Raw genomic sequence first — 72089 nt, forward strand, 5'->3', positions numbered from 1 at the left:
GGAGCATTGGTTAGTCCAAACGACATAACCAAAAACTCATAGTGTCCATATCGGGTTCTGAATGCAGTCTTCTCTATATCCTGCTCTCTTACTTTTAGCTGATGATATCCTGACCTCAAGTCAATCTTTGAGAAATAACTTGAACCTTGTAGCTGATCGAATAGGTCATCAATCCTCGGCAACGGATATCTATTCTTTATTGTTGCCTTATTCAGCTCTCGGTAATCAATGCACATCCTCATGCTTCCATCTTTCTTCTTTACGAATAACACCGGAGCTCCCCAGGGTGATGAACTAGGTCTAATGAAACCTTTGTCCAATAATTCCTGAAGTTGCATCATTAGCTCCTTCATCTCCGTCGGTGCTAATCGATAAGGTGTTTTTGCAATTGGCGTTGTTCCGGGCAACAAGTCAATACGAAATTCTACTTGTCGATCGGGCGGTAATCCAGGAAGATCTTCGGGAAATACTTCCGGATAATCACACACAACAGGAATATTTTGCATCACCTTCTTTTCCTTCTTAGCATCGATCACAAATGCTAAATATGATGTACATACCTTGGTCAAACATTTTCTGGCTTTCATTAGAGAAATGATTCCAGAATTTACTCTGCATTTATCTCCATACACCATAAACGATTCCTTTCCAGGCGGATTCACTTTCACTATTTTCTTCTTGCATAAAATTTCGGCATCATTGGCACTAAGCCAATCCATTCCCAAAACGATGTCGAAATCATTAAGTTCTATAGGTAATAATTCCTCGTGGAACTTATTCCCATTCAAATCGATTAAAATGTTTTTCATATGATGGCTAACAGGTACAATCTTGCCACTAGCAACTTCGACTAATAAAGCATTATCTAGTCTCACAATAGGCAAAGCTGGTTTTCTACCAAATTCATGCGATATAAAGGAGTAGTTGGCTCCAGAATCAAATAAAATTTGGGCAGGCAATTTGTTAACGAGAAAGGTACCTGAAGCGACATCAGCTTCATCTTTAGCAGCTTCCAGTGTCATCTGGAATGCTCTCGCCTTTGGCTTTGGCGGAATGTTGGGTCTTGCTGCCTCTTTCTTCTTCGGACAATCCCTTGAGATGTGCCCCTCCTCACCGCAACCATAACAAACATTCTTGGTGAAGGTGCATTCGTTGCCATAATGCCCTGGCTTTCCACATTTGTAGCATGTGGTTTCCCCGCCGCACTTCCCATGATGCTTCTTCTTGCACTTGTCGCACCATTTCGCCTCTACCTTTCCTCCACTTCCTCTCGAACTAGACTTCGAGAATTTACTTTTCTTGCTGGACCCTGAAAATCCATCGATTTTCCTTTTCTCACCAACCTCTGACCTTTCTAGACCTTTTTCCCTGATCTGGGTCTCAACATTTCTAGCAGTCCAGATGGCGGCTTTCAATGTGGTTGCTTGCTTAACCATTGGACCATAGTCCGCTGGTAGTCCAAGGGCAAACTTGTTGACCTTAGAGAGTTCTGTAGGCACCAAATATGGGATAAACTTCATCTTTTCCGTGAAACTTGTAGCGTATTCAGTAACGCTCAATTTCCCTTTCTTCAAATTCTGAAACTCATTACTGATTTCCAGAAGGTCCTGCTCGGAGCAGTATTGCAGTTTTAGTTGTTCCAGAAAGTCTTCCCAAGACATTTTGCTTGCTTCTCCCTTGGGCATAGAGTCAGCTAACAGCTTCCACCAACTTAACACGCCAGATTTTAGCAGAGGGATCGCAAGATCGGTCTTCTGCCTGTTGCTGCATTCGCAACTTTCAAACATAGTCTCCATTTCAGAGACCCAGTCCATAACTTGTACCGGCGTCGGGCTTCCGGATAGGCATGGTGGTTTGGATGCCATGAAATCCTTATACTTGCACCCACGACCATCATTTCCTCCATACTGGTTATTGCGTCTAACCACTGGTTGTTCGTCTTGACCAATGATCCCACTAAAGTTTTCTCCTTCAGACTGCCCTCCATTTTCCTCGGGCTCTTCCGCTTGAATTGACGGTTCTTCACAATTCTGCCTAAGCAGGCGTCTTGTTTCTTCCATCTGACGATCCAACATCATTTGAATCATCATTTGTACACCAACCATTGTTATCGGCTCAGGTGGAGTAGCTACGACAGGTACTTGCTCGATTACAGGCGGTTGATTCCTGTTTTCATTAGCATTTCCAACTCCGCTTCTTGTTCTCACCATTTTGATCTATACACCGAATAATTTCACCTTATTACTCCAAACGATTACATGCTAGTTCTAATATCGTATACATACGGTTAGAATCCTAAACACATAAACCTTCAGATCCGGTTGGCAACAAACCATAGATCCGAACAAATAATATTATATATGGCAACATATAACATTTAGCACATAAAAGCATTTTAGGCAACTTTCCTAAAATAAACTAGTGCTTGTGTCTAAGATCCAACAGACACACACCTCACAATCTCCACTTAGCATGCTAAGTTTAAGTTTAGAACTCCTACAAATTCCTAATTCGCTTAAACTAATGCTCTGATACCAACTGTGACATCCCCAAAATCTCGGCCAGAAAAGTCCGATTTCATTTATGCTTTTTAAAATAATTTTCATAGTAAATCCTTTTAATTTTAAAAGAGATGCGGAATTTGTTCCCAAAAACAAAACATGATAAAATAGATATTTATCAAAACATTTCATAAAGAAATATGATTTCTTTTCATAATCAAAAGTCGGGATGTCATGTTCCGATACAGGTCATAAAGCATAAACGATAACATTACAAGTCGTTCAACAAATATATACATATACAGACTTGTAAACAAAAACAACTTGATGTTCGCCCATCTTAAGCTCTTGCGCCACTTCCTGTAAAATAAATCAACTGAGTGGGTCAGGCTTGGGAGCCTGGTGAGCATATAGGGTTTTCAACCCACAATAATTATATTTAATTTCAACAATCAACAATAAACCCGATTACCCATTCCCGTTATCCTCACCTTACGTTCCTAAAAATAACGTCTATTATAAGGAACCTATTTCAGGATTTTTCATCGGGATGGACATTACTGCAGAGGGGCTTCCTCAACAATAAGTATCCTATAGGCAACCATGTGGGGGATAGAGTACACCGGTGAACACATCGTTCACAATACCTACAGGTAATGAGCCTGCTAGTGTTCCACAGGACAGTCTAGAATAGTCCGTGGTCGTCATCCATACTCTGCTGAATGACTAGAATAACACCAATAACACCGAGGCCTCTCATCTGTTTATTACACACCAATTATCTACCCATGTTCTACCCAACATATTAGTAGATAAAAATATACGTTTTTATACATAGTTTAAAAAACCTGTATAACATGCTTTAAGCAATACATATTCCACATAACAGATGAGGCATACACACATAACACGTATTGCATAGAGAATACATCAGATCTGTAAGATAAAAAAGAGTGAATATACACTCACACGTATAACAACCAAATATATACACATAACACGTATTTTATAGAAAATACTTCATAATATTGCGTTGGAATGAAAATAACTACACACTCACTTGATCAGAAGATGATCGGGCAGCACTACGGCTTGCAGAAGAGGTGTTTCTCCATAGATCTGGAAGATCTTCACAAAACCGGGCTCCTCGCGGGCAGTGTTTCGGCTCGAGAATAACGCTCTTCGGGATCCTCGGGGCTTCGGATCTTACTTCGGGGCTCGGGAATATTACCGGGGCTTTAGGGTATAAACGGCACACAAATCGAGGCAAAACTTAGAGAGAGGGAAGAGTTTGAACAAGAGAAAATGGCTGAATTCGAGTTCTATTTATAGGCTGCTGGGTCTGGGATTACGCGGGGCGTACTCAAATTACGCGGGGAGTACTCAGTACGCGGGGCGTACTCGGGTTACGCGGGGCGTACTTTGACGTCACTGAGTGCGTCGACTGGTGGCACTCGAGTATTGGTCAGACAAGTTGCATCCGACTGAGTACGCGGGGCGTACACAAATTACGCGGGGCGTAATTGACTTGTCAAACTTCTAAATTGCGTAACTTTCGCATACGAGCTCCGTTTTCGACGTTCTTTATATCCACGCGAAGGTCAGACCATACTCTACAACTTTCATTTAGACTCCGTCGGCTAATTTTGAATTTTATTTTTATTATTTATTTTTAGAAGGCCGAGACAGAAAAACTTCGTTATAAATTCATAACTTCTTCGTCTGACGTCCGTTCTCACCTAACTTTTCATCGTTTCGCTACTAACAACAAGATCTTCGATTCTCATTTAGATTGTTTCGGCTAAAAACCGCTCGATCTCAAATCGAGTATTCGGGCTGTATACTGCTAAGTCGAAACTTCATAAAATCATAAGTTCCTCATACGAAGTCAGATTTGGGCGTTCCTTTTATGCACGCTCTCGGTTTAACGAAATCTACGACTTTCGTTTAGATCGCTAAGGCTAAATATCGCTCTATCTTAAATTCATATTTTACGTCACTCGGCGTCATGTTGGTTCTGTCGCGAAACTTCGACAGGTCATAACTTCTTCGTTATAACTCGGATTTTGGCATTCCTTATATCTCCGGAATCCTTGTTTCGACCACTACAACTTTATGCAAAGATGTCGGGCTTATCTCACACTTAAATTTTGACGCTTATTTTATTCTTAATTTATTAAATTATAAAATTAAGAAAATACACACATAAATCACATAATTCAAATAATTCACAAATAATACATTCTTATTATTTCAAGTTGAGTTACAAGGTTAACCTAGACTATTACATTGCTAAAAATGGCAAGCCTAGAAACACGGGCGTTACAATTTGGCATATAGAAATAAGTTTGATAAAGAGTTTAACGTGTAAAAGAGTTTGATAAACATTCTGAAGTAGTTTGTTTGATAAAACAACTAAAAGTATAGCAAATCCATTTGTTTGATAGTTATTAATCACATTTGATTGATATAATAAGTATAATGATTCAACTTGTATCCCCCCCATAAAAGCATTTAAAAACATTTAAAAGGTTGATTAAGGGGTATGAACTCACCTGTAGTGAGTGGTTTGGATGAACGAGTGGTATAGGATGCTAAGTGTCAAGTGAAGACTTGAGCACACATACGAATCCTATTTATCATATAATGACACCTATATGTATCTAATTAGTTTTTATAACATTTAATCATGAAATTGAACAACCTTAGGGACTAGGTAACACTTATTATGAAGTGTTAAACCACATAGGATTGCGTATAAGGGAAGTATGGCCTCACAAAGGAGTTTACGGCCAACATGGAAGTCTCACATGAGTTTACGGTCCTATGAGTTTACGACCGTAAACTCATGATATTTTGTACCAAATTGTGTTTTAAGGTCTTACAAGTCATTATGAAGTGTACTAGGTTCAAGTCTAAGCCTTAGGAAGGAGTGGTGGCACAAATGCACCACAACTTAGGGTTTACGGACCAAAGTGATTGCCTTGGCCGTAAACACCTTATGTTCTTGAGTTTCTTGATGTTTTCTAGCTGTTTAACAAGTGATTTAATCATATAACAAGCTAAGAGTAGTGTACTTACTTACAAGAAGCTTGTAAGGGTGTTTAAGGTCCAAGAACACTAGTGAGTGTTCTTGGTGAAACGAAGAACACTTGAAGATCTAAAAAATGAAAGGATTTCATGGAGCAAATCATGTACAATCACTAGATAAAGAGATGTAACAACTAATCAAGAGAAAGAATTCTTACATTTTTGGAAGATCGGGATGAAGATCTTATGATACTTGAGAGAGAAATGGGGTTTCTAGCCTTGAAATGGAAGAGAAATGAGGCAAATGATGTAAACTCATGTATTTAACATGAGTTCATGGCCAAACTCATGAGTTTAAGGCCCAAACATGAAGGTTTGGCTATAAACTCCATTTAATGGATTTAAGGCTTGATTAAGGTACACTGGACTCAATCAGATACTTCCTAACACCCGATTCTTGAATATACTAGGCTTAGAACACTCAAACAGACTCTAAACAGTGCTAAAAGATAGCAGAAACAAGTCTGTGTTTGATTGAATATACAAGATATAAATTTCGTGTTGTCACAATTAAGCTCCTATTTGGAGACTCTTAATACATGATGTGATAAGATTACATATTGATGTTTTCAAGGATCGAAGAAAAGAAAGGAAGGTTAAAAGAAGGAGCGAGCTGAGTCTGATCACGAAGAAATGGATTACGATCGCATGGATTCAATGATCGGATTTTTGAGCTGCTGCTTAGAGTTATGATAAATTGCTTAGGAATATATAATAGCATAGTTTTCATTTGAATTATAAGGATATATTTTTCCGCAATAAAATAAAATTTGGTTTTGTCGTATTTATATTTCCTTGCAATGGCAATCGTGAAAATTGTTGTCTGTAAGCAATATTAAATGGATGTGATCCTTTATTCTGTTATTTATGGTAATGTCGTAAGTTTCTAAGTAAGGAAAGATTCCCATCGCCTAAGTTTTAATTGGATAGAATCTTGGAATCATATGATTTCAATCATGTGATGTATGGAAATCTTGGTACTTAGAAATTTTAAGAGTCAAGTGAAGGACTAGGAGATCGAGTTCACAATGTTGTGCACCGGTCAAGTCCACCATAAATAACAATAACATTATTCATCATGATTTACTAAAATTTTAGTAAATGTGGTTATAATTAAAAGATTAAGTGTAAATTTGAATCATTGAAAAGTTTCAATGAATTGCAGAACGAATAAGTAGAATCAATGAAGGCAGAAAGATAAAAAGTTTCTCCAATCTAAGAAGAAGGGATAGTACTTTTGTATCGTGTTTTATAATCATCTTGGTTATCATAGGAACCATATTACAATTCATCCTATAAGGACACCTTAGTGTACTAGTTTGGCTAAGAAGAGGAATCGAGAATTGTTGTAGTGGTTAAGTCAATAAGATGTATCGTACTTTTTTCCAAAATCAAGTCTTAGAGTCATACTCCAAGATTGCCACTTGAGTGACATAATCTTAAGTAGGAATGTTCTTACACTTGCACATTTTGGTAAGTTGTGATGTCTTGAATAAGACAAAGACCAACTAGTACCGAATTGCATGTAGGTTTTTGTCTTAATATAGACACACACTAACTCTTGAATATTTGTTTTGTCAAGAAATGTTTCTTGATAAGAGAATCTACTATGTTAAGAGGACAGTGGGAGTCTAAAGATCTTAAAAATTTTCAAAAACTAATCGAGAGTAAACCTGCTGTTAATTACTAGCACACGATGTGACAACCCTAAATTTTCATTCGGACAAACTCTAAAGTCAATAAATTCAATTAAAAGTCAATTACCTTTCTAATAACTGTTAGCCAATTTAAAAGTCCGTTTGAGCATTTTTAGTGTTTATTCTTTAAACGAACGAAAGAAAGGAAGTATCGTCTCGGGCCATGAAGTAGTAAACCCACCCATTCCACCCTAACCAAGATTTCACGGCCAAACTTTTGGATATTGGGCCGTAAACTCTCCCTAGACCATAAACTCATGCCTTAAGCATGAATTTACTCCCCAAACTCTTCATTTCCAACTTCCATTCCAAGAACACCCTCCATTCTCTCTCAACTATCATCCAGTCTTTCACCTGATCTCCCGAAAATGTAAGTGTTTCTTGACTTGATTTGTAGTTATAAAATAAAACCTAGTGTTTATAAATCATTTTATCCATGCAATTTCGTGTTTTGCTTAGATCTTCAAAACACCAAGAACACCAAGAACACACACTAGTGTTCTTGGGCCCTTAGCACCTTTTCAAGCTTCTACCTAGTAATTACTTCTATCCTAGAGTCTTATAGAGATTGTTACACTTCTATACATCAAGAAAACGTCCAAGAATCACATGTGTTTACGGTCCAAGATGTTCTTGGACCGTAAACCCTAAATAAGGATGCCAAAGTGTGCCTTAGTCCTTCATAAGCCTTGGAAACTTGCTTAGATCCCTTCCACGCTGAGTTAAGGACTTGAAAACATCAAAGACATAAACCATATGGGTTTACGGTAGTGAACCCAAAGGAAAATGGTCTAAGGACCGTAAATTCCATTTAGGAGTGAAATCGTGCCCTAATCTCTTCCATAGACATATACTTCAAGTGGAAATGTTTCTAAAGGACTTGTAAAGCTTCAAAACAACAAATGGTCAAGGAAACATGAGTTTATGGCCGTAAACTCATGATTTTACGACCGTAAACTCATTGGGTGATGGTCATAAAACCGTAAACTCCAATATGGGGTTTTCCTTGAACCCCAAACTCAATAGCAATGCCCTACAACACTTAGATGCAACCCTTGTGACTTATAACATTTATAAAAGGTGTTTTACATGTCCTAGGAGGTCTTAACTTTGTTAATTAGTGGTTAATTGACTAATTAGATACATATATGTTTATTATATGTTAACGAGGATCATTGTGTGTGTTCAAGTCCTTACTTGACACCTAGCACCTTGTCTGACACTTCCAACACTTCCGAACAAACCACTCACTGTAGGTGAGTTCATACCCCTTAAATTAACCTTTGAAATACTTTTAAATGTTTTAAATGCTTTACGGGGGGGATACAAGTTGAACTATGTTAGTTATTAGATATATCACATGTGATTAAAACTAACATGCAAATGGATTTTTCATGCTTTAAACTGTTTTACCGATCAAATGACTCAAAATGTTTATCAAACCATTTTTACATGACAAAATCTTTATCAAATTCACTTTTTATACTAAACCTTTCCTTTACAGTTTTTAAACTTATATATATTGTTAAAACCGTATCAACTACACATATAGTTATATAAATAAGGTTTGAAGGAATTTGGAGAGATAACCCACTTTACTTCCTGTCCTCGTTGGGTTGTGGTCCTAAAGTACCCGGTTGTTTGTCAGAGTTTCGTTGAATCCTTACTTATATATAATGTATATATGTATACAACGATACTATGATGAGTAACAATACATTACATATACACAAATACGTTAACATAAATGTGATCCACTGTATCGGAGCACGCCTTCAATGTCATGGCCCGAATTGTAGCCAGAGTCTCTTAGAGGGAGAGTGTGAGTTTGCGTACAGATCTATACTGGATTGACTATCCTACACCTTGCTGCTAGCTACAGCCGGACCTGTAGGTCTGCGGGTGCCAAACGTCATACCTTTTTACGACCTACAATGTCGTGTTTTCCAGTCGATAGTATGGTACAATTAATCACATAATACCTTATTATAAATCTGGTTTAAGGTAGTTAGTATAGCAGTAGTTCCTACAATACAACACTACAGTACTACATTAATTTACCCATACATTTATTTCGTGATCATCTCACTTAAATATTATTGTACAAACTATATTTTGATAATGATAGTTACACTTGGGAAAATTACACACTATTACAAGAAACAAACATACAAAACAGTCGTGCCTTGGTAGAAGGCTACTTTTAGTAGAAAATATAGGGTTTTCTAGGAGTTACAAACTTTTACAAACATTCTCATACTTTTACTACAAACGTTTACAAACTCGTACTTCAAACTCGGTTTCAAACATTTTGATACAAACATAGACACTAAATACTTATGAACTCACCAGCTTTAATGCTGATAAACTCTTTCAAAATAACTTGTATTCTCAGGTCATGAGTAGACAGGTACCGAGGCCAGCATTTGAGAAGATGGAGCGCATACAAGACTCCTCTTATATTTTGATTCATATTTTGGTGTCCTATATACTACAAAACACACTTGTATTAAAATTATTTATTTAATGTAATGTATGATGTTGTTTACTTGTTTGCTATTATACTGTGTTGTGATACTGTACATGACGTCCTCCACCCCAGAACGTTTCCGTCGTTCTCGGTTTTGGAGTGTGACAGATTGGTATCAGAGCATTGTTTATAGTGAATTGAGTATATCAACCATAAAAGATATACTAACTATAATCTCAATGGGACTTTAGTCAATGGAAAGTACATTGAAAGGTAAGGGTGAGCTACTCAATAACTTGGAAGCAATGGTGGGACTCTTGACAGCAAGAAATTAAGAATGGACAAGTTCGATCCATAAGTGTTTGGATTTGTCACAATTATTGTCTTATGATTATGGTTATGATAAATTCACATGGATAAGAAAACATACACCACAAAATCTGAGTGTCATAAGGTTTCTATCCTTCGTGAAAATGATTGTAAGGAAACGCTTTCACTAAGAGAGATTTTGAAGATAGCATTATGTAATTTGCATTTCTCAAATTCGATTATGATTATAGCGTCCCTCTTTATAGTTCGAATTGTGGAAAATGGAAAATGGGTCTGAACATTTAGACTTACTGTTATAAGTTCTAAAATTGCTTAAACACACATATAGGTTATCTAAGGAAAGGTGTGTGAATTCGAGAAAAAAGGTTTATCGAAGCATCTTGGTTTCAGAAATCTGAACTCAATAAGAAGTTTACCTGATTTCTGAATACGTATCAAAGCTAGTGGGAACATAAATGTTATGTTGGAATTGATATATTCATCATGTTAGTGGGAGCATGATTATTATTTGAAGTGTTGCAAGTTAGCAATATTAATTATAAAAAACATAAGGTTTCACTTTGCAAAGTTGCAGGGGTTGAAAAAATGTTTTACTATAATTATGGGAGAGAATGTTACACTTTGTTTCGAAATCCAAAAGCTTAGATTGAGAAATTTTAATCAAATTTGTCAAGGATATATTAATTGCGTTCTCAAAATTCAATTATGATTACGACATCCCTCTTTATAGTTCGAATTTTTGAGAACGTGGCAAATAGAAATGTTATGGCAAATGCTTGATAAAGTATCATGATTTTATGTAAGACATTGTGAATCGTTCTAAAATTTTCCAAGTGCCTAGGGCATTAAGAGGGAAAAATGACTAGAACTGGATTTGATAAAATAATTAAACAACTATCAAGGACAATCTAAGGTTAGCCAAAGATTGGTCGCTTGTGGACAGTTGAAAGTATACTAATGGATGGACCATATTGACTTTATTATGAATAGATAATACTCTATTTAGAATAAGTTGTCATATGGAAAATATGGAAATGTTTCCACATTGGGAGTTGGACATTAAAAAATTAATGTCTAGATTAGTAACTTTTATGCAAGAAGGATGTTCAAAGGAATGAACTTTGAATGTGAGACTTCACATCTATGGAGTTGTCTTGTAACAATCTCCAATAGAGCATTTTGTAATTTCATTGGCCGAGTGTTGGTGACTTTTATACCGTGACATTACGAAAGGAGCGTTGCATAAAATGTTAGAATCTAACATATTATAGTAGTGACGAGAATTTTGTATTCTTACACTAATGATTAGGAATTGTGAAATGAGCATCATTGGAAATGTGTTCAATTGATCTATTTCAAAAAGTAAGGACCATAGGAAAACATAGTGTGCATGCTAGGAGCATGGGACAACTGTTGTTATAATTCAAGTAAGAAGTTGATTACCCGAAACAACAAATAATGAGTAATCAATATGATGATTAAATATGAGTGTTTTATATATACTCAAAGGTTTGAAGCCATATAGTATTAGTATTATTCTTGTGTTTCACTTTGCATGTTTTGACTTCCTGAATAATAAGTTTATTCAAACCATCCACAATTGATCATACTTTGGAAGTAGGTATGAAAGAAGATTATCATGAATATGACTGTAGATTGTCTGAAGTGTTTTAGACATAGCAAAAGTTTGTTGTAGGGTTCATGAGTGCTCCTATAAGATTAAAGTATTGGATTAAACCCACACTCACTTGGATCGCTTCATGGATTTTATCATGAGTGATTGGTGAGATGATAACATCTTATATTCTTGAAACTGAGATGTGTGAGTTGTATCTTGTGAGTCGGTTACACATTGATAATATGTAAATGCACCAGTAGCTTGGTGTTATAAAACATATTGTTGTGTGTGATTCAGTGAGTGAGTACAAGTGAGCATTGAGTCGAAGTTTATCCGTTCCTTTTACCCAAAATGGGATAAAAGCGATATATGTGGGCCCCTCGATGATTTAGTGATGACTTCTAAGCGCTTGGCCAAGCCGGGATTAAGTTGACTTGTTCAATTGTAGTCTGTTCTCATTCGTCATAAATCAGAAATCGGGAAACAACACATGAACATAGTGTAACGACGTAAATTTCAAAACAATTTTTCACTTTTAAAATTTATAATTTAACTCATAAACACTCTCATATTCCAATGTATCACATATCAAATCCATAAAAACACATCCAAAGATCAAACTGTATAAAAACTCCAAGAGTGGGTACTAATCATACCAGCGCCTTCCCGCGATCCTCACTAGTACCTGAAACACATAACACAAAACACTATAAGCATAAATTCTTAGTGAGTTCCCCAAAATACCACACATAACATATAATAACCACTCGAGGCTATAACTATGTGGGCCCTCTGGCCCTAACTCTGTGGACCCTCTGGTCCTAACTCTGTCAACTCTGATATACACACCACGTAAATCACATAGAAATAATGTGGTGCAACACATCACATAAATAGCATACAAGATACTCTATCACATAACTCTAATTACCACTCAAGGTAAAGTATAGTGAGAACACTCACCTCAGATAACTCGGTAACGCTCAAACTCTGAAATACTGCACTAGCCTCCGCCTAGTCACATAATAATTACTCTAATTAATACAACTTCTAAAGGCTAGGCTAATACCTCTCCACAATTTCTCTAAGAAGGGTAAAAGGCCATTCTACCCCTCTAATGGATCATAAGTCCAAATATTGACTAAACCCTAAAAGTCAACGAAGTCAGCTCCGGTCAACGGTTAACTTTGACTAGACTCGTCGAGTGCACTTGGGCGACTCGGTGAGTCCACACTGGTCCTCGAAATTCTTCTTAGCCTCGATTAGCATGACGAGTTCCCTCTCTACTCGCTGGGTTACTCAGCAACGAATCACGGGGAAACTCTGACTCGACTCGTCGAGTTCACTTATGAACTCGACGAGTTGCTCCCTTGACAACACTCAAATGACCTTCTAAGGTCACATCTGATTCTCTAACCTATAGATATGATTTCCTCATGACCAATAACCACATAAAGGTCGAATCTTGGTACATATGCAAGGCACTCTAGGATTATTTTGGTGAAATCCCTTCTAACATGGCAACCTATGTCCTTTTCCTCCATAGAACCACAAAAAGCAAGGTGGTTCAAGCTCCTTCGACCTTAAAAGGTCCGGATCCAAAGTTTATTACTCAATGGGACACTAAATCTCAACCACACAAGCCATAAAAGATATAGAAAACCCTAATTTCAATGCTCTTACGCAAAAACAGAAGAATAAGATCGAATAGCTACCTCAAAGTGAAGATCCAAGCCGGAAACCTCCTGAAATGAAGTCCTCTTGCTCCCTTCTTGCTAGAAACCCTTCCTCCTTGGCTAAATCACACCAAAAACGTACAAAGAAGCTCAAACTCTCTCACAACTCGCTCAAAATTCCTAGGGTATCTCTCTGGACCAGTGGCTGCAAATGGAGGCTATAAAGTCCTTTAAATAGGGCTCAGGCTCGAGGATTTAGGGTTTCAGTCATCAGCAAGGACTCGTCGAGTCCACCCTTACCGACTCGTCGAGTCCCCTCATTTAACTCGTTGAGTCTAGGCGATTTAAATAGGACTCAGGCCCGAGGATTTAGGGTTTCATTCATCATCCGGATTTCCAGGTATTATATTGTATCAGTCAACAAATCGTGATCCTACTCGACGAGTGTAGGCGTCAACTCGTCGAGTCCCTCTCTTAACTCCAAAAATAAATGATACAATATAATACCTGGAAATCCGGATGTTACGCAGAGAGTATGATTTAAATCCATGTCTCGGTTCATACGATATCTAGAATGGAGGAATATATGATCTCTTATCTAAAGGACACACTTTTGATAAGATCAGAGTTGACAATGGCTTTTGAAAGCTACGATTGATGATCAGGTTCTAAAGTCATACGCAGAATAGTTATTAGACTTATCCAAGTGGGAGACTGTTAGATTAGTGTCTAAGTCCATAACTATTTTGGTATGTACTTGAACTGATTGTGAGCATGGTCCTTTTGGGTTGCCTTCACCAAAGCAACTTGATAGAATGATTTGTGGAGAAACAGATTAATTATGATTTATTAATATATGAATAATATATTAAAAGAGAAATCATACTGTTTAATTAATATTAGTCAAGATTTAATAAGAATTAACTTTGTGGCCAAAAGACATTAATTAAATAAAGGGGACTAGAACTGTTAGTTGTGTGATAGTTGGATATTGGGCTAATGGACTTCATAGAGGTTGGAGTGGACGAAATCTATGGGGGAAACCCATGAGAATTCGTTCAAGGCCTCTAAGGAGGGAGTTCATGGGTTGCTTAGAGCCTAAGCAGTCAGATTAGGGTTTCCTAGTTCAAAACCCTAATAGCCTCACTATATAAGGAACTCCTAAGACCCCAAAAACGTAATGAATGAATCCCTAAGGGTTATTGGACGTTTTTGGTGCCTCCTTCTCCTCACCTAAGTCATTCTTTTGATCTTGGTGTTTGTGAGCCATTAGAGGTGTGACACTTGTGACATTAAGCTTTTAGAAGCCAATTACAAGAAGGAATAGATTGTTATTGCTACATAACAATCAAAGGTAAGATCTAAACCCTATATTATGATAATATTGATTATTGTATGCTTGATCTAGGGTTTATCGCTTTGGATGATTATTGCATGTTCGTTAGACAAACTAGAACCAAAGCTTTAGTGTTTGCATGTACACCATAGGAATGATGTAGTGCTCAAAACCCATCATGAACTCCCTTTAATCAATCACATGTGATTGTAACGCTTCATATCAAGTGTTTCCTAGTTCCTAGGGTTGTTTCCCTTCATGATTAGTTGTTTTAGGCACTAATTATATATATATATATATATATATATATATATATATATATATATATATATATGTTAATTAGGACTCATTTGTGCTTTGGGGCTTCATTCGTGGAACTTCTCGTCCTTACTCAAATCTTCAATTGAATCACCCATGTAAGGTGAGGTCATACCCCTATAATTAATCTTTTAAATGTTTTAAATACTTTTAAGAGGGGAATATTGTTGGATTAGTGTCCAAGTCCATAACTATTTTGGTATGTACTTGACTCGATGGTGCATGGTCCTTTTGGGTTGCCTTCACCAAAGCAACTTGATAGGATGAATTATGGAGAGTAAGGATTAAATATGATTTATTAATGTATTATGGGAATAATATATTAAAGGAGAAATCATATTGTTTAATTAATATTAGTCAATAATTAATTGGTAATTAATTTTGTGACTAAAAGAGATTAATTAGACTTAAGGGACTGGAATTATAATTATAGGATAATTGCAATTTGGGCCATGGATTGCCTTATATTAAGGGATGGACGAATTCTAATGGGAAACCCATAAGGAAATCGTCCATGGGCTTAATTAAAGGAGTCTATGGGTTGCTTAGGGCTTAAGCATCCAAATTAGGGTTCCCTTGTTAGATAACTCTAATAGCCCAACTATATAAAGACCCCTTAAGGCTAAAAAACGTGGCTAATGATCTTGCTAGGGTTTCTACACGTTTTTGGTAGCCTCCATCCTCTCTCATCTTCATCCTCTTGCTTATGGTGTTTGTAAGCCATTAGAGGAGTGACACTTGTGACTCTAAGCCTTCCAAAGTCATTACAAAGAGGAATTGGGATTGTTATTGCTACATAACAATCAAGGTATGATCTTAAACCTAATTACATATTAATATGATTACTTGTATGCTAGAATTAGGGTTTATAGTCTTGGATTCAAAGCATATACAATAGAGAAACCTAGATCCAAGCATTAGGGTTTGTATGAGCACATATGATGTCTTATGACCAAAAACCCATCAAATACAAGTTGAACACAATGATATCGTGTAAATGTTTATCTGTGATAACAATCACATTAAAGGATTTCTTATGCTTTTATAAGTGATCAAATCAATTCAAAAAGCTCTTTTAAAAAGATGTTAGTTTTTTGTTTATAAAAATCCATTTTTAAGGTACATGCTTAACTCAGTAGATAATTTAGTATTTTCTTCAAGTTAGTAACAGTTCAATCAAGCATACTAGTAAACTATAATAGGTATAGTTTAGGGGATTCAGTACATACTACAACTAGGACATGGAGGAAAATACTATAACAAGAACAGGAAGGAACATACTATATTCTAGAATAGAAGAACAAATCATGATTTACGAACTTATACTTTACATTCCCGGTAACCTAGGAAGGGAACGTATCATTAACTCATTATTTATAACAAAAGATGATAATATACAAGGTATAAGGATTTATATATGGGGTACATCTACAAAGTACCAGACAATAATTAATAAAACACATTAATATATACAAAAGTCACAACAGTATCGACTAAGGCGTTTAGAGTACATGATTTCATTACTTCTAGTAGTCATCCTAACAAATAGAACATCGCCACATAACTTCCTAGTAACATGAACCTTCAGTAAAAAGGAGGCCTATAATGCTAACCTTATGATTCCTTAGTGGATACATCAGGGATATATATTAATAGGGTCCGACAGACAGTAGGATGTGTGTTTTCCGCTTCATTTCCTGTTCCTTGTTTGGTTGTGGGCTTAGAGCAGATTCACCTAGTCTACTATCTATTCGATCTTATATATATATATATATATATATATATATATATATATATATATATAATATTCCTATACACCAAGTAATCATAAGGAGTACCACGTATGGGTTTGGTCATAGCATACAAATTCAGTATACCATTTTCTAGTACAAAAACAAACTTTTCAGATAGAACATTTAGTAGGCTAAAATAGAAACTCATCAGTAAAAGAGTTTAATTCATTTTATTAAACCAGTATAACTTAAAGGACCTTTAGTGGTTAATTCTATAATACCTCAGTTTATACATAAGGTTATATATAATTAATATCCGATAGGCAGTCGGATGTGTGTTTTCCGCCTTACTTCCTATTCCTTGTTTGGTTGTGGGCTTAGGGTAGATTCATCCATTTCACTGTTCGTTCGATATTAGATTATATATAGCTTGTGTAAACTAAGTGATTATAGAAGGAACTATTACGGTTACCATTTTTTACTAAAGGAAATATATGATTTTCTTAAAGAATGTCTTCATCAAATATAAAGAACTATTACAGTTAACTCCATAAGTACCAAATGAATACGCCAGGGTTATATACACTGAAGATCTAACAAACAATGGGATGTGTGACTTTCGCCTCATTTCCTGTTCCTTGTTTTGTTATGGGCTTAGGGCAGATTCACACAATCGATTGTCTGTTTACTCTAAATTGTATATAACTTGTATCCACTTAGTACTCATAGAAGGAATCATAAAGTCATTTTTATTTTCATTCATCATACCAGAAAATATAGGATTTTCTAGAGGAACATGCGAACTTTTCTAAAAGAACTTACAACTTACTTTTCATCACTTAAATACTTATGAACTCACCAGCTTAAATGCTGATCTACTCTTTCAAAATAACTTGTATTCTCAGAAAACTAGTAGACAGGTATGTGTACTGGGATTCAGAAGATGGAGTATTAGTAGCTTCATGTCTTGCTTTGTTATTTACTTTAGGATTCAATCTTATGTGAATCACATACTTTGTAAACACTTACATATTAATGCAATGGTTGTTTGTTACTTTAATTACTATGATGCGTGTGTTGTGATACTAAACATGATGTCCTCCGCCCCCAAACGTTTCCACCGTCCCGGTTTGGGGGTGTGACAGATTCCATTAGAGGTGCAACATTTGAGGCACTAGGCTTTCATAAGTCAAGAACAAGAAGGATTGTGATTGTTATTGCTACATAACAATCAAGGTAAACTTTCTAACCCTAATAATATGTGTTTTTCAGATTTGTATGCTAGTCAATTAGGGTTATTGCTTTGGTATTCAATGTTGTATGTTTACTTAGAAAAACCTAAATCAAAGCAATTAGGGTTGCGTGAACACCATAAAAATGATGTTATGCTCATAACCCATCAATGCCATCTCTCACCTGATCACAAAGTCTCTAATACTACTTCTCGCGGCCCAACAACACTTACAATCGATTGATTGAGGGGAAAAAGCAGAGCAGATCAAAAAGAGGTGGATCGCCCCTAATCGTTCAAAGCTGTGTCGGTACTGGTTAAGAAGAAGACCTCGAAATTTCCAACTGACGAACCCACGTAATCATCTATTGCTACCACCGGACGAGCTTTTCCTGCTTCAACCTAATCGTTCAATCTTCTGGAAACGAGATGAAGCATATTAATTCCTACTTCTGGAATCGGTGAAGCTCACTTCTTTTTTCGATCGACTTCCTTGTCCCACTTCCAAACCCTAGGTGGGTTATCATTTTCTGTTATCCATATCAGCCACCGATCTTTCTGCTTCTTCTTTGACTAAGAATTTAGATGCCCTCAATCATTTTTTGCCTCCTTTACTGTCCTTTATTTTCTAGGATGTCAGATTTTAATTCGAGGTCGGGGTTCCGATTTGGTAATTTTCAACATTTTCAAGAAGTCGATTCATTTTATTTATTTTATCTATTTTTTCATCCTCCTTGCTAGATACTTATTGTCTCAATTCATTGAATTTGAAGCATTCTAATACAATTTTTTTGTCGGTGGGTTCCTTTTCAAGTTCTGATCAAATTCATCAATCATAATTCAACCGCACTCTTCCGACTTAGGCTATTGACATCGTCGGTATGTATTTGACATGTACTTTTAAGTTGTATATCTGATTTATGCTGAAGTCATCGATTTATGTATTTAGGATGAATCTGATAACATGTATAGACCTATATTCTTATTATATTGGTATGATTATTTCAGGATTTTATGATGTCAACATGTTGACTTTTATGTTTTCATTTTCTTTTTGCAGCTAGCAGAGCTATTCCCTTAGAAAAATTGACCCCCACCTCCCTCAAACAGTCTTTTGAAAGCAAGAAGAAAGAAAGTTTTTATTGATATATGCTTTTTTTCCCAGGTATTTGTGTCAGGTTTTCTAAAATTTTAACAAGTTTGTTATGTTATCCTTAAAAGGTTTGTTTTTAGCAGCCAATTTGTGCTCTGGCGTGTTGGATGACAAAGTTATTGTCTAATATTTGGGTGTCAAGATTGCTCCTTTGCTAGTTTTGTTAGATTTAGAAGCAGTTGCAAGGGAAGAGAGGGTTTGCTATAATGATTTAGGTGGTTCTCTGAGTATGGGCAGCTGTGAAGAAGCAAAGAATTGTAAGTCCGATGTACCTCTTCTTCATCTCCTCAAGTAAGATGCAAAAAAATATTTGGATCTTGTATTTTGCTTTTCAATTATTTTTACTATTTTAATTATCATTTTTCATGTTAACTTTTAAGTTGTTATCAGAAGCTGCAATAGAGCATCTATATTTTTACTGTATCTATATGATTATTTTAGGAATATATGATGTGATACATCTTGCGTTTTATGTTCTTAGTTCAATTTTATGCTGCTAAAGTTGGCATACAAACACCACAACTATATTTCGACCGGTATAAAGAAGATTTAATTAATTCTTGAGCTTATATTCTATTGTTCTTCAAGAATATTATCTTTTTCGTTTCCAAACATTATGATTTCCTAATATTTCATTAGTTTAAATACTTTTCTTTTTGGTTGCCAAATTACGACATAAATCGCATTTTAAACGCATTTTTTAGATTTTTTGGCAGACTCCCAATCAAATATTTAGAAACTGACGCGTACTACAAGTTTTAAAATGTACCAATAAGTATCATTTTCTTTATTTGTTGGGAAGAAAAATGCAAATAAAAGAACTTTTGTCTTCATTAGAGTATCATATATATATATATATATATATATATATATATATATATATATATATATATATATATATATATATATATTGTAATATTTCATATGAGCTGAAGTTGGTCTCAAATATCTCAATTTTATAGTTGCTTTAGGAAGATGACAAGTGTACCCTTGAGGAAGATGAAACCCTTATAATAGAAGATGAAAGGTGAGAGGAATTAACAGTGTTGGAAAGTGAAAAGGATTTACCTCTTGATGAATTACTTGGTCGTTACATTGTTGGAGAATGTTAGTTTTTCTTAGCTTCTTTTGCCACATATCATCTTCTTATTGGATGTCATGGTTTTAACTTTTATTCTTTTATATTTGATATAAAAATATATTCAGAAAATACTCCATGAAAAACTACTGATAGTGTAGCAGAACTAATCCTATATGCCAGAAGATAGCTTATTGTGTAAGCAATGTTGTTTAAATTTATTGTTTTAATTATTAATAGCATGTTCATATAATTATATTTTATAAGTGTTTATTTTTTATGGGTCATGATTATGGTTACTAACCTAAAATGTGAAGTACTTCACTATTGAGCATCATTATTTTCTTTCTCTTACTGCAGGTCAAAAGTAATGACATATCATCAGTTTTAGAAAATCATCACCCATAAGTCATAAATAATTATATTAGAAAAATAAAGGTCTTAAAGGGAATCAAAAAAAATGGAACGTATGTTATAGTGATATGATTAAGTATGAGCACTTATGAGATTTATTATGATCTCTGAACTTATCTAACAACTTATACAATCAAACATGTTATTTCACTAGTTAATTTTGGATTTACAGGATGACAAAACAATCTTATTGAAAGAAGAAGAAGTAGCAAAAACCGAGCATGATGATTCAGTAGATGAGGTGAATGTAAAGGTTTTGATGATTTTGATGAGAACTTTTCGAGTACAATTGGTGGCGCTCAAGCTTTAGATAAGAATGTAAAGGTACATGCTTAAAATTTCTTATTTATAGTGATGTATCATTTGGCTTTGGGTAAATTACATGAATAATCAGAAGTATGCATTCTGCCAAATGCTTTAATTTTCATCACCAGCAAAATAAGGACAAAACTGAGAAGATATTTTTTTGGTAGAAAAACTGAAAAAATATGCTAAAATTGGGGATTCAGTTTGTAAATTAATTGAATTTTAATTGGACTACTTGTGTCAGGGGGGGTTATTAAAGGATTGGGTGGTTCGGTTATCCAATTGGTAATCATCTTGGATTCTGTATTTATTGTTTTTTGTTATCGGTCGGTTGAATAACATAATGTTTGGTGTGAGGGAATTGGGGAGTGAATGAGATTGTTCATTCCATAGTTGAATGGATGGGTCATTCTTCAAATAATCTAATTCTTTATGTTTTGTTAATTTGATAAAGGGTTATATTCCTAAACTTTAGACCAAAGTTGGTGTTGAGGTTAACCAAACCACAATTCACAAATTAATGGACAAAATGATCAAAGAAAATTATTAATTAGCTGTACTAGGTAACTAATTAGTTTGCTTTCTAGATAAAAATCAAAATCGTTGAAAATTATTTATACATATCTTATATTATTGTTACATGAAAGCGAATGATTCATGAAAGCGAATGATTCGTTCTGAAATAACCAAGAAGTAACTTGATGAAGTAAAAAAAAAACTCTAGACTTTAATACTATGGTCATTGCTGCAACCATGTACTTGAAAGTCTATGAATTTCTTCCATAGAAGAATGTTAGTATTTACAAGTTTTTGTTACTGTTCTTCTATGATAGATCTTCCTATTAAAGATTTTTCTGCTTCTAGCAATCAAAATACATTGTGTTGTTTGTTACTAATTCTATTGTTTCAGTGACAAGATGCATTCCATAACCAATTCCATTATGTTGGTGCATGTGTATGTAATAGGTGGGGAATGCATATTAGAAAGCAAACTTTTAAAGTTCACCATTTTGCTGGAGAGGTCATAAGGGTATTATGGATTTGTGTAAGTGATAGCACATTTGCAGGCTGCATCTGTCCATAGAAAGGTGTAACTCTCCAAATTCATCATGTTATGGGAAAACATGCAATTTGGTCCTTTCATGGTTGTTACCAAAACTCCGTCATTGAAAACAACTACGGTTCCATTTATTTATGTTTTTATTCATTTTTTGTTATTATACATGTTTAAAAATTAGGAAAAATGTTATTTTTTTCAAAGAAAAAACAACGAAGTTTGCAATGACTAAGTACATTGTTATTTCCTTTACTTATAACAGAAAAAAAAAACACTTTCATTCTTTATTTCTTTTTAGTTGCTTACTAGTCTTGCCAATAAATATCAACAAACACGTTCCGTCCAAATTTTTCACATGTAGAAACATTTTATAAACAATCAACCAAAAAAAGTTCACACATCCGGACCCCACAATGCGAGGTCACTCATATAGTTGATAAATAAAGAAAAAAAATATTGTTTTTCAATAATAACCATGAATTAAAGAAAGATACATGTCCAAATAAATTTAACATGAACATATTTTATTTGGTTTAAAGTACATGTTATATGTTTTACAAGTTCAAAAAAATGATATATGATTTAAAAGAATTATAAAAAAACTACATACAATGAAATCTTGAAATATAGATATAAATAAAATATATCTTTTTTATTTTAAAATAATATTTAATTTCAAGATTTTTGAAATTTTAAAAAGATCAATAGTGCTGAAAACTATATGAATAAAAATATTTTATAATTATAAATATATCATTTCATTCCCAGGAATTAAAAAAAAAAAAAAAAAAAAAAAACTCCTTTATAGAATAAAAATCAATCAATAGAAGGAATCACGTTCCGTGAGAAATGCTCATGCTCTATTTTATTTTTATGGCATCGAAATAAGATTTTTTTTTGAGTAAATTATTGAAATCGTCCTTATGGTTTGGTCAAAATGACACGTTTGGTACCTAATTTTTTTTTGCACTCGAATCATCCTTGTGGTTTGATTTTGTTTCGTTTTTCGTTCTTGTGGTTTTATTTTGTTGCATTTTTCGTCCTTTACATACATAAAGTTAGGGACCAAACATGCAATTTTTACCAAACCATAGAGACGAAAAACGCAACAAAATCAAACCATAAGGACGATCCGAGTGCAAAAAAAAACTTAGGGACCAAACGTACAATTTTGACCAAACCACATAGACAATTTCAATAATTTACTTTTTTTTTCCTTTCCCCGAAATTCTTAATTTAACTTCTTCTTTGATTATTACATACCAAATGCCACCAAGTCTCTGTTGGTGATTTTATATCATCAAATATTATTTAAGTGTAATAGGATTAAATTTGTTGACCAAAAATGATCTTGTTGAATATTGAACAAGTTAGGATGGTCTAGGAGTGCACACTTGTTCAAGTTTTTCAAGATTTAAAGTACATTGCTATTTAGGGGCGAAGCCCCTAAACGAACGGGGGTCCGGGGCAGCGCCCCTGGGAGCGGGGTCCCAGGGGCGGCAGCCCCTGGCGGGGTCCAAGGGGCAGAGCCCCTGGCTGGGATCGAGCTATATTAAAAATTGCATCAAAAATCCAATTTTAGAAAGTTGACCCTTTATTCCATGACATCCGTTTAATGACAGTTTGGTAGTTTTATGACAGTTTGTAACTGTCTGTTGATAGTTTTCAGATAAGATTGATGTATCCGTTTTTTGGTCAATATTCTGGTACATGTTGAAGAACATTTTCATATACATTCTCAAATTTCATTCTCTGAATTTCATCCAATTGAGTATTCGATCTATACCATCGAAATACTTCAATTTGATAGTGAATCACGACTTTCAGAGAATCCAAGCAATCTATTCATCCCTTTTTCTAACAGTATCTTTGCATCATGTTTATTTGTTCAAGTGAGAAAAGTTAAATTAAATGTGATTGTTACAATGCAATTAATTTATATGAAGACATTACCACTGAGCCAAACAAGTATGTGGTTAAGATGTAAAAGCCATATGGATCACAATTAACCAAGAAATATGCTGAACCATTTGATGACTAGCCACAAGAACCTGCTTCACAAATTGTAAATACGTCGTTATTATGGATTTCAAGAAACGAATAACAATACTATAATTTATATATTTTAGGTAACCCACAAAACAAATAAAGATTCATGCAATTTTGATAAAACAATACATAAATTAATAAACCACAACTTGTTTTAACATCAATCCAAAGAGATTAATCAAATAATAAACGAAATTGCGAACTAAAAACTAGAAATTAGTTTTTTAGTATAATATGTTTAAAAACGATCTCAAGTCTAAACGATGAATTAAATGTCAATTAAAATTACAAATGATAGAAACAAAGGTTTCCATTTGGCTCTTGACGGCTAATAAATTCAAAATAGACTTCATAGTGCTGTGAAATCAAATTAGGAATGACAACGTCGCGGTTCGGGGCGCGACATGGTATCCCAAACCCGCCCAATATCTTTCGGGTATTTTATCGGGGTGCCCCATTAGGTTTTGGGTTTTCCGCCGGGTTTCGGGTATCTTATCGGGTTTACAATAATTCATAATAAAATCTTTATTCCGTTTTAGGGAACCCCGATATCTTATAAAAAATACATGTTCTGACATCTCTTTTAAATTAAAAATATGCTGCATCAATATAATAAAATAAATTGGACGTTATATTAAAAAGTTTAGTGTAATACGTCAAAACATAATAAAGAAAAACGATAATTCACACCAAATTGTTAATAGTTAAAAAGATTGTCCACGATAAGTATTTTATCTTTGAACGCGTGCAACTAATATCAAAAGGTTTCAAACATAAGCATATATATATATATATATATATATATATATATATATATATATATATATATATATATATATATATATATATATATATATACACACACACACACTAGGTTATAACCCGTGGGAACCACGGTTATAAAATAAATTATTTTTTTTGTAAAAAAAGTTATAATTACGAATCAATTATTATAAATAAATTATTAGTAAATATATATTTTCTAGTTATATAAAATTATAATTGTTGTTTTAAATTCAAAATAGACTTTATAGTGCTGTGAAATCATACAATATTTATTTGTGAACTAATGAAAAAACAATAACAATAATATATAATAAAATATATATAAGAGTAAATATAGTTGTTTATATTGTTTTTATTTCAAAATTAAATTATATATAAGATTGAATGTTTGAATTATATTACAACTGTGGTAAGAAAATGATGGGTTTTATGCAGGGATTTATAAAATTGAAGGGATTATATAAAGGTGACGTGATTGTTGTATGTGATTGTTAGCTCTAATAATAATAATAATAATAATAATAATAATAATAATAATAATAATAATAATAATAATAATAATAATAATAATAAATTAGGTAATAAGTATTACAATTTAAACTTGTGATGATGGTTACATTTGTGTAAAAGGGAGGAGGCAATTAATGACATTTTAAAATTTTAATTAATGAGGAAAAAACAAAAAGTGACAAATTTTTTTTTTGAGACAAAACCAAAGAGTGACAAGTGATAATTTAATTAATGAGAAGTTCTAAATGATTGACACATGACAAAGTAGCTATTCTTTTATTAGATAGGGATATATATATATATATATATATATATATATATATATATATATATATATATATGTATGTATATCATACAATATTTATTTGTGAACTAATGAAAAAACAATAACAATAATATATAATAAAATATATATAAGAGCAAATATAGTTGTTTATATTGTTTTTATTTCAAAATTAAATTATATATAAGATTGAATGTTTGAATTACATTACAACTGTGGTAAGAAAATGATGAGTTTTATGCAGGGATTTATATGAAGGGATTATATAAAGGTGACGTGATTGTTGTATGTGATTGTTAGCCCTAATAATAATAATAATAATAATAATAATAATAATAATAATAAATTAGGTAATAAGTATTACAATTTAAACTTGTGATGACGGTTACATTTGTTTAAAAGGGAGGAAGCAATTAATGACATTTTAAATTTTTAATTAATGAGGAAAAAGCAAAGAATGACAAGTAGCAATTTCTTTTTTGAGACAAAACCAAAGAGTGACAAGTGACAATTTAATTAATGAGAAGTTCTAAATGATTGACACATGACAAAGTAGTTATTTTTTTTTGTGTGTATTAGATCAATATGGTTGTTATTACCGTTTTAAAAATAGTCATTTTTTACTCATTAAAACCGGTAAAAGGACTATTTTTAAACGGTAATAACAACCATATTGGTCTAATATACACAAAAAAACCTTAGTGATATAATACGGACAAACTGAAAACCTTATTACCCTCCTAAGTCATTATCCCTTGTTTTTTTGCTAACAACCCACTGCATTTGCCCTTCCAAAGTAGGTTGTGTGATCTTGTGTTCCAACCAAAGGACATTGCTTTTTTCTAGTGTCTTCCCAACACACATGACCTTTGCGACATGTATCACTCTTGAAAGTACTATGCCTATTTTTGCTCTTATTTCCAAACTAATATCTGATATGAAATGAATGAATACAATCATACGACTTGGGTGGTCTTTGAACTCCGAAGTCTTGATTCCGAAAACTTGAATTTTTCATTTTATGCATGTTGGTCCCTAAATTGATAGGCAAACTCTCAAACATCATACCAAACATATTGTAAGCTTCTAACATTCCCAAAACACCGTAAAATTACAGTAGTCATAAAATTCTATAAAAAAACTACATAATGTCCCGAACATATATAAAATACATTAGTTTAACAAAAATACTATACTAATATGCGAAATAAACGAGCTAAAAATGCATAAAATGCCTAAAAATGTTGTAAAAAAAATAGTGTAAACCATCTCTATACTTAACTCTAGCTATTTTTAGATGAGATATAGTTTTATGAATAGTTTTATTCCAATTTTGTAGTATCACAATTCATTTGCACCAAAATAGTATTGAAGTTTCACTTTTCATATTTTGGTCATCAAGTTTAAGTTTTAAATATATCTAATCTTATTTAATTTGTTTCAATTTTGGGTTAATTTAGTTACATCACATTAAATTTGAATTATTTATATTAAAATTATCTGTTTGCTTATATTTATTGTAACAAATTTATTAGATATATTTGAAAAATATAATAAATAGAAGTGTTACCTATAAAAACATATAAACGTTAAGAAAAAAGGAATATATTTAGAATTTTGTTGGGGTAAAAAATAGAAGAGTTGGTGATTAATAATTATTTACAATATTTTTACATTTTTTTAATAAAAAAAAGGAGCATGGTTAAAGATGGTACTATAATACCATATGGATAGGGTTTTTTTTTTTTTTTTTTTTTTTTTTTTTTTTTTTTTTTTTAATTTTTTCTTAACGACAAACGTACACATTATAATTTTAGTCCTAGATTATATAATTATTTTCTAGCTGTATCTAATTCATAGTTTGTTTATAAAACTTTAAAAAGATGTACACCATCGACAATCATTATAAAAAGTATAAGTATCCCTCATTTACATAATCTAAACTATCAATAATCGTTAGTTTTATAGGTTTTATGTTTTAACACATGTATTTCTTCAATCCGATAAACATATTTATATAATATTATTTTATGGTATATTTATTATACTTTAATAATGTCTGTAATATAGTTGTAAGAAACCACATATATTCACTAACCTTCCGACTTACATATGTACTTTTAAATTTTTATATATGGAAATCCATAATTTTCAATCATTGTGAGAGAGCAAGAAGATAATTTTTGTCGACCACTACGTTGAGATTGATCTATTTGAGCTTTATAGTTTATACAAGGCCCAGATGATGTAAAGTTTGGGCCCGAAAAGGGCCTTACTTTTTTGTTTGTCAGAATTGGGCTTTTTATGGATACTGTCAAAATGCTCTTGGATTATTCAATTTTGCTCTTGGATTATTCAATCTTGGTTTATTCAATAAGTTTTTGGTTCTTAGACGCTGCTTTTGTTTTCAGGTTATAAAGTGTGAATTCTAAACATTTTTGGGTTAAAAGTGAATCAGGAAAGAGTTGGAGGACTGAAGCTGTCAAGTGGAGCAGTATTTTGAAGAAATACGCGTTGTTGTACGGGAGAATGGAAAATACACTGTAAAAATTGGAAGACACTTGCTAAATTCATATAATCTGAGTTCTTGGATCCTTTGATAAGAGTTTGTAATCTGAGTCCTTGATCCACAACTCTAACATTTGAGGGTTTTCTCTCTGATTGCCCTCTTTCGCTGTTCTTGCATTAAGATCAATCTTCTGGTTGTGTAATCTGAGTTCTTGGATCCTTTGATAAGAGGTGTTAGAAGTTGCTCTTGATTTAAGGCGTAAGTTTCTTGTCACGATACTGTTCTTGTATGGATTGTAGTTAGATTGTTTGTTTAGTTCTTAATCAATTGAGTTTTTGGTTGATTTTGTTAAACAAAAAGTTGATATTCAATTTGTTCCAATTATTTGGTTTGAAAACAGATACGCATTACGGCATTAGCAATTAACTTGTAGCGAATAGAACTAGAGGAGATATCGTCATCGAATCATGGGTTCAACAACATGGAAATTACTCGCAGCGATTGCTATCATGGAAGCAACAGTTATCTTGGAGTTTTATCTACCGATTAATTCTTAAACCTATAAACTCTAGCCGATTCTTCTAAATCGTTCACCACCTTCAATAAGGTAATTTTTTTGCCAGTTTTATTATTTCAATTTCACTTGGTTGATTACTTGATTATGTAAGTTTTAATTGTTTATATCTATGCGATTCAGTAGTCGCTTATAACTCTTCTTGAAATAATGATTTTCTGTTTTTGTAATGGAGTAAATCAGAGCTTAAATGTTTATTGATTTCTTGAAGTATGTTACTGTAGAAATTTGCACTTTGATCCATTTGATACGTGGGTTATTGGTATTTTCATTCTTGATTCTTTAATATCATTTGATTCGTGTTTTCTTTAGTCCTCTAATTTCTTCACAGCTTTATCTGCTTTTGTAATCGATTAATTGAGTTATTTAAGTCAAAAGCTGCTTTCGTTTACAAATTATGTAATTGAGTAATTGCCTTCACGCTCTTCTTTAAAAATATTTTCTAGTAAAAACAGTAACACTGCTTTCATTTTTTTTAATCTTTCCATCAATGTCACAAAAAGGTTGAATGGCGTGTGGGGTAGGATCCTTTTCATATTTCTACTTATTTTATCTTTTTCTTGCCACATTTTAGGTAGTGTTTGTGTATATGCATAGAAGTATGTATTTTACTTTTGCTAAGTATAGGAATGGCTAAGACAAGGAGTATGACCAGAAAGCAGAATCATGATGATGCATCATCATCTAGCAGGAAGAAGAGGTTCAAGACTTATGACCATGGTGGTGTGGCACCTTGGTTAGAACTTAACCATGATTTACTTTTTTTAGTTATGATGCAACTTGGAGTCATTGATTTTGTTGCATTCAGTGGAGTTTGCAAGTCATGGAGGTCACTCGCACTCGATAATAAGAAGATTTTTATGGCATCCAAACCACCGATGTTGATGTCCATCTCTGATCCTTCTTATAAGAAGAAAGAGTGCTACTGCTGTCTGGAGGACTTTGAAGGAAGAAAGTTCAAAACCATGATTCCCAATTCATCTGGAAGGACTTGTATCGGCTTAACTTGTGGCTACTTAATCTTGTTAGGGGAGGAAACCAAAGACTTGTGGCTTGTGAATCCTATCACAAGGCATCAACTTCATTTCCCATGTGTTCCTTTCAATGCCCCTCTTTTTCCAAATGGAGTCAAGGCTATCCTCGTCTTTTCACGTACAATAAATGGGTGGGTGTTTGATGTGTTAAATCAATCCCAGCGTGAAATATGCTTTTCTGTATCGGGTAAAGCTGTATGGAATCATGTCTCTACTTCCTACATCCTTGATTTACATGCTTTCAAGGGGAAGATATATACGATAGATGTGTATGGTGTTGTATGTGAAATGGTACTCACTCCAAACCCTAAATTGACATTACTCAAAATCAAGGATATGTTGAAGCCACAGTTTTTATATCCTGGGTTTGTAAGTTGGGATGAAAAACTTTATGTGATGGATATCTTTCTAGAATATTCTGACATGGTTCAGCTATTAGATCTTGATGAAATGAAATGGGTGACACAAAAAGAAAGGACAATTGGAGAACTTGCTTTCTTTCTTAGTGTGTGGAGGTATGATGCTGCTATTAAACCGGAGTCATGGGTTGACTCTGTTGACCCTCTGTTGAAATTTGAGAGATATGAACGCTTCATTGACACTAGTGATAAAAGTCGAAAACATAGGTTTTTTGCTGTAGACAAGTGGTACTTCCCAGATCGTTGTTTGAATGTTGATCATATAAATGAGTGATCATAGACTATAAACTCTTTTTTTTTTTTTTTTTTTTTTTTTTTGGTATTTGCTTATGTTGGGTTCTTTCAAGACATGCATGTTGTTGCAACTTATTGTATAAAAATAGACCATATCTCCCTTTTGTGTGTGTGAAATTCAAAAAGGTGGATATAAAACTTTCAAAATTCAAATTCACGATTGTCAGTTGACATATATTGACGAATGTAATCTTTCTATATCTTTAAAAGTATGTATTAATTGTAATATCACTTTAAAATTTTACTATTCTGTATATCCTACTTTAAACAAGCAAAAGGATTTTGATTTTATTCAGCAAATAAATGGTTGAATCTTAAATTATAGTTGTACAAGTAACTTTTTTTACATCTAGCTTATTTTTCAAGCTTTTTTATGTTGCCGTTTTTGGTAAGACAAAAAGTAGCTGATAAGCTAGCTTTTTGTAAAGCTACTTAGGCTATGTTTGGCGGACTAGCTGAAAAACTAACTGTTAGCTGAAAAGCTAGTTGATGGCTGAAAAACTAACTGTTAAATAAAAAGCTAGCTAATAGCTGAAAAACTAGCTGATAAAAAATAACGTTTGGTAAAACTAGCTGAAAAACTAGCTAAAATATATAAAATTACATAAAAGGACATGTAAGAATATGTGTTTCTATAATTAATTAAGGGGTGTCACTACAAATAAAATGTCATTTAACGGCACGCAAAAAGTGCCACTAAATACCTAAAAAAGTGCCACTAAAGGTCTCTTAGAGAATCAGCGACACAATTACAAAGTGCCACTAGAAGCGCTCCCACTAAAACCTTTTAGTGACGCTTTTCGATTTTGTCGCTGCAGTGTTTTAAGTCTTTAGTAACACTTTTTTATTTGTCACAGTAGAACAAAAATATTTTGTGGGATACATTTTGTGCCGGTAATTACTCGTGTCGTTCAAGAGTTTATTCCACTTTTAGTGGCACTTATTATTTGCTACGGTGCATGAAAATATTTTGTAACATTTTGTGTCATAAATATCCATACAATTCTAGAATTAATGTTACTTATATACACAATTTTTTGCTATAATATAAATTATAGAAACTTATTATATTGTCATCCATGGAAAATAAGAAAAACTCCATTGAATTAAATGTTTGCATAAATGTCAAATAAGTCTAAATGTGGAAGAAAGTACACACTAAACATAAAAATAACTAATAAAAGAAATAAAAAAAAACTTAAAACTTCATTATAGTGGAACTTATTCCCCAAACTTCATGCTAGTTTGAATCACCTCGTATTGGCTTTTTCTGGAATCAATACTTGTAACTTCCTTGTAACTTGCTGTCAAAAAATAAATAAAAACAATTCAAAATACAGTTAAATAAGTAACTACTCACATGGAGGGCTCATGTAGGAATCTGTGATTGAAATGACACCCCATTATTAGTAAATTTAATCATGAAGAACTTCATGGTCTTCTTATTTCTTACTTGTTACAACAATCAGGTTCTGAAACAACCTTCTACTTTTTTTCTTTGGCAATTGCTTTCTCGGAAAACGTCTATCTCTTCTTAAACCTCTTCCTACATAGAATCTACATTCAAGATTTAATTTTTTATTTTTCACTTTATGTCAACTACAAAAATCTAACCTTTCATCTGGCTCATTTACTACTTCCTCTTCTGGCTCTGATTTTGTAGTCAAACCAAGTAATTTGGTCAATAAAATCAACCAATCTTCATAGTGAAATTCAAATCAAGGTGAACCAGATGTGTTAGGCACCCTCTTTAGTCAGGTTAGTTTAGATAGGGGTAGTTTCGGAATCTAACAATTAGAGAGCATCTTATTAGTTCAGGAGAAATAGGGGCATTTTAGGCATTTTATGTTATTTAGTTTGTTAAGACAAATAGTTTAACCAATCTTCACAGTGAAATTCAAATCAAGGTGAACCACATGATACATACATCTTCATCAAAGTTACTATCAAAAACTTCTGTAACCTCTTTTTCTTCTACATAGTTTGTATCATCTTATTCCTAAAAAGAAAACATCCAAATCATGTAAACAAATTGTATAACCTAAAAGACACTTTACGAGTTTCTTGTAGTTAGTTAATTACATCTTTCAAAGGATCTTGGTTCCATGGCTCATCATCCTCTTCAATTTCCTCATTAAACAACTCGGTCATCCTAAAAAAAAAGTAATTAACATCCACAAGCATCTCTATAAAAACATCATCAATGATCTGTAATAATATACATGGACGAAATATTTTTCATTGCATTCTATATTTTTGTTATCACCTTTGGATTCAATTTCTAAATTCCTTTAGAGAATGTAAACGATTTAAGCAATAGGCAACTTTAAAGATTATGTAACAATCTAAGATAAGATTTAATGTTGATTAACAGTTGATGTCATTAGTGGCAGAAACTACTGAAAAAAATTAGTGAAATCAGTAAAAAAAACCCTAATTTAATATAGAAAATCCTCCAAGAGACCAAGACTCGCCATGACTAATGACTAATAGACAATTGACGCTAGGATACAATTCAAGCAAGAATGTTTCAACTTTATTCATCTAAAGCTATCGATCCATCAAATTTAGCCTAAAGGACATCAATAATCTAATAGAAACATCAACATACAAGTTGAGGTGAGAAAATAAATTGTATACCTGAGATATAAATTGAGAACAGAGAATTTAGGGCTAAAAATATCATGATATTGCTGAGATAGAGATTCAGGCCATATAATCGAATTTGTATTCATGTATGTGCCAATCAGTCATTAAATGGTCACAATAGGGTGTCGTCGACAAGAGCGTGCTGGAAAGGGCTTTGGTTGTCGGGAAGAGCACTTGAAATCAATGCCAATTACGAACAACGAATGAAATAATCTACAACCTTATGAACCCTAAGGAGGTTTGATTACCTGAAATTGACGACGATTACGTCGATAAAAAGAGATGGCGAAGTCGGGACAGATCAATTCGTCAGTGTGAAGAGAGGAAAGGTAAGCGTCGATGATTCTCGTCGCCGGGAAGAGTACACGAATGTGCATTCGTCATTGTAAAGTTACCTGAGAAATATATAAAGCGATTTAGATTTTTATCACTAAATAGTGATATATTAGTCGACTTTTTTACACAAATGAGTTGGACTGAGTTTTTTAGGGTATGTGCTGGTCTACTCAAGGGGTGTAAATGTATATTAAGATTTATCTACCAAGTGAAATCAACAGCTAGCTTTTCAGCCATCAGCTAGCTTTTCAGCCATCAGTTAGCTTTTCAGCTAACATCTAGCTTTTTCAGCTAGTCCGTCAAACATAACCTAAATTAGACATGTAGTCGTATTGAAGATTGCTCTAGCGACAAGAGAAAACAGAAAACGCAAAAGAAAGATACCCATTAGTCCCCTAATCATGGGGAACTTGTCGTCGTTTAGTTTGATTTTCCCTAGAGCTTTACCAAACATGGCACTTTGAGAACCCAGGCTGAATCATCTATTCTATCTTATAAGAAATAGAGTAAGGTTTTTTTTTTTTTTTTTCCCAAATATTTTCTCCCAATTTTTGGATAGAAGGGGAGGAAAAGGTTTCATAAAACTTTGTAACGATAAAAAAAACCTACGCTTATCTTACGAAGTACTTTAAATATGTTGGTGATTTAATATCATCAATATTATTTAAGTGTAATAAGATTAAATTTGTTGATCAAAAGTGATCTTGTTGAATATTGAACAAGTTAGGATGATGTAGGAGTGCATACTTGTTCAAGTTTTTCAAAATTCAAAGTACATTGTTATTTGGGGCGCGAAACCTCTAAATGAACAGGGGTATGGAGGCAGCGCCCGTTGGAGCGAGGTTCAAGGGATGGCAGCCCCTGCCACCTGGCAGGGTCCAAGGGGCAGAGCCCCTGGCTGGGGTCGAGTTGCTAGGTCAACATGAAAATATTTTATTTGGTTTATGTTGCTATATTAAAAAATGCATTAAAATCCAATTTTTTAAAAAGTCTACCCTTTTTTCCTAAAATCCGTTTTATGACAGGTTTGGTAGTTTTGATGACAGTTTGTAACTGTCTATTGACAATTTTCAAATAGGAATCATATAGCCGTTTTTGGTCATTTTCTGGTATATCTTCAAGAAGAACATTTTCACATACATTCTCTGATTTTGTTCTCTGAATTTCATCCAATTGAGTTTTCGATCTGTACCATCGAAATACTTCAATTTGATAGTGAATCACAATTTTCAGAGAATCCAAGCAATCTATTCATCTCCTATCTCTAACAAAATATATATAGGTATACACATACAACAACTAAAACTTACATATGCTTACATGTATAGTATTGCATCAGGCTCTCTTAAATCTACATATTTACAATCATAATGTTCCTGAATAATAATAATGTCAATTATATGTACCTTCTTTGTCCCTCAAGAATTGAACCATTTCATCTCAAGGGTTTCTTATAAAAAATACATCCACTAAGGTCTTTACTTCCAAAAAAAATGCCACTTTACCATTAAGATTTATGCACATTTTTGTTTTGAGATATTACGTAACCAAATTTAGGAACTCGGATTCCAATTCAATGTGAAGATTACACATCATAAATGCATGTGTTATATTATCTATACACAAACAGATATGTATTTTATATATATTGAAATCCATAAATTTCATTATCATGTTCGATTGTTCTCCAATTGTAAGTGTCAAGATTACGATTATGTAGCGTGAACTATAGGTGCACAAACTGGATTTTTATCCACACACAGCAATTTATGTTTAATATGATTTGTACAAATCTCTAAAACATAAATTTTGGTTTATGAAGAAAAAAAATAATGTACAAATCACTTCCCATATTTTAAGGTTTCTATTAATACTTTATTGTTTGTCAATTTTGTAACTTAGCAGCATCTTGTTAATTATTGTTTACTGGTTAATAGTTCATGGGCACATTAGTTGTTTAGTTAGATATTATAAATGATAAAAATATAAACATTTGCATACAAAAAAACTATATAAATCAATAATATGTGAAAAAAAAATCATTAATCATTTTATATTAGACAAAATTTGTCAAACATTAACAAACAACTTATTAATTAATTATATTTTAATATCATATAAACTAATTTAAATATTTATTTTATGTCAGTTAGTATTAAATACTTCTAAAATAGACAAAACATAAACTATTTTAAATAAATAATCCCAAAAATTAATGAACTTCGGCATTGATATACTAAAATATTTCAATTTTATGCAGGGCCGCCCAAAGGTTTTTATGTTTCACCACAAAATTGGGGCCCATTATCGATACGCATGACAGGAACTACTGAGCGATTGCTATGATTATGGAAGTAACGACTAACGAAAATCTCGAAGTTCTATTTCTAGATTCTATCCAATTCCCGAAATTGTTTACAGCCATCAATCGGGTAATTTTTTGTTTTATTTTGTCCACCTTCGCTTCGTTGATTACTTGATTATGTAGTTTAATTGTTTATATCTGTGATTCGAACTCGTTCATAGCTCTTCTTGAAGTGATGATTTTTCTGCTTTTGTAATTGAGTATATCAGGGCCTAAATGTTTATTAAGTTCTTGAAGTATGTTACTAACAAACGTATTATAGTTTTTCTGGTTAAGAGGTTAATTGATCCTTTAATTGCCCCTCATTTGATTCTCCACAGCTTTTTCTGCTATTGTAATTTAGTAATTGACTTGTAGGCTATAGCCAGTTGTATATTAGGAATTTAACCTTTTCTATTCAAAGCTAACTTTGCTTTTCGTTTACAAATTTTGTAATTGAGTAATTGTCTTAAAGTTTTTGTTTTCTAATAATGTCTGATAAAAAACAGTAAGATTGCTTTATTTCCTATTAAACTATTTCATCAATGTCACAGAAAAGGTTTAATTGGGTCATGACTCATAGCACAGATGATGATATGCAATAATATGCACATAGACAATGATTTTAATAAATTGGATTATCTAGGGTTTGTTTGAGTTTGGTATTTTTAAGGTTTTAAGTGTATGCTTGTCCTGTTTTCGTAACTCATATATCATATGTAGAATTCACATTTACCAAAATCTTGAATAGTTAAATTTTGTTTCGCAATTGTAGGAATGGCTAAGACAAGGAGTACGACTAGAAACCAGAATCATGATGATTCATCTAGCAGGAAGAAAAGGTTTAATACTTGTGACAATCATGGTGTGTCACATTGGTCAGATCTTAGCCATGATATGCTTTTTTTAGTTACAATGCAATTCGGAATCTTTGATTTTCTTTCATTCAGTGGAGTTTGTAAGTCATGGAGGTCATTTGCACTTTGTAACATGAAAAGGTTTATGGCATTGAAACCACCCATGTTGATGTGGATCTCTAATGATGCAAATATGAAAGAGTGCTACTTCTACCTAAAGGATTTTAAAGGAGAAAAGCGCAAAACCCTACTTCCCCATTCCACTGACACTAAATGTATCGGATTAACTTGTGGTTACTTGGTGATGTTATCTTTGAAAACCAACGATTACTGGCTTGTGAATCCTATCACGAGGCATGAACTTCATTTCCCTGCTGTCCCCTGTTCGCCAAATCTTAATCCATTCAGAGCTATCCTGATCTTTTCACCTTCCCTATCTGGGTGGTTGTTTGTTCTTATTCAGAGATTCTCCCGTTTAATATGGTTTTCAATAGTGGGTACAGATGCATGGAATCATGTCTCCTGTGCTATCCCCATTATTGATTTACATGTTTTCCAAGGTAAGATGTATGCCCTAAACAAGTGGTGGGGTTTGTGTGAAATGAGACTTGGCTCAGAGCCCAAATTGACATTACTTGAAATCAAGAGTTTTCCAAAGAGACACTTCATCTATCCGTTGCTTGTAAGCTCGGATGAAAACCTTTATGTGGTGGATGGTTATAGTTTAAAAGTTCCGTTTGAGGAAATGGATTTTCGTGAAATGAAATGGGTTTCACTAAAAGAAAAGACAACAGAAAAATATGCTTTCTTTTGTAGCGATATGGCGTATGGGACTGATATAATACCAGAGTCATGGGCTGACTCTCTGTCACCATGCAAAAGATATGAGATCTTTCATAACATTACTGAGAAATGTCAAAAAGGTAGGTTCTTTTCTTCAAGCATGTGGTACTTCCCTAGTGATTGTTTGAGTATTAATCTTTATACGTGAGTCATAGACATGTTGAAGCACTATTTATCTCTGTTTTTATCTTTGCATCTTGCAACTTATTGTTTAATTACTTACGTTCTTGCTCCACCCTTTTGTTTCATGTGGGCACACCTATCATTTATATCTCCATTTGATGTGTGTGAAACGGTTGATTGAATACTTGCAAAGTTTAAATTTTAGATTGCAAGTCTTCTAATTAATATAAACAAAAATAGAAAAAAAATATATATATATTAGTAGTCCTATTTTAAATTGTGATTTGTGACCTTATCGAATTGATGTGTACCTCATGTATCGTGCATAGTTCAAATTCATTTTTATGGATATTTGATGGTCCTGCTCCTATTTTTATATTGACGAGAGTAGTAAATCTACATCTCATCTATAATTTTATTTTAGTAGGTTTAAATTTGTGCTAATTTCATTTTAAATGATTTAAAAATTAAGATGTAAACCCTAGTTTAAACCAGAGAAGAATTTTGATTTTATTTATCAAATAGATTGTACTGTTTAAACAAGAAGCTAAATCATTCCAAAACCATTCCAAACAAAGACATTTGAATTGTAGACATGAACAAACCCATTCCAAAGCATGAAGCCAAAGCATTCCAAACAAAAAAACATTTGGATTGTAGACACGAACAAAATTATTACAAAACATGAAGCTAAACCATTCCAAAAACAATGCACACAACACCCATACGAATCAATTTCTTTCTCCCTTCCAAAACTTTTCTAAGCAACAACTCAATGCATTTAACGAAAATGGCAATATACTTTAAAATTCAGTTCTCTTTGGTTTTGGAACCGAAAAAACGGTACCGATACAGCCACCATACCTTCCTATTTGATTTGACTAATTTACACACTTTAATTTAGTTTCTTGAAATTTCACAATAAATACTTCAAGCTAATTCATGTATATTTCTAAGGTTTGTAACACATGAAATATCTGAATGTGGATGTTGCTCTTTCCCACACATACTCTATCTTTTTTTTTCCTCTCTTTGTTTAGTGATTGCATTAATTCTTTCCTAATCGTCTTTTCTCCGATTATCATTGTGTTGGAAAAGGTTGCAACATCTTAATATTGAGAATATGCAATTTGCAACGATTGGAGTTGAAGAAGATGGCGATGCAATTACAAAAGTTTGTATTAATTTTAAATAACCTGATTTGTAAATGATTTATTTTGGGAGTGCAAGTTTAACATGCAAATTAACGTTTAGAATACAAATTTTGGGAGTAAAAAGTTTAACATGCAAAAGATTTATGTTTGGTTTGTATTTTGAATATATTAATGATTAATTTGGATTTTTATGATTTTCTATATATATTTTTAATTATTCAGCAAGTTGGTTCATATACAATATGTTTTATATTTTATAAAACATGAGCATAGCACCCAAGTAAAATAGTTCAGAATGGTAAAATGATCATTTTTATCATTCAATAAGGTCATTCGTATATCTAATGAAGCATCTTGTTTTATTTCATATGCACATTTATTCGGAACTTCCGCACCATTCATGTGTCTGCATGATTTGCATGATTCAAAAATAAGTTTGATCCTACGAAACAACCCTAGAGAGTATCATTGTGTACCACTAAACAATTTGTCTTTTTCAGCCTAATCCTTTTCGGATTAGTTTCGTTCTTTTTTCGTATGGCCATGCATGCGTCTTTTTTGGTTTGGTATTAGGGTTTTATCAGTTGTGTTTTTGTATTTCGAAGTGTTTTGGTTTTGGCTTCGAGTTTTTTCTATCATAAATATGTGGTTAACATCAAAATGATGGATTAATATTAGTGATTAACACCACAGGAGCATGGTCATAGGGGTCAGTCTTTTTTGAGTCCAAACTATGTTATCCTTATAGTGTATTGTCCCATTCAAAAATATTTAATTAACATACAAGTTATATCTATGTAAAATTTTAAAAGACTATTTATTTGTTTGTTTTTTATTTTGGACCGATTTCAAACGGTATTTTTTTTATATTTTTATTATTTTTTTTAGGACCGGTCCAATACAGGACCTGTTGAGGCTTTTTCGATCCTGTCTTATTTTAGAACTGATTCGGTTTCGTGTCCTTTTAGAGGAGAACTGGAGGCGATATCGTCGTCGGATTAGGGATAAGCAACACCAAAATTACTCGCAGCGATTGCTATCATTATAGAAGCAACGGTTATCTTGGAGCTCTAATTCAGTATTTATACCCATTAGTTCCTAAATTTATTAACTCAACTGATTCTGCTACCGAAACCATTCACAGCCGTCGATCAGGTAATTTTTTTTGTCGAATATTCGTACTTCAGTTTCATTATTACAAATTCGCTTGGTTGATTGGTTGATTACTTGATTCTCTACTGTTTTATTGTTTATATCTATGCGATTTAGTGCTCGTTCATTATCTTATTTAAGTAATGATTTTTCTGTTTTTGTAAGTCAAAGTTTTCATGTTTATTGATTTCTCAATTTGTTGGTTTCCGAATCTTATTCTATGCATTTTATCTCACGCTTTTTTATCAATTGATCATTTAGTTTTGGGTAAATTTGGTATTTGATTGACATGTCGGTTATTGGTTTCTTTATTTCTGTTTCTGAGTGTTATTTAATTCCTTATTTATTTATTTATTTATTTTTGAGTTGCTGCGGATAAAAGTATTTAGTATAGTTTTTCTAGTTCAAATGCTCCTGCTAATTCAATTCTTTATAGCTTTTCTGCTTTTGTAATTGAGTAATTGACTTAGCCAATTGTATATAAGGAATGTAAGTTTTTCAAGTCTTGTAATTTAGTAATTGTCTTCATAATCCTTATATCTTATGTGGAATTCGCATTTACCAAGATCCTAAATAGTTATTTTTCTTTAGTAAGTGTAGGAATGGCTAATGATGATGATGATGATGATGCATCAACATCTAGCAGGAAGAAGAGGATCAAGACTTGTGACAACAGTAGTGTGGGGCCTTGGTCAGAACTTAACCATGATGTGTTGTTTTCAGTTATGATGCAACTGAGTTTCGTTGATTTTGTTGCATTTAGTCGAGTTTGCAAGTCATGGAGGTCATTTGCACTGAGGAAGAGGTTTATGGCATCCAGACCACCCATGTCGATGTCCATCTCTGATCCTTCTTGTATGAATTCGTGCTACTGCCACCTGAAGGACTTTGATGGAAGAAACTTCAAAACCCTCCTTCTCCATTCTGCTGACACTAAATGTATTGGAATAACTTGTGGTTACTTGATCTTGTTAAGTTTTATAACCGATGACTACTGGCTTGTGAATCCTATCACAAGGCATGAACTATATTTCCCTGCTATCCCCATTATACAAAGTTTTGTTCTATTAAAGTGTATCCTTGTCTTCTCAAATATAATACATAGGTGGGTGTTTCTAGTTATAGATAAACTCTACTTCAATATATGGTTTTCAGTAGAGGGTAAAGGAGCATGGAATCATGTCTCCTCCACTTACCCCATCCTTGATTTACACGCTTTCAAGGGGAAGTTATATGCCCGAAGCAACACTTGGCGTGTGTATGAAATGAAACTCAATCCAAAGCCCAAATTGACATTACTCAAAATCAAGAATTTTCCAAAGTCAAAACTAGCGAATCCGGTTTTTGTAAGTTCAGATGAGAACCTTTATGTGATGGATCACGGTTTAAACGATCCGATTGAGGAACTAGATTTTGGCGTAATGAAATGGGTGTCACCAAAAGAAAAGACAATACGAGAATATTCATTTTTTTGTAGTGATTCGAAGTATGGTGTTGTATTTAACCCAGAGTTGTGGATTGGCCCTCGGTCACAGTTAAAAAGATATGATTGCTTCTGTCGTCACACTACTACTGATCTGAAATGTGCAAAAGGCATCTTGGTTTCTTCAAGGATGTGGTACTTCCCCCATAGGTGTTTGAATGTTGATATCATAGATGGTTGACTGATATACTTGTTACCACTCTTTAGTCTTTATCTTTGGTTTTATCTTTTGCATGTGTTGACTATTTCTAAGACATTGCGTCTTTCAAGTTATTATTTGAAAGTTAAGATGTATATACTACTATAAACAAGAGAAGGATTTTAATTTTATTTAGCAAACAAATTTACAATCTCAAATTTTGGTTGTACGACTAATTCTTTTGTTGCAAATTGCACTCATGTAGTGGTATTGAACAATATGCAAAACGATTTCTTGATGAAATTTCAAAAGTATTGTTAAGGCAAACAACATTACTGTAACCTTCTTATGGTATGCGTGTAAGGTTATGTTTTGGCTTGTCATATAAGGTTACGCAACATTAAATTAGTTATTCATAATTTGTTTCAGGTGAAGAACAAACATTCAAAATGCACAAATTAGGCAAAAATTCTTTAGGATGCAACATGAAGCCATTATATAGTGAGAAGCAACATACAAGCAAGCAATGACAGCAGATAGGATGAAAGTATCCTTTGATTATTTTTTGTTCTAATATATTGTAAACGATTTAAAAAACACATTTGATTAATTTTAAGTTGGTGAAACATAGAAAGTAAAAGAAGATACCGACTAAGCGAGTACTCCCTGAACTATGGGGAATTTGTAGTTAGAGATGCACATCGGAGGTCCTAGACCGGCATCGGGTTGGTTTCGAAATGGTCCGGTCTTTTTAGGACCGGTCACGAAACAATTATATATTTTTTCGGACAGGTACCGGACGGTCTGAAGCCTGGGTTTTTTTCGGTTCGGTCTAGTCTTGCGGTCTTTGCGTCTACACATTTTTCGGTTGGGTTTTGGTATTTTTCAGTTTTTTTCTTACGGTCTCGAGTTTTTTTGTAAATAAATGTCTGATTAACACCAGAATCAAACATTAAGGTGGTGTTTGTTTTTTTGGCGAAAAGTCTTTTTTGGCTTGTTATGTTTGTGGGCGGAAAGACTATTTGTTTTTCAGAAAAACATTTGAATTATAGAGATGAACAAACCCATTCGAAAGCAAGAAATTAAACCATTCCCAAAAAAAAAAAAAAAAAAAAAAACATTTGGGTTGTAGACACGAACAAAACTATTTCAAAACATTGTTGTAAATAATTGGCAAAACACAAAAAATAAGAACATGAAGAAACGATAATTATACTTATTACAACAAAGAAACTATCTCAAAACTTTGCTACAATATATTCTCTGTATATCTCTTTCCTAAATCGTTCATATCAAACTTTTTAGCCATTGCATGTTTGAACTTTGATATAATTTTGGTGCTTGATCCGATGATGACAAGATTGTAAACATATATTCCAACAATGATCAATACTTCTTCGATACATGGCTTGTTCTTGAATGCACATTTGGAACTTCACATTCTTTAGTATCCCATCAAGCTTCATATTCTATGTGCTAGGTGCTTGTCTTAAACCATATAAAGCTTTTATAAGCTTGTAAACCTATTTTGCACTTCCTTTTTCAAAGCCTTTTGGTTGATGGACATATACTTCTTCTTGTAGCTAACCATGTAAGAATGCAGATTTTACATCAAGATGATGTAATTCTCACCTTTTGAAGCTGCGAGAGCAATTAGTATTCGTATAGACTCGATGTGTGCAACTCGTGCAAATACCTCTTCAAAGTTAACGCATGGTTATTGTAGATATCCTTTTGCATAATTATTGACTTGTACTTACTTATTGATCCATTTGCGTCTCTCTTGAATTTAAACACCCACTTTAATCCAATAATGGTTGTGTAACTCGATTTTGGAACCAATTTCCACATTCAATGTTTTTTAATCGAGTAAATTTCTTCTTTCATTGCCTTCATTCACATTGGATTATCTTTGGCGTCTTGGTAATTTGATGACTCATCTTTATTAATTGCAAGTAATAGATCGAGATTTTCAGCATAAAAAATCATCTCGAAGTCATTATATCTCTGTGGTGTTCGACCCACCCGATTTGATCTTCACAATGTTTGAGGCTTATAATGCTCGACAACTTCATTGATTGTGGGATCCTGTTGCGAAATCACCTCACCACCGTCACTTTTGTCGTTATTACCACTTAATTTGACGCCACCTTGATGTGGTGTGTGAGTAAGTGGTCTGTCTCCGGTGTCAACGAGACTTGGCCAATGTACCCAAAACATTCCAGGATTCATTGTAGAATCTCCTTTTTCTTCCCAATTCCAACTTGAATTTTTGTCTCAAATAACGTCTCGTGACACTACAATTTTTTTGGTTACTGAATCATAGAGTCAATATGCTTTGGTTCCTGGTTCCATTCTAAAGTACACTAGCATGCCATAAGCGTCCTTTATTGCTAAGTTGGCTATGTAGACATACTAGTTTCCCAATTGTAATTTTAGCTTTGTAAAACCTATTTAGTGATCTCTTCACTTTGAATATGAGTGAGTTTTGACTATCATATAATAGTAAATAGTCGTTCTTCATGGTGACTTCACATTTGCTTTCCGTTGCATGGCCCAAACTTATTATCTTTACTTTAAGTTTTGGAATATAATAAACATCGGTAAGTAGTTCTTGTTTGCCACTTTCTCCTTCAAAGAGTATAGGCCATTTGCCTTGAATCTCGACCAATGGATCATCACCTAACTTGACTCTTCCTCCTATTCGTTTGTTGATTTCTGTGAAAAACGATAGGTTTCCCGTCATATGGTTACTAGCTCTATTATCTGGATACCACATGTCTATGTCAGTATCTTTTGATTCGTATCTACTTGGTATTACGCGATCTCCATTTAGGAGTACAGTTTCATAAAGAGTCTTGTACATAAACAAAGTGGTTCATGTTCTTCCCCTTCGGCCATATGAGCCTCGTTTTGTTTTGCTTTTCGTTTGGGACATTGTGAAGAAAAATGACCAAATTTATCACATCTATAACATTGTACTTTAGATCGGTCTTTATTCTTACCTTTTGATTTATCGAAGTTTTCGTTGATGGTGTAACGGAATGATTTTGCTATTGATGTGAATTATTATCGCAGCCTCCACCTCTATGACCAACATTCCCTGCTCCTCGGCTACCTCTTCCTCCTCGGTTCGAGTCCGAGCCGCAGTTTGATGTTTCGGTTTTGTGAAACATCAATTTTCTTTGATCACTCTCCGGTTCAACTTCACTAATGTGTTTTTCATAAGCTTTTAAATAATCGACTACATCTTTGAATCCAACTATTTTGAGATCGAGAACTTGTTCAATCGAAGCAACGATATGAATGCATCTTCTCGGCAAACTGGTAAGGAATTTCTTGATGAGTTTGCTTTCGCTTAGGGTTTCACTAAGGGATGCAAATTTCAATGAGATGTCTAGCAATTGGCTTGCAAATTAATCGTTAGTGCTTGATTCCTTCATCTGTAAGTTATCAAACTCGGTGATTAGAGTTTGTAACCGTGATTTTCTTACCCTATCTGTGGCAAGGCGACGAGTTTTAATGGCATCCCAAATATCACTCTAACTTTCAAAATAAGGTCTTCGGGAATTTCTTGGAAGAGAGCTGCAATAACGATGTTATCCTTCACCGGGTCATTTGCTCCTGGATCGAAGACATCCCAAAATTGATGTGCATTTGAGATCACCTTCAATGGATTGCCCATGTGGTGTAATTTGTTGCTGACAGCATCGAAACATGGAGCGACAATGATAGACCTTCATTTGTTATGGGCATTCTTGGATCCACTGGTACCGTCATGATTAGCAGATCACTCTGATATTATCTAGCTCTGATACTAATTATTGTAAATAATTGGCAAAATATGAAAATACAAACACAAAGAAACAAGAGTTATACTTATTATAACAACGAAACTATCTTAAAACTTTGCTACAATCAACTCTCTGTAACTCTGTTGTCTAAATAAAATATATATAGCTAACAGTAGAATCCTACTTGATTACAAATTGACGTAAATAAAACTTACTTGTTCCCAAAGCAACCAGTTTGCTTGAACTCTAAGCATCCTCTTAGAATTCCTTATTGCCCAAGGAATGATCCTCTTCCTACACCTCATCGTGTATGGAAGGGTAGTTTTGGAAATTGTCAATAAACATTTCAAAACATGAAGCTAAACCATTCCAAAAACTATGCACACAACACCCATACAGATTAATTTCTTTCTTCCTTCCAAAACTTTTCCAAGCAACAACTCAAGTCAATTCATGAAAATGGCAATGTACTTTGAAATTCGGTTCTCTTTGGTTTGGAACCAAAAATATGATATCGATACCAGTACCATACATTCCTATTTGATTTGGCTATCGGTCGCTGTAAATGAAGATTTGATTTTGGTTTTAGGTTCTGGAACCGATATCATCCCCATATCACACTTATTTATTCCAAAATCATTAGATAAAAATGTATTGTCAAATTTATCATGTCATTGTAATGGAGCCTATTTTAGTCAATAAAGTGATTTGACTAATTTGCAAATTTTATTTTCTTGACATTTCACTAAAAATCCTTCAAGCCAATTCATGTATATTTATAAGGTTTGTAAAACATGATGTAACACCTCGTTTAGTAGATAAATAAATAGATAAAGATTTATATATAAGAATAATAACTTAAATGCGAAATAATGTAGCAAGGAGTTAGTTTTGGAGTTAAGATGTAATTTCCGGACTAATTTGTGAAGAAATTTGATAGTTGGGGGTTGCTTAGTAAGTTACGGAGTTTAAAAAATAGTTTAATGGTTCAATATGACCAAATGACAAAGTGCATGATTCATCATTTATGATTTATCAATCCTACAATTTTTTTTTGCTAATTAGAAGGTAGTAAGATGTATTTTTAACTGAACTAATCAAGGTTCATTTATTGAAACTTACTTTGAAAATTGAATTAGCTTCAAGAACATATACCCCAATCTTTTCTATGATAACATAGATCAGAGGTAATGGTTCAAATAATAAGCTTTCTTCCTTTTAAAACAAAAACCCAGTTACAGACTTAACAGAAATCATGATTCAAGAAGCTATGAACCCACAATCTGAATTTGAAACCATATGAAGATAAATAAAAGATGACAACTCTCGAAAAGCACAAACTTTAAATAGTTACCAAAGAGAAAATAAAATAATATTTCAGAACTTTAAGCTATTTGTTTTACATGGGCGGGTGCAAAACATCTAAAATAGAACTAAAATTCAAGAATAGGGACATCATCAACTCCAAGCTGCATAAAAGTTGAATCAGATTAAATACAACGTACACAAGTGGCAATGAATCAAATAGCTGAAGAACACATACAACTTTAGCTTCCTTGAATTCAGTCACGGCTTTGTGAGAAGCATTTGAGAACACCACATCAAGGCCCAAATCAAGAATAACGTAATGGTTGTGTATAAACAATAGTTCATGGCGTCAAAATGGGATTATGTGAAGGAATAGAGAAATAAGAACATGAACAATGCAACTTACTAATTTATGTCAAACCACTTGGTCATTTCCTTAGCAGGGACAGATTCTTCTCGTCTTTCCACCCCAAAACGATTCTAATGCAAAATTCAGCTCTCGTTTACAACAAAGGGGGAGTGATATATCAGTTTGTGTGTGATGCCTGGCGGCGATGATGGAGCCACTTTAGGGTTAGGGTTTCCAGTAAACGGTGCGTGACGGTGGCAGCGAGATAGACTTAGGGTTTGTCATTTCGAATTCAAGTAGAAGCGGGGCGGTAGGGTGTCGTCGGTGGAGGTAATGGCGGCATCAGGACGGTGGAGGTAGCGACTATGTCAGGAGGCTGGTCGCTACGAATACTTTCTGGAGACAGAAAATGGCAGATCCGCGGCTGAAGATTTGTAGAGGATTTTAGGTTTTCCACGTAAAGAAATCTAAGACCTTAAATGAGAGAGCATGTCCATTTACATTGCAAGCTTAGTAAGCTTAGTAAGATTGTACATGTTGTTATAGCAGGTGTACCTCTTAATTTTCAAGAAAGAGGCAATATGCTTAATAATATATATATATATATATATATATATATATATATATATATATATATATATATATATATATAGATGATGGATTTATTGTAAAAAAAATATTGGTGTAAACAATAAAGGAAGAGCAAAGAAACAAAATGACTATGGTTATAAAATGTCAATACCTCAAAGGAAAAAGAAGATGGGGGATATAAAATGTCAACTACTTATTTTTTGGTATAATTGCATTACTAGTAGGGCGAATTAAAGGGGTGTTTATTTTATCTTTTTAAAATCTTTTAATTTTTAAGAAAATATAAAAAACTAAAAGATGTTTGGTAAAAACAAAAGATATTTTAAAAGCTACTTTTAGATAGAAGGAAAATGAAATTTTTGAAAAAATCACATAAATCTGATTTTTTGCAATTTTTCTTAAAAGAACTTTTGCCCTCTTAAAAGCTAAACCAACCACCCCTAATACAACCAATCAGAAATAAAATCTCCTATATATCTTAATAAGGGTATACTTGTAATTCCATTTTTAATTTCATTGGCTTAATCAAATTCTTCCTTGGAAGAATTAGCGCCCTTAAATTAATGGGATACGAGTTCAGGGCCGGGGCAATATTGGCAATGCTTGAAGACCGTATGCCTCGTAAGTCGTACCCTTCATCCCCAAGCAATCCCGACCAAGACAACTCCAATTTAAACCCCTTAGCCTATAAAAGCCGAGCCTAGAAACTTGTGTGCACGGCATTTGATAGAATCGTCCTGTAAGTATCACTCTTTGATTCTTGGTTGCTAGCCTCTCGAATTCCATACGTATATACGCACACACATATATAGCATGTTTCTTCCTTGATTTTTCTGAACTGAGTGTGCTATACGTATGCACTGTCTTGGGAGGAATACCATCTGTGGGGTTTGATATATAAAACTGATTTTGGTATTTAGAGATCTGTTTGTTTCTAGTTCTCAATCGACTTTTATTATTTAATGATATAAAGGATTGGATTGTTGAAAGTCAAAACTGATTACGTTTGTTATATAATGGTTGTTGACCCACTCAAAGTCAAAGGCTTTAATGGTTGTTTGTGTTGTTGACAATCTTTTGGATGGTCAAAGTCAGAACGAAGTTGAGCCACTACAAATTACATAAACTGTTTTTGTTTCCATTATAGCGATACATCTTTGGTGTTTGATTTTATCTGTGGGTTTGGTCTTTGGTGCACATATCTTTTTTTTTTTTTTTAACCATGTCATCATCATACCAGAAGGAAAGAAGGAAGGTGAAAGCATGTTGGACATAAATCTATTTAGGGAGGAAAAGGGCAACAACCCGGAAATTATAAGCGAATCTCAACGTCAACGGTTTGCAGATGTAGAGATTGTTGATGAAATTATTCATCTTGACAAGAAGTTGCGAAAACGTAAGCTTCATTTTGATTAATCTTTGTGTTTATAACTTTATATTACGTAACACAGGAAGCAGGATTTACAATGTATGCACAACTATTTTTAAATTTTGATTTGCAGGTCAATACAAGCATGAACAGCTGCTCAAAGTCTTTAACAATATCAACAAAGAAGTGGCTAAACTTAGCATTGTAAGTCTTTTGTTTGTTTTCACATGGTCCCATGTTATATATTGAAAATCTTGTCTTCCATTAGCATAACAAACTTATAGTCTATATATAACACCAAATTCCAAAATTTTTGAAGGCCGGGGAAGATGCAAGTTCCAAGATTAAAAATACAGAGGAAATCAAGGACTCAATTGCAAAGAAAGGTGCTAAGGTTCAGGAGGCCCGTGCAACATTATATTCAAAATTGAGCATGGTTGGGAATCTCGTGCATGATTCAGTTCATGTTAGCAATGACAAGGTGGACATTAATTATTTGTTTCTTTAAATAGATTAGTAGTTCATAATTAACATTCATCATCTCTTATTTACTAATGATAAATTAATTTAGGCAAATAATGTTGTTGTTCGGACATGGGGAGAGAAAAGAACAGAGCCAAAACTAAAAAATCATGTCGAGCTTATGGAACTTCTTGGAATTGCTGATCTAGAAAATGGTATTATATTACAATTTATTTGATTGCAGAAATTATAGGTCTACTGCCTCTTTATTTATTTATTTATATTTAGGTGCTAAGATAGCTGGCAAGGGTGGTTTTTGTTTATTAGGCGATGGTTTGCATCTAAATTTAGCTCTTATAAAGTTTGGTCTTGATTTTCTGGAGGAAAGGGGTTTCACATCATTACAAACTCCATCGTTTATGACGGAAAATATAATCGGAAAGTGTGCTCATTCAGTCCAATTTGATAAAGAGCTTTACAAGGTTATTAATACAATACGCCTTCAATTTTGTGGAAAATATTCAAGGTTACATTTTTATTCTTTTTTTTTTTTTAATAGGTGACAGGTGAAGGTGAGGATAAGTATCTGATTGGTACCACTTCACAACCACTTTGTGCTTATAACATAGATGGCCGGGTTCATCCAACAGAGCTACCAATAAGGTTACTTTATATTACCCTTTTTATGGTCTTAATTTTTATGTACGTAGAATAGGTAATTAAAGGGTTGGTGTCTGAATACATTAAGCTGTGATTTTTGGCTTAACTCATTAAGAAATAAAGAAACATCCATACATGTAGTTGTCCTGGTTAAGTGCTTAACCTGTTAAGTTAAGCCCATTAAGTAAACAAAACAACATTCTATTAATGTTAAAAAAATTATCAGACAGGTGGGATATTCAACTTGTTTCCGGAAAGATGCTGGCTCAGATGGAATATTCGACGCTTCTCAGTGTGAGAAAGTTGAACAGCTGTGCATCACCAGCCCAAATGGCAATGACTCATGGGACATGCATGAGGAGATGATAAAAAACTCTGAGGAGTTTTATCAAATGGTAATTATTTTTTCACCATAGACACACAAGTATTTTTTAATTAAATATTTAATCTTACGCAAATTTTGTGCTGCAGTTGAAACTGCCATATCATATAGTGTCTGTAGTCTCTGGTGCCCTAAATAACGCTGCAGCAAAGACGTATGATTTGGAAGCATGGTTTCCTGCTTCTAATAATTACAGACAATTGTTGTCGTGTTCAAACTGCACTGATTACCAGTCGAGAAAGTTGGAGCTCAGATTTGGGCAGAAAACGGTTGGTTTTTGTGAATTTATTTTATTATTATGTGGTTTTGCAGAGCAATGAACAAATGAGGCAATACTGCCATTTATTGAATTGCACACTCACAGAAGCAGAGTAAACCATGTGTTGCATTCTTGAGAATTACCAAAGGGAGGATGGTGTTGAAGTGCCCAAAGTGTTACAGCCATATATGGGTGGAAAGACGTTCATGCCTTTTCAAGCTCCTCCTGCTGATAAAGAAACAAAAGCTACTAAGACTCAGAATCAAAATTTTGTGCAGCCCACAGGTACTCAGACTCAGTCCCTCTTCCATCGATTTCTTTTTTAGTATACATTAGATTATATATAATTATTGTATTCTAATTTTATAAACCTCAAAGTCCTGATTCTGGGATGTTATAAAACTTCTATGATTTTGTAAGGTCACAAGTTTGGAGCAAACAGTGGCGGAGCCACTCTTGGTGAAGTGGGGTGTATGACCCGATTTGGAGTGACTAAACCTTTTATATACATCTAATTTCTTTGCAACTATAGTTATTAAATATATGATTGGCCCCCACTTTACAAAAAGACAGGCATCATATGCATCAAGAAATAACAATTTCATTCATTTTTAGCCTAATCTAGTGCCGGTGTGCTCAAATACGCTAAGAAAACAAGTCGGATGCAACCGGGAAGTCACCGGAAAACACTCTCGAAAACTGCTACAGTTGCCGATAACTACTCGAAACTACTTAAAGTCATCGGAAAACGCTCCCACTAGCGGACCCCAGTTGACCTTCGCGGCCTGGATCCGCCACTGGGAGCAAAGTAGTAATCAATACAATATATGTGATCATATCTATATTTATTTAATCTTTAGGGATGCATTTCACAATAAAGGAAAACACAAGTAATCAAACTATCTCTTTGATTAATAGGAAAATCATTCAAAACCTATATTGTTTTCTGTACAAACCATGACTCGGTATATATATATATATATATATATATATATATATATATATATATATATATATATATATATATATATATATATAACATTCCTAGACTACCAACTTGTAGAATAAGATTAGGAGACTAAAACCGACTTGCTTAAGCCCCAAGATTCTTGGACTTCAAGTCCTACGTAACTTAGAATTCCAACAATCACCCCCGAATCTCTAAGTTCTTCTAGAGAATTCTTCAATCCCGATCAAGCTCCGCATTTCCTTGAACTTGGTTCGAGCTAGTGGTTTCGTAAGAATATCTGCCCTTTGTACTTCACCGAGAATGTATTCCACCTCCACTTGTTACCTTTCGACGCAATTACGAATGAAGTGAAACCTCGTGTGAATGTGTTTACTTCTTCCATGAAAAACGGGATTCTTCGTTAGTTCGATAGCCGACTTGTTATCAACTCTAAGAATCACTTTCTCTTGCGTTTTGTTCATGATTTCTCCAAGCAAATCTTGAAGCTATATTGCTTGACATGCGGTTGCCATGGCCGCCATGAATTCCACCTCACAAGATGATAAAGCAACGGTATCTTGCTTTTGCGAACACCATGTAATTGGAGATGACCCATAGTAGAAAATGTGACCGGTTGTGCTTCTTCCGTCATCCGGGTCAACATTGTGACTACTATCACTATAACCAATAAGTCGCCTTTGTGCCATCCTCTCGTACTTAATTCCGTCCCGTTACCACCTTTCGATATTGTGTCGGGTCGATTTCGGGTTCATCTTCAGCCTTTGACAATTTATTTTCTGGTTCCATTGGTATGTGGGTAACCGGCTTCTTTTAAAATGCGTAGAGCATATGCTTCTTGGTTTATAGTAATCCTCGATTCTTCTTGCTTAACTTCAATGCCAAGGTAATAAGTCAATCTTCCAAGATTCGACATCTCAAAGTTCTTGGACATCTCTAATTTGAACCTCTTGATTATGCTCAAATTTGTACCTGTGACAAATAAATCATCAACATAAATTGCTATAATTAGCAAGTTAGATCCTTCACATTTCCGGTACACCGATGGTTCTTTCATTCACTTTTGAAATTTCATACTCTTCAAAATCCCATCAAGCTTCATGTTCCATGCTCGAGGTGCTTGTCTTAAACCATATAGTGCTTTTCTAAGGCGATATACTTTATGCTCGTTGCCTTTCTTTATATAGCCTTCCAGTTGTGACACGTAAACAGTTTCTTTTAGTTCTCCATGTAAGAACGTTGTTTTAACATCCAAGTGGTGAAGCTCCCACCCATGAGTAGCTGCTAAGGCTATAAGAAACCGAATGTTTTCGATTCGAGCTACCGGGGCAAATACTTCTTGGAAATCAATATCGGGTTGTTGCACGTAACCTTTAGCAACCAGCCTTGTCTTGTATTTATTAATGGTGCCATCTGCATTTTTCTTCAATTTGAACACCCACTTGAGTCCAATTGGCTTCACCCCCATAGGCTTGTTCACAAGAGTCCAAGTATTATTTTTGTTTATCGACTTGATTTCCGCATCCATGGCCTTGACCCATTCTGGTTCTTTCTTCGCTTCTTCAACCGATTCTCCCAAAGCCGCTGATTTGGATGCGATTCCGGACAGCTTTCCGGCAAAGCTGTCGATTGTTTCTGACTCGAGCATCTTCAGGCGATCAAATTCAACGTTTAGGGTTTGCAATCAGGCTTCTTTCACATGATCAGCACCTACGTATCTTGCTTTGATAGCATCCCAGAGTGCTGTGGCAGTCTCCACATCTCCGATTTGCATGATCAAGCTCTCTGGTATCGCCTGATAGAACAGCCCTATTGCAAGATAATATTTCTCTTCATTCTTTTCTGTTCCCGGATCAATTACACTCCATGCCTTATGAATTCTTAAGACTACCTTCATCCTCAGTGACCAGACCGTGTAATTTGTGGAATTGAGCATGGGACATTGTACTGAAGTCGATCCGGTTTCTTTCACATTTACCGGAGCAGGTCCTCCGTCGCCCCCTGCATCAGCTATGTTGACCTAGCTTGTCAATAGGTTAGAATTTTGATCTTACAGCTTCTTGACTCAAGCTCTGATACCAATTCACGATAAAGGAAAACACAAGTAATCAAAGTATCTCTTTGATTAATAGGAAAATCACTCAAAACCTATATTGTTTTCTGTACAAACCATGACTCGGTATATATATATATATATATATATATATATATATATATATATATATATATATATATATATATATATATATATATATAAAACATTCCTAGACTACCAACTTGTAGAATAAGATTAGGAGACTAAAACCGACTTGCTTAAGCCCCAAGATTCTTGGACTCCAAGTCCCACGTGACTTAGAATTCCAACAACATTATCTTTGGTGTTTGATTTTATCTATTTTTTTACTCTTTAACCATGTCATCATCATACCAGAAGGAAAAAAAGAAGGAGAAAGCATGTTGGACATAAATCTATTTTGGGAGGAAAAGGGTACCAACCCAGAAATTATATGTGAATCTCAACGCCGCAGGTTTAAAAATGTAAAAATTGGTGATGAAATTATTCATCTTGACAAGGAGTGGCGACAACGTAAGCTTCATTTTGATTGATCTTTGTGTTTGTATTATTACATAACTCAGAATGCGTGATACAACCATTTGTTTCATTCTTCATATTTTCATATGCAGGTCAAACTGAGCTCACACAGTTGCATCAAGACTTGCACAGGACTGTAAGTCATTTTTTTTAGTCATTTCATGTTTAATTGGAAAGTCTTGTCCTCCATTAGCTTGATGAATTTATATTATATATGACAATTAAATTGCAAAATTGATTCTTTTAAAGGCCGGGAAAGGGGAAACCAAGGACCTAATGGCAAAGAAAGTTGTAGAGGTTCAGGAAGCCCGTTCAGCATTATGTTCAAAATTGAGCAAGGCTGGAAATCTTGTGCATGATTCAGTTCCTGTTAGCAATGATGAGGTGGACATTAATCACATCATTTTTTTTCTTTAAATACATTGGTAGCTCACAACATTCATCACCTCTTATTTACTAATTATATATTTAGGCAAATAATGTTGTTGTCCGAACTTGGGGAGAGAAAAGAACGGAGCCAAAACTAAAAAATCATGTCGAGCTTGTGGAGCTTCTTGGAATTGCTGATCTAGAAAAAGGTAATTATATTAAAAATTATTCAATCGATAAAAATGCAGGGTTAATGCAGCTTTATTTATTCTAGGTGTTAAGGTTGCTGGTGGTAGAGGGTATTGTTTGAAAGGTGCTGGTTTGCATCTAAATCATGCTCTTATAAAGTTTGGTTGTATTTTTCTTGAGAAAAGGGGTTTTAAGTCGATTAAAACTCCATTCTTTATGGTGCATGATATAATGGAAAAGTGTGCTCAATTAACCCAATTTAACGAAGAACTTTACAAGGTAATATCAATACAATAATCCTGCAGTTGTGTGGAAAATATTGAAGGTCACAATTTTTTTTTTATATAGGTAACAGGTGAGGGAGATGATAAGTATCTGATTGCTACTGCTGAACAACCACTTTGTGCTTATAACATAGATAAATGGATTCATCCACAACAGCTACCACTAAGGTTACTTAAATACCCATTTTACACTTATATTTGTAAAAGCAATTTTCACAATGTGAGAGGAGTTGAAAGGGAAAGAAACATTCTCATCCTTTTGGCTTAACCCATTAAGTAAAAAAGAAACATCGATGTATTAAGTGCTTAACCTGTTAAGTTAAGCCCATTAAGTAAAAAAGAAACATCCTCCCATATTCTCTTTTTTGATGATTGATGTTGAAAAAATTATCAGATATGCTGGATATTCATCTTGCTTCCGGAACGAAGCTGGCTCACATGGTCATGACACTCGTGGACTCTTCCGTGTTCATGAGTTTCAGAAAGTTGAACAGTTCTGCATCACCAGCCCAAATGGAAATGAATCGTGGGACATGCTTGAGGAGATGATAAAAAACTCTGAGGAGTTTTATCAAATGGTATTTATTTTTTTCACCATACATAGATGCAAATATTTTTGACTAACATCTATTGTATGTAAATTTTATATTGCAGTTGAAATTACCTTATCGTGTAGTCTCTATCGTCTCTGGTGCACTAAATGATGCTGCAGCAAAGAAGTATGACTTGGAAGCATGGTTCCCTGCATCCAGCACTTACCGAGAACTTGTCTCTTGTTCAAATTGCACTGATTACCAGTCAAGAAAGTTGGAGATCAGATTTGGGGAGAAAAAGGTTGGGATTTCTGTTTTCCATTAATTATTGAATAGTATTTCTTTATTTCATTATTAAGTGGTGATGTGTTGATTTTGAGTTGTGCAGAGCAATGAACAAACAAAGCAATATTGCCATTTATTGAATTCTACACTCACAGCAACAGAGACGACTATCTGTTGCATTCTTGAGAATTACCAGAGGGAAGATGGTGTTGAAGTCCCTGAAGTGTTGCAGCCGTTTATGGGTGGGAAGAAATTCATCCCTTTCCAAGCTCTTCCTGTTAAAGCAACAAAAGGAAAGAAATCAAAGTAGTTGCTTGAAAGTGTGTTACTACTTTCTTATTGGTTCCACAAATACTTAATTTTTGTGGTTTTTTTAGATGATAGACTTTTAGATGTTAGTGGTAAAATTGTGTGTCTTTTAGTCTTATTGAAACTTGTCGTTTTGGATATGCTGGATGATTTAAAAAGTTTCATCGTCTCAATACAGCATCTTAACTTTCATTTCTAATAGTTATTTTTTTTATAATTTAATTTAATTGTTTTTTCTTTTCTTCTTCAAGCTTTGTACTTTGAACGTACATGAAGTATATGTCGAAATTTATCTAGAACAATTCGAGCGTGCCGAAATAAATTAATGGGTAGAAACAATTCGACCAGTTTAAGACAAAAGACTTATTTTATAGAGATGTGGGGAAGTGATCGCCGATTTGGTGAACATGTGTGAACCGGTAGTTGTTGGTGGATTTTTTTCTCTCTTTTCATGTAACCTCTTTTTGGGAAATGATGAATGCGAAACATTTTCTTTCAATCAAATTCCAAAGAAAGATAATTACAAAGATTATATACAACAATTACACTAGCCTTTTCTTCTAATAACATAAGCCTAACAAATTGTAACTAAATAACTAACTTTTCTAACAGGTAATTGTACTACCGTAAACTTTTAACAGACTTAACTGAAAAAGGATTTTTCATTAATAACTTAACTCCATCACCCCCCCCCCCCCCCCACCCCCCACCTTAAGATGGAGCCATAAAAATTGTTTAAAGGACCATCTTGGATATAATGGGCAAAAGCTTTGATCTTGGCAATGTTTTGGTTAGAATATCAACCGAGATTGAGTACCAATAGGCATAAGGTGAATAGTGTTATCAATCACTTTGTCACGAATGAAATAGCAGTCAATTTCTATATGTTTACTACATTTGTGAAAGGTGGGATTGTTGGCTAGTTGTATGGCAGAATTATTATCACAAAAGATCAATGATGAAGAAGAAGGTATGAACCAAAATCATGTAGAAGATGTCTGAGCCATGTAAGTTCGCTAGTAAGAACAACAATGGCACGATACATTGCTTCTGTTGAAGATCGAGACACAATCGTTTGTTTCTTAGATTTCCATGAAATCAAAGAATCTCATAGGAAGACCCGGATTTTGTTTGATGAATCGTAAAAGATGATGAATAGCTGGTAAATATGGTTGCTTGGGATTAGTAACATCATACTCGTCGATTTCCTTAAGCTCCTTGTCAAAGACATATTCCTTGTCCTTATAGCGTGTGACCATCCTTATGTTCCTAATCCAGTCATTGAAATTAGTTCCATCAAAGATGACTCTCCCACAAAGATTCATGAGAGAGAAGGAGCCTGTTGGGTTTGAGCCAGTAGCGGCATAGTTGGAAGACATCTGAAAAGGAAGAAAGACAAGTTTAGATTAGATAAATAGAATCCTTAATAAGACACCCAAATGAAGTATTAAAGTCAGGACCCAACACAATATTTTATAACTTGGAAGAGAGATGCCGTAATCCAAGCTACAAAATATTTGAAGGTAGGTAAATGACGATTTACCAATTTCCACCACGGAAAAACAAAATAGATTATTAAGTTTTAATTGGTTTGAAAACTCCTAGATCTTTTGAGATTCATTGAACAATTCAATGGCATGTTAAAATCTCGAATATACCCTTCAAGTTTGTGACTAGGATACCGAGGATCACAAAACAAGGTGTGAATAACCATGCAAATTAACTTGGTACTCTTAACTTTATTACCTAATCGAGGTGTCGGTTAACCACACACGCTCTACCAATCTATAATAAATATTAAGCCACCCTTACTAGTCAATGTTAGTGTGTCGGTTAACAACACACGCTCCATTAAGGACTTGGTAATGGTACTAAGTGTAATTTCATGGGTTAACATCAATTTCACATTTTCCTAAATTAACTAAAATTGGGAATTTATAAAAGTTTAGTTACTGTATAATTATCATTATACTTTTAATGAAGGGAGAATTATAGTTCTATCTTACCTGTTCGGCTAATGACCCTCCACCAGTCAAGGAAGCGGTGGGTGAGAGTGGACACCCATTAAGCTACCATTTTATAGGCAACAACCTTATACCCCCCCCCCCCCCCCCCTTTATAGACCGACTTCGTGAATGAGGCCAACTAACGGTAAGATTGACTTGTTCTTATATATATATATATATATATATATATATATATATATATATATATATATATATATATATATATATATATATATATATAACTTATAATATTATAAAGTATAAGGGTTGAATTTTAAACTTTTAAAATTCTAGGGTTTGGAGTTAAAGTTTTCTAAAGTGACTTTACAAATTCCAAAACTTGAGGGTAAGTTTTATAAGTATTCAAAACATTTCATTTCTATAACTTATGAGTTTTAAAGGCTTTAAACGGAAGAGACTTTTGGAATTCCATAACTTGAGGACAAGTTATGGAGTCCATTATGAAGCATTTAGATCAACAATTACCTAACAAACAATTTGCAAATAATTCCTATGATCTAACAAAAACTCATAAGCAAGGAACATCCATATCAACAATTTTCAATTATCATATGAACTTAATATAAAACTTGAAACTTTGACAATTATCATTGAAATTGGATAAGCACAATCATTACCACATCAAAAACAGGTTTAACAATCTAAAAACAGTTTAGGGTTATGATCCTAGTCCAATTCCAGCAATAATGTGACATCCCCAAAATCACGGCCAGAAAAGACTGGTTTCATTTATGCTTTTTAAACTAATTTCAAAGTAAATCCTTTTGATTTAAAAGTGTTACGGAATTTGTTCCCAAAACAAAACATGATAAAATAATATTTATCAAAGCATTTCATCAAGAGATGCTTTATATAATCAAAATTCGGGATGTCATGTTCCGATACAGACCATAAAGCATAAACGATAACATTACAAGTCATTCAACAAATATATACATATACAGACTTGTAAACAAAACAACTCGATGATTCATCCATTTTACGCCCTTGCGCCACTTCCTGTAATACATATAAAACTGAGTGGGTCAGGCTTGGGAGCTTGGTGAGCATATAGGGTTTTCAACCCACAATAAATAAATTATATTTAATTTCACCAACCAATCACTATCCCGATTACCCATTCCCGTTATCCTCACTTTACGTCCCTAAAACAACATCTATCTCAAGGGACCTAATCTCAGATTTTCATCGGGACGGACATTACTGCTAAGGGGTTTCCTCAACAATAGATATCCTAAAGGCAACCATGAGGGGGATAGAGTACACCGGTGAACACATCGTTCACAACACCTACAAGTTATGAACCTGCTAGCGTTCCACAAGATTGTCTAGAAGGAGTATGTGGTCATTATCCATACTCCGCTGAATAACTAGGTCAACAACAACAACATCGAGGCCTCTCATCTGTTTATTACCCACCAACTATCTACCCATGTTCTACCCAACATATTAGTAGATAAAAATATATATTTTTATACATAGTTTAAAACCTGTATAGCATTTTCATTCAATATATATTCCACATAACAGATGAGACACACCCACATAACACGTATTTCATAGAAAATAAATCAGATCTATGAGACAGAAGAGAATGAACATACATTCACACATATAACAACAATATTATACACATAACACGTATTTTGTATAAAATACTTCATAATTATGCGTTAGAAGAAAGTAACTACACACTCACTTGATTAGAAGATGATCGGACAGCACTACGGCATGCAGAAGTAGAAATCCTCAGCAGATCTGGAAGATCTCTACAAAAATCGAACTTCTTGTGGGCAGAGCTTCGGCTCGGGAATCGCACTTCTCGGGATCTTCGGGCTTCGGGACTTGCTTCGGGGCTCGGGAATATTACCGGGGCTTCGGGGTATTTCTGGCATGCAAAACGATGCAAAACGGGATAAAGAAGAGAGAAAAAGAGCAAAAGAACTAGGCAGCCTCGCATCCTATTTATAGGAGGCTGGAGCCTCGCCGTACATTGGGCGTACGCGTCCGAATCGTCATGGCGTTCTTCATCCGAAGAACTCGAGTGCGAGGGACGTCCCCTTCGGATAAGGCCGAATTTCATAATTAAATTTAAATATTAATTATTTAGTAAACTTTGAAAAATTATATCTTCTTCATACGAACTCCGTTTTCGATGTTCTTTATATCCACGCGTAGGTGAGACTACGCTCTACAACTTTCGTTTAGACTCCGTCGGCTAATTTTGACTTTATTTTTATTAATTATTTTTAATAGGCCGGGACAGAAAATTTCCGTTATAAATTCATAACTTCTTCATCCGACGTCCGTTCTCACCTAACTTTTCATCGCTTTGATACTAAAAACGAGATCTTCGATTCTCGTTTAGATTGCTTCGGCTAAAAACCGCTCGATCTCAAATCGAGTATTTCGGGCTGCATACCGCTAAGTCGAAACTTCAATAAATCATAACTTCTTCATACGAAGTCAGATTTTGGCGTTCTTTTTATGCACGCTCTCGATTTAACAAACTCTACGACTTTCGTCTAGATCCCTAAGGCTAAATATCGCTCTAACGTAAATTTCACTTTTTACGTCATTCAGTGTTGTCGGTTCTGTCGCGAAACTTCGACAGGTCATAACTTTTTCGTTATAACTCGGATTTCGGCATTCTTTATATCTTCGGAAACCTCGTTTCAACTACTACAACATTATATAAAGATATCAAGTTTATTTTACACTTAAATTTTGACGCTTATTTTTATTCTTAATTAATCAAACCACATAATTAAGCAATTAAGCACAAAACACATAATACTCAAATAATACACTTCTATTATTTCAAAACGGGTTACAAAGGTTAACCTAGACTATTATATCAACATTAATGACAGGCCCAAAAACACAGGCGTTACAATTCTCTCCACCTTAGAATGATTCCGTCCCCGGAATCACACATCAACAAACCAATGCGGATAGCGACCCATCATGTCACTCTCTGTCTCCCAGGTGAGATTCGGCCCATTCGTGTGTTTCCATCGGACAAGCACTAACTCGAACATCTTGCATCGCAACTTCTTAGTCTTTCGGTCAACAATTGCCTCTGGTTCTTCAATCAACCCTTTGTTCTCATCGATTCTCAACTCCGAAAGTGGAATCATGTCAGGAACTTCCCCCGTGAACTTCCTCAAATAACACACATGAAAAGTGTTATGAATTCCATTCAGTTCTTCTGGTAGTTCGAGCTTGTAAGCTTGGTTCCCAATCCTATGAAGAACTTTAAATGGTCCAATAAACCTTGGACTTAATTTTCCCCTTTTACCAAATCTTATAAGTCCCTTCCACGGCGAGACTTTAAGGAAAACCGAATCCCCAACTTCAAAAGTCATCGGTCTTCGCTTTTTGTCAGCATAGCTCTTTTGATGATCCTGAGCTGCTAACATTCTTTCCCTAATTATTTTCAACTTTTCAGCAGTTTGATGAACCGTCTCCGGTCCCATGAACTGCTTTTCCCCAGCCTCAAGCCAACAAGACGGTGTACGACACTTTTGTCCATACAAAGCTTGGTAAGGTGCCATCTTAATGCTCGAGTGGAAACTATTATTGTAGGAAAATTCTACCAACGGTAAATGTTCATCCCAGTTACCTAGGAATTCCAAGGTACATGCTCTTAGCATATCTTCAAGCGTTTGTATCGTTCGTTCGCTCTGGCCATTAGTCTGTGGATGGTAAGCTGTACTTAAACACAACTTGGTACCCATTTCCTCTTGTAGATTTTTCCAAAACCTCGAGGTGAAACGGCTATCACGATCTGATACAATCGTTAATGGAACACCGTAAAGCCTCACAATTTCCTTCACGTAAGAATTCACAAGTTTTTCCATAGACCATTTCTCCTTGGCTGCTATGAAATGAGCACTCTTAGTGAATCGATCAACGACCACCCATATCATGTCGTGACCATTCTTTGTTCTGGGCAGTTTAGTGATAAAATCCATAGCAATGTCTTCCCACTTACCTATAGGCACAGGCAATGGTTCTAAACTCCCGTACGGTTTCTGATGTTGTGTCATTACTCTTGCACAAGTCACACACTCAGCCACATACTTTGCAACATCAAGCTTCATCGTCGGCCACCAGTAGTAGGGTTTTAGGTCCCTATACATTTTAGTGCTACCGGGATGAATTGAGTACATGGTTTTGTGAGCTTCTTCCATAAGAAGATCTTTGACTCCTCCTGTATTAGGTATCCAAATCCGATCTTGGAACACCTTCAGTCCATGACTGTTTACACTGCACACCAACGTTTTGCCCAAACGTTCCTCCTTTCGGTCATTCTTCTCAGAAGCTTCGCTTTGAGCTTTGATTATACTTTCTAAAATAGTCGAGACAACTTCAGTTCTCAACGCTCTTGGCCTTTTCCTTTCACGATTGACTTTCCGACTGAGAGCATCAGCAACAACATTAGCCTTACCGGGGTGGTAAAATATCTCACAGTCGTAGTCTTTAAGTAATTCTAGCCAGCATCGTTGCCTCATATTCAATTCCTTCTGATTAAAGAGATATTGGAGACTCTTATGATCAGTGAAAAGTTTGCACTTCGTGCCATAGAGGTAATGCCTCCATATATTCAGAGCGAAAACTACCGCTGCTAATTCCAAATCATGAGTCGGGTAGTTCTTTTCGTGCTCTTTCAGCTGTCGAGACGCATATGCTATCACCTTTTCTCTTTGGGTCAAAACACAACCCAATCCAACCCCAGACGCATCGCTATAAACAGCAAAGTCTTCAACTCCATTGGGTAGAGAAAGTATCGGTGCCTCGCATAGTTTCTTCTTTAGCTTCTCGAATGCTTCTTTATGCTTATCATTCCAAGCATAAGTAGCTCCTTTGTGGGTCAAAGCTGTCAACGGAGTAGCGATCGAAGAAAAGCCTTGGATAAACCTTCGGTAATATCCGGCTAATCCCAAAAAGCTTCGGATCTCCGTGGGACTTTTCGGTTGTTCCCACTTCATCACAGCTTCGATCTTCGTTGGATCAACCATTATCTCTTCTTGGTTGACCACGTGACCCAAGAATTGGACTTCACGAATCCAAAAATCACATTTGGAGAACTTAGCATACAACTTCTCCTTCTTCAAGACTTCCAACACTTCTTGCAAGTGTCTACCATGCTCCTCTTGGTTTTTTGAATAAATCAGAATGTCATCTATGAACACTATCACAGATTTATCAAGGAACGGATTACAAACCTTGTTCATTAAATCCATGAATGTTGCTGGAGCATTGGTTAGTCCAAACGACATAACCAAAAACTCGTAGTGTCCATATCGGGTTCTGAATGCAGGCTTCTCTATATCCTGCTCTCTTACTTTCAGCTGATGATATCCTGACCTTAGGTCGATCTTCGAGAAATAGCTCGAACCTTGTAGTTGATCGAATAGGTCATCAATCCTTGGCAACAGATATCTATTCTTTATTGTTGCCTTATTTAGCTCTCGGTAATCGATGCACATCCTCATGCTTCCATCTTTCTTCTTCACGAATAACACCAGAGCTCCCCAGGGTGATGAACTAGGTCTAATGAAACCTTTGTCCAATAATTCCTGAAGTTGCATCATCAACTCCTTCATCTCCCTCGGTGCTAATCGATAAGGTGCTTTTGCAATTGGCGTTGTTCCGGGCAACAAGTCAATACGGAATTCCACTTGTCGATCAGGCGGTAATCCAAGAAGATCTTCGGGAAATACTTCCGGACAATCACACACAACTGGAATACTCTGCATCACCTTCTTTTCCTTCTTAGCATCAATCACGAATGCTAAATATGATGTACATCCCTTGGTCAAACACTTTCTGGCTTTCATTAGGGAAATGATTCCAGAATTCATTCGGCGTTTGTCCCCATACACCATAAAGGATTCTTTCCCAGGCGGGTTTACTTTAACTATCTTCTTTTTGCACAGTATCTCAGCGTCATTGGCGTTAAGCCAATCCATTCCCAAAACGATGTCGAAACCGTTAAGTTCGATAGGTAATAATTCCTCGTGAAACTTATTCCCATTCAGATCGATTAAGATGTTTTTCATACGATGGCTAACAGGTACAAACTTGCCACTAGCAACTTCGACTAATAAAGCATTATCTAGTCTATCAATAGGCAAAGCTAGTTTTCTACCAAATTCATGCGATATAAAGGAGTAGTTGGCTCCAGAATCAAATAAAATTTGGGCAGGCAATTTGTTTACGAGAAAGGTACCTGAAGCGACATCAGCTTCATCTTTTGCGGCTTCCAGTGTCATCTGGAATGCTCTCGCCTTCGGCTTTGGCGGAATGTTGGGTCTAGTTGTCTCCTTCTTCTCCGGGCAGTCCCTCGACATGTGTCCCTCCTCACCACAACCATAACAAACCTTCTTTGAGAGGGTACATTCATTGGCATAATGACCTGGCTTTCCACACTTGTAGCATGTGGCCACTACTTCACATTTTCCATGATGCTTCTTCTTACATTTGTCGCACCATTTTGCTTCGCCTCCACTTCCCCTCGAACCAGACTTCGAGAACTTGTTTTTCTTACTGGACCCTGAAGTTCCATCGAACTTCCTCTTTTCACCAACTTCTATCCTTTCCAGACCCTTTTCCTTCTGCTGGGCCTCCACATTCTTAGCTGCACGAACAGCCGTTTTCATAGTAGTTGCCATCTTGACTGTCGGACCAAAGTCGACAGGCAGTGCGTTGGCAAACCTCTCAATCTTGGAGAGTTCCGTTGGCACTAGGTACGGAAATAACTTCATTTTCTCAGTGAATGCAGTAGCGTAGTCGTCTATGCTCATCCTCCCCTTCTTCAAGTTTTGGAACTCATTGTTCAGATCAATCAGATCTATCTCTAAATAATAATGCACCCTTAGTTGTTCCAAGAACTCCTCCCATGACATTTTCAGGGCTTCCCCTCGTGGCATAGTATCTGCCAACAACTTTCACCAACTCAATACTCCAGTCTTCAGTTGTCTAACTGCAAATACAGTCTTCTGTTTGTTGCTATAGTCGCAACTTTCACATACCATCTCCATTTTGGAGATCCAATCCATTATCTCAATAGGCTTTGGGCTCCCAGAAAGACTTGGCGGCTTGGCGCCCAAGAAATTCTTGTACATTCGCCCATCCTTGTTGTTTCTCCTTTCCGGATTGTTCCTTCGTTCTTCTTGAGTCCCAACTTGTCTCATAATGCGACTATTGTTCCATTCCTCCGATTGCTCAGGAATCAATTCAGGTTCCTCAATAGGTATGATAGGTTCGTCCCTATTATTATGCAACATATGTCGCATATCCTCCCTTTGTTCGGCTAACATAGCCCGAATCATGGCTTGCACCCCAGCCATTGTTATTGGTTCTGGTGCTGCTGCCACAAAAGGTATTTGCTCAATCATTGGCGGTTGATTCCTGTTTTCATCCACGTTTCCAACGCCACTCCTTGTTCTCACCATTTTTTATCTACACACCAAATAAGGTGAAATTTAGATCTTCATTCACGATAGATTTCAAATCATCCTTATCACTTTGAAACGATTACATGCTAGTTCTAATATCGTATACATACACTTAGAATCCTAAACACATAAACCTTCAGATCCGGTTGGCAACAAACCGTAGATCCACACAAATAATATCATATATGGCAACATATAACATTTAGCACATAAAAGCATTTTAGGCAACTTTCCTAAAAATAAACTAGTGCTCGCGTCTAAAATCTAACAGACACACATCTCAAAATTCCACTTAGCATTCTAAGGTTAAGTCTAGAAATCCTATAAATTCCTAGTTCGCTTAAACTAATGCTCTGATACCAACTCTGACATCCCCAAAATCACGGCCAGAAAAGACTGGTTTCATTTATGCTTTTTAAACTAATTTCAGAGTAAATCCTTTTGATTTAAAAGTGTTGCGGAATTTGTTCCCAAAACTAAACATGATAAAATAATATTTATCAAAGCATTTCATCAAGAGATGCATTTTCATTATATAATCAAAATTCGGGATGTCATGTTCCGATACAGACCATAAAGCATAAACGATAACATTACAAGTCATTCAACAAATATATACATGTACAGACTTGTAAAGAAAACAACTTGATAATTCATCCATCTTACGCCCTTGCGCCACTTCCTGTAATAGACATAAAACTGAATGGGTCAGGCTTGGGAGCTTGGTGAGCATATAGGATTTTCAACCCACAATAAATAAATTATATTTAATTTCACCAACCAATCACTATCCCGATTACCCATTCCCGTTATCCTCACTTTACGTCCCTAAAACAACATCTATCTCAAGGGACCTAATCTCGGATTTTCATCGGGACGGACATTACTGCTAAAGGTTTTCCTCAACAATAGATATCCTAAAGGCAACCATGAGGGGGATAGAGTACACCGGTGAACACATCGTTCACAACACCTACAAGTTATGAACCTGCTAGCGTTCCACAAGATTGTCTAGAAGGAGTATGTGGTCGTTATCCATACTCCGCTGAATAACTAGGTCAACAACAACATCGAGGCCTCTCATCTGTTTATTACCCACCAACTATCTACCCATGTTCTACCCAACATATTAGTAGATAAAAATATATATTTTTATACATACTTTAAGACCTGTATAGCATTTCCATTCAATATATATTTCACATAACAGATGAGACACACCCACATAACACGTATTTCATAGAAAATAAATCAGATCTATGAGACAGAAGAGAATGAACATACATTCACACATATAACAACAATATTATACACATAACACGTATTTCGTATAAAATACTTCATAATTATGCGTTAGAAGAAAGTAACTACACACTCACTTGATTAGAAGATGATCGGACAGCACTACGGCATGCAGAAGTAGAAATCCTCAGCAAATCTGGAAGATCTCTACAAAAATCGAACTTATCGCGGGCAGAGCTTTGGCTCGAGAATCGCACTTCTCGGGATCTTCGGGCTTTGGGACTTGCTTCGGGGCTCGGGAATATTACCGGGGCTTCGGGGTACTTCTGGCACACAAAACGATGCAAAACGGGAGAAAGAAGAGAGAAAAAGAGCAAAAGAACTACGCAGCCTCGCATCCTATTTATAGGAGGCTGGAGCCTCGCCGTACGCTGGGCGTATGCGTCCGAATCATCATGGCGTTCATCATCCGAAGAACTCGAGTGCGACGGATGTCACGCTTCGCTGTACGCTAAGCGTACCTCGGATAAGCTCGGTGACTCCCCTTCGGATAAGGCCGAATTTCATAATTAAATTTAAATATTAATTATTTAGTAAACTTTGAAAATTTATATCTTCTTCATATGAACTCCGTTTTCGATGTTATTTATATCCACGCGTAGGTGAGACTACGCTTTACAACTTTCGTTTAGATTCCGTCGGCTAATTTTGACTTTATTTTTATTAATTATTTTTAATAGGCCGGGACAGAAAATTTCCGTTATAAATTCATAACTTCTTCATCCGACGTCTGTTCTCGCCTAACTTTTCATCGCTTTGATACTAACAATGAGATCTTCGATTCTCGTTTAGATTGCTTCGGCTAAAAATCGCTCGATCTCAAATCGAGTATTTCGGGTTGCATACCGCTAAGTCGAAACTTCAATAAATCATAACTTCCTCATACGAAGTCAGATTTTGGCGTTCTTTTTATGCACGCTCTCGATTTAACGAACGCTACGACTTTCTTCTAGATCACTAAGGCTAAATATCGCTCTAACGTAAATTTCACTTTTTACGTCATTCAGCGTTGTCGGTTCTGTCGAGAAACTTCGACAGGTCATAACTTCTTCGTTATAACTCGGATTTCGGCATTCTTTATATCTTCGGAAACCTCGTTTCAACTACTACAACATTATCTAAAGATATAAAGTTTATTTTACACTTAAATTTTGACGCTTATTTTTATTATTAATTAATCAAACCACATAATTAAGCAATTAAGCACAAAACACATAATACTCAAATAATACACTTCTATTATTTCAAAACGGGTTACAAAGGTTAACCTAGAATATTATATCAACATTAATGATAGGCCCAGAAACACACGCGTTACAAATAAAACTCGAAATTTTGCATTCAGGGTCTTCGACTCGTCGAGTGCATGAACGAAATTGACGAGTTGGATGAGTTGTCACATGGACTTGTCGAGTCCCCCCCTATGTACTCAGCGAGTTCACTGAATAGTGAGCAGAAAAAATGATTTTTTTTAACAATTTGCATCAAGTATAATTGAAAACAACTTGACTCTTATACCACTGATGGATTTTGAGCATTCTAACACTCCTATGGTATGCATGCAACCCTAGAAACATTGGATCTATGTTGTCACAATTATACATGCAAATTTCATTTTTCCAAGGTTTCATCCTAACTAGCATATCATAAGGCATATGTAATATATAAAACTAGTAGAATGACATACATTTTCTTGTAGCTTGATTCCTCAAGACTTTGTGAGCCTAGCGCCCCAATTGTGATGCCTCAAAAGTCTCACACAACATAGGGTTACACCAAGCAAACCTTAATATGCATGACTTTTCATTTCCTCCATGATCCATGGGTTTTAACCTCCATGGAGCATCCATGGATCACCCTATGAGTTTTAACCCAATCTAATGAATCATGGATCATAAGCCCACTATATAAGAATGAATGATTTACACAATCAATCCCCATGTATTTAATTAGTTTCTTTTGATCACAAAATTAATTCTAAATTAATTCTTGATCAATACTAATTAAATAATATGATTTCATATTAATATATTAGAACTTATAAAATATTAACAAATCATAAGTATGTTTTTTCTCATTTTGTCTATCCAATTGTTCCGATGCCATGCAACGCAAATAGACTATGCGAAATCGGACCAAGTACATACCAGATATAGTTATGGACTTAGACACCTTATCCGACACACTCCCCTACCGTGTTCTTTTTTTCCCTCTTCGTTTCTGTTCGGTGCTGCTGTGCTGCTGTGGTTCTGATGATTATCCCATCGAGGTTTTTATGTTCGATTGCTTTACGTCACCGTTGGGGTGCTGAGACTAGTGCGTTTTGGTGATGGATATGAGTGTTGGTGTTAATGTACGTGTTATTTATGTTGTGTGTGTACCGTGTGTAGCTTTGTTTAGCCAGGAAATCAAGAACAACCACCACCACCACCACCGCCGCCACCGTGAGGTGGTGGCTGCCACCATGTACCACCGTGTGTGGGTGTATTTTAGTGAGTGTGTGTGTCCAGTTGGTATATTTACCATTGTAACATTGTGACCGGAGCTAGAATAATGAAAAGAAAACTCAAACCACTACCACAAGGTGGTGGCTGCTGCCACCAACCGCCGTGTTGGGTGGTTGTGTGCTTTTGCTTGCATGTAGTTGATTTTTGGATGCTTGGATAAATTGGACTAGAAACCCTAACCACCACCGTGAGGTGGTGGCCGCCGTTGCGAGCCGCCGTTGACCACCACTACCCGAGGCGGTAATGGGTGGTACCCGACTAGCAAAACCCTAATGGGCCTAATAAACCCTAGTAGGCCCAATAAATCCCTAATTGACCTAAAAGCCCAAACATGTGGCTAATGGGCCTGGTGAAACCCTAATAGGCCTAGTGAAACCCTAATGGGCCTAATGAACCCTAATTGATCAAAAGACCTAGCTATAGGCCTATTGGGCTAAGATGGGGTTGGAAACCCTAACTAAGGTTTAGAAAACCCTAATTTTGGATATATGAGCTTGGACTTATCGGGACCCGCATTTGGGCCATTAGAATGGAATTGTAATTACACCCAATCACACCATATGACTTATCTAGTAGAGTAATTAACTTAATGAATTAAGTCCTTAACGGGGTTAAGTGAGAAACACTTAACCCTAATCGTCATTTTATGTGAAAATCCTAATTTCACTTAGGCTTTGAGTTGGGCCTTTCTACTGGGCTTTGGTGATTGAGCCAATAATAGGCCATCCAAGAACAATCAATGGACTAGAATAATTAGATGGGCTTTAGGATAAGGCCCATATGAAGGTCCAAATTGGGCCATAAATGGGTCATAATGGGGCCTTTATGATTATGAGATATTCGGCCATTAGAAATGCTAAATGTTTGGACTGGACTAAATGGTTGGGCCTTTGAATGAGACTATGTAAAGGTTTGGGCCCAATTTGGAAAATTGGGCCATATGTTGGGCTTTGGTCCATGGTTTGACTTTTGGGCCTATGGAATGGGCCTTGGACTGAGTAAAGCTAAGTTAGGGTAAAATAGTCTTTTACCCTAAGTATGGAGTTGCGGTTGTGTAGTGAAACTCAATTATTAATTGGGTGTTGGGTGTTGTTTGATGTTGGTAGGTCGGGAACCTGTCAACCAACAGCTGGAGTTGCAACCGCAGGACTTCAACAGTGCCAAGTAAGTTTCCTCACCATACCAATGGGTCGAAGGCACCAATTTCGGCCCATTTTATGATATGTGATAAACTAGCTGAAGTTGTAATATGTGGCATGTTAGTTGGTTATGTGATAGGGAGTATGCTAGTGACTATGTGGTATGCTAGTTGACTATGTGGTATGTGATATGCTAGTTGTATCTATGATATTTGTATGGAAGACCTCGGGGGGTTCCCGAGGCATTGGGCTAAGACCATGTAGGGGTTCCCATGGCACCCGGTGTAAGACCCTGGAGGGTTTCCAGGGCATCCCTATATGTTATATGCATGGCTTATGTGGTACATGTAGCTTTATGGCTAATATGATATGTGATATGTGGATTGTATGTCTGGTATGCTCTAGGGAACTCACTAAGCTTCGTGCTTACGGTTTTCAATTTTGGTTTCAGGTACTTCGTTTTCAAAGGAAAGGAGTCGGCTCGATCACAGGTGCATCACCCTATGATTTTCTACACATGAGATCTTTGGGATTACTCTCTGATATTATTTTATGATAATATGTTTTGATTACTGACACTTTGGTTTTGATATGTGAAGTTATTATGGATGTTTTTATACTTATGGTTTTATAACAACTTATTTAAAAATGAAATTCTTAGCCTTGAATTTTGGGATGTTACAGAACGAACCATGCCTAATAAGGTTCGAAACCTATCAGTTTGAGTTCTAATGTCACGACGATAGACAACATCATGATGTCGATGATGCATGAGTTCCCACATAATGTAGGCGGCGATTCAGTTACCATTATCGAGGATGTCCATTCGATTCACAAGGCACCCTAATTCTCGCTTTGGATCTACACTCGTTCTTACCCTTCCGAGACGCGTGTTCATCTACTCCATCCATCAGGCCAATTTCTTTATTTTCTTGGGCATTAGGATTTGTGCAATTAAGCCCCTAATAAATATGTAGCCTAGCTAAAAATTTTAGGCCCCTTAAAGACTTAGGCCTTGGACGGTCCCCCGAGTTGCCCACTGTCTGGTCCCACCCTGATGCAACAATGTTATTTTTGGTGTTTATTACCCTATAAGTCCCTTAATTTAAATAAAAAATTTCCAATGACTGGAAAACTATCTCAATACAAGATTTCAAGTAGTACCATGTTTTTTTACATGGTTACCGTTAACTTTTACTTGTACAACCGTCCTAAAGTTTTAAATACAACCATAACGAAAATAAAATCCGGACTAAATTTGAATGTAAGGTTACTATAGATCTTGGCAATATATGAACCTTAAATTCAAAAATTGCGTCGAAATTAAATATAGCTCAAACCGAACTGATATTTGTTAAAACTCCAATATTTATTTTTCAAAAGTTATTTCTTCATTATG

At 34.8% G+C, this 72089-nt stretch overlaps 5 protein-coding genes and 1 long non-coding RNA gene across 19 annotated transcripts; all 6 read left to right on the forward strand.

Moving 5' to 3' along the window:
* Nucleotides 1–18103: 18103 nt before the first annotated feature.
* LOC145041887 (uncharacterized) lies at nt 18104–22295 on the forward strand. Of its 12 annotated transcripts, XR_013680480.1 has the most exons (9): nt 18107–18515; nt 18633–18670; nt 18815–18879; nt 19061–19165; nt 19237–19410; nt 20116–20260; nt 20360–20429; nt 20818–20969; nt 21918–22295. It is a non-coding gene; the product is annotated as an uncharacterized LOC145041887 (long non-coding RNA). The 12 variants fall into 12 exon arrangements; XR_013680474.1 differs by having other exon boundaries at nt 18104–18515; nt 18633–18879; XR_013680479.1 differs by having other exon boundaries at nt 18109–18670.
* A 5878-nt stretch (nt 22296–28173) lies between these two features.
* LOC145041888 (uncharacterized) lies at nt 28174–30689 on the forward strand. Of its 3 annotated transcripts, XM_078990104.1 has the most exons (4): nt 28174–28403; nt 28546–28752; nt 29347–29455; nt 29528–30689. In XM_078990104.1, the coding sequence occupies exons 3-4, from the start codon at nt 29349–29351 to the stop codon at nt 30444–30446; spliced, it is 1026 nt and encodes a 341-aa protein (XP_078846230.1). In that variant the 5' UTR covers nt 28174–28403; nt 28546–28752; nt 29347–29348; the 3' UTR covers nt 30447–30689. The 3 variants fall into 3 exon arrangements, with proteins under 3 accessions (XP_078846230.1, XP_078846227.1, XP_078846228.1); XM_078990101.1 differs by having other exon boundaries at nt 29294–30688; XM_078990102.1 differs by having other exon boundaries at nt 29347–30688.
* A 5088-nt stretch (nt 30690–35777) lies between these two features.
* On the forward strand, nt 35778–37666 carry LOC145038509 (uncharacterized). Its single transcript, XM_078986844.1, has 2 exons — nt 35778–35883; nt 36571–37666. Exon 2 carries the CDS (start codon nt 36573–36575, stop codon nt 37641–37643), a length of 1071 nt encoding a protein of 356 aa, XP_078842970.1. The 5' UTR covers nt 35778–35883; nt 36571–36572; the 3' UTR covers nt 37644–37666.
* Nucleotides 37667–39736: 2070 nt separating this feature from the next.
* Nucleotides 39737–41619, forward strand: LOC145038510 (uncharacterized). The gene is made up of 2 exons (XM_078986845.1): nt 39737–39927; nt 40516–41619. Exon 2 carries the CDS (start codon nt 40527–40529, stop codon nt 41586–41588), a length of 1062 nt encoding a protein of 353 aa, XP_078842971.1. The 5' UTR covers nt 39737–39927; nt 40516–40526; the 3' UTR covers nt 41589–41619.
* Nucleotides 41620–48820: 7201 nt separating this feature from the next.
* Nucleotides 48821–50836, forward strand: LOC145038511 (serine--tRNA ligase-like). Its single transcript, XM_078986847.1, has 9 exons — nt 48821–48984; nt 49091–49161; nt 49277–49438; nt 49529–49634; nt 49708–49901; nt 49979–50082; nt 50306–50474; nt 50551–50730; nt 50774–50836. Exons 1-9 carry the CDS (start codon nt 48852–48854, stop codon nt 50834–50836), a joined length of 1182 nt encoding a protein of 393 aa, XP_078842973.1. The 5' UTR covers nt 48821–48851.
* Nucleotides 50837–54038: 3202 nt separating this feature from the next.
* LOC145038512 (serine--tRNA ligase-like) lies at nt 54039–56307 on the forward strand. Its single transcript, XM_078986848.1, has 9 exons — nt 54039–54274; nt 54373–54423; nt 54504–54664; nt 54753–54858; nt 54924–55117; nt 55187–55290; nt 55517–55700; nt 55777–55956; nt 56044–56307. Exons 1-9 carry the CDS (start codon nt 54142–54144, stop codon nt 56248–56250), a joined length of 1320 nt encoding a protein of 439 aa, XP_078842974.1. The 5' UTR covers nt 54039–54141; the 3' UTR covers nt 56251–56307.
* The last annotated feature ends 15782 nt before the right edge of the window (nt 56308–72089 follow it).

This window comes from Lactuca saligna, chromosome 4 (genome assembly GCF_052625555.1).
Source record: "Lactuca saligna cultivar CGN05327 chromosome 4, ASM5262555v1, whole genome shotgun sequence".
Taxonomy (NCBI): domain Eukaryota; kingdom Viridiplantae; phylum Streptophyta; class Magnoliopsida; order Asterales; family Asteraceae; genus Lactuca; species Lactuca saligna.

What these genes read in the sequence shown, in the direction of transcription:
- LOC145041888 (XM_078990101.1), top strand. Translation starts at nt 29,349, where the DNA reads ATGGCTAAGACAAGGAGTATGACCAGAAAGCAGAATCATGATGATGCA.
- LOC145038509 (XM_078986844.1), top strand. Translation starts at nt 36,573, where the DNA reads ATGGCTAAGACAAGGAGTACGACTAGAAACCAGAATCATGATGATTCA.
- LOC145038510 (XM_078986845.1), top strand. Translation starts at nt 40,527, where the DNA reads ATGGCTAATGATGATGATGATGATGATGCATCAACATCTAGCAGGAAG.
- LOC145038511 (XM_078986847.1), top strand. Translation starts at nt 48,852, where the DNA reads ATGTTGGACATAAATCTATTTAGGGAGGAAAAGGGCAACAACCCGGAA. An exon ending in TTCATGTTAGCAATGACAAG is followed by an intron (nt 49,439 to 49,528) that starts GTGGACATTAAT and finishes AAATTAATTTAG; the next exon opens with GCAAATAATGTTGTTGTTCG. An exon ending in CCAACAGAGCTACCAATAAG is followed by an intron (nt 50,083 to 50,305) that starts GTTACTTTATAT and finishes AAAAATTATCAG; the next exon opens with ACAGGTGGGATATTCAACTT.
- LOC145038512 (XM_078986848.1), top strand. Translation starts at nt 54,142, where the DNA reads ATGTTGGACATAAATCTATTTTGGGAGGAAAAGGGTACCAACCCAGAA. An exon ending in CTTGCACAGGACTGTAAGTC is followed by an intron (nt 54,424 to 54,503) that starts ATTTTTTTTAGT and finishes TATATGACAATT; the next exon opens with AAATTGCAAAATTGATTCTT. An exon ending in TCAGATTTGGGGAGAAAAAG is followed by an intron (nt 55,957 to 56,043) that starts GTTGGGATTTCT and finishes TGAGTTGTGCAG; the next exon opens with AGCAATGAACAAACAAAGCA.